The 72089-nt window shown below is 46.5% G+C and overlaps 3 protein-coding genes and 1 pseudogene across 12 annotated transcripts; 2 read left to right on the plus strand and 2 right to left on the minus strand.

Annotated features, from left to right (window-relative positions):
* Positions 1-3631: 3631 nt before the first annotated feature.
* Positions 3632-4857, plus strand: LOC127349100 (uncharacterized). Its single transcript, XM_051374887.2, has one exon. The coding sequence runs from the start codon at positions 3746-3748 to the stop codon at positions 4772-4774; it is 1029 nt and encodes a 342-aa protein (XP_051230847.1). The 5' UTR covers positions 3632-3745; the 3' UTR covers positions 4775-4857.
* A 474-nt stretch (positions 4858-5331) lies between these two features.
* LOC127296481 (putative pentatricopeptide repeat-containing protein At3g05240) lies at positions 5332-6807 on the plus strand. Its single transcript, XM_051326572.1, has one exon. The coding sequence runs from the start codon at positions 5430-5432 to the stop codon at positions 6606-6608; it is 1179 nt and encodes a 392-aa protein (XP_051182532.1). The 5' UTR covers positions 5332-5429; the 3' UTR covers positions 6609-6807.
* Positions 6808-6869: 62 nt separating this feature from the next.
* LOC127296480 (uncharacterized) lies at positions 6870-13177 on the minus strand. 10 transcript variants are annotated; one of them, XM_051326571.1, is made up of 7 exons: positions 11441-13177; positions 11265-11363; positions 10846-10963; positions 10405-10577; positions 9262-9362; positions 8054-8212; positions 6870-7122 (listed from the first exon to the last, which is right to left on the minus strand). In XM_051326571.1, exon 1 carries the CDS (start codon positions 13129-13131, stop codon positions 11560-11562), a length of 1572 nt encoding a protein of 523 aa, XP_051182531.1. In that variant the 5' UTR covers positions 13132-13177; the 3' UTR covers positions 6870-7122; positions 8054-8212; positions 9262-9362; positions 10405-10577; positions 10846-10963; positions 11265-11363; positions 11441-11559. The 10 variants fall into 10 exon arrangements, with proteins under 10 accessions (XP_051182531.1, XP_051182529.1, XP_051182525.1 ...); XM_051326569.1 differs by having other exon boundaries at positions 8054-8224; XM_051326565.1 differs by having other exon boundaries at positions 8054-8229.
* Positions 13178-71176: 57999 nt separating this feature from the next.
* The window catches only part of LOC127347869 (scopoletin glucosyltransferase-like), a 1391-nt pseudogene continuing 478 nt past the window's right edge, over positions 71177-72089 (minus strand).

Genomic DNA, 72089 nt, shown 5'->3' on the forward strand with positions numbered 1-72089 from the left:
AGTGGCAACCAAATTTATGTCACTATCCAACTGCAACTACTAGATTACTCCACCTAACGCACACATCCCCCTCTCGGGTTCTTTCAACTATGACTATGAGATTACTCCATCTATCACTATAAATACACCATGCACATGATGAAAGATCTCATCTCATAAACAAAATATCCACCATAAAGAAATTGTACAATTATGACCACAATTATGTACACCTCATGTGATTTTAAAACAATGAAGTACATAGAGAGAAATTGTTTCCGGGTAGAGAGATTGATCAAGTTACTTCCACAAACTAAACCCATGATCCAGGAGTGGACTACTCCATCTTCATCATGGAGAATATGGAGATGGTGATGATGACGATGGAGGCGGATGAGCAACCAAGGGTGACTCCGACGGAGTTTCCCCTCCAATCTTTCGTGGTTCTGTCTCTGATTCATGGTTTCTCTATTTGCGGCCTCCTCCTATAGAAATCATGAAGGGGCATATATATATAGTCGGTTTTAGATCAAGACACACTGATAGATGTTGAAACCGAGGCAAAAGGTGCCACATGGATGCGAGGCCCACCCATGGTGTGGCAGGCAAGTTTGGTATTGACATGGTCCCACCAGGTGCCCCGTTGACTTCCTCGTCCACTCCTTAGATGTGGAGCTTATGTTCTTCCAAAACAAAATGATGAGGAAAAATCCTTGCTCTGTTTGAGAGCGGGAAAGCTCCCGAAAGTCCAAATTACACAATCCAAGGGGTTTTCTGTTCTATAGAGTCAAGTAAAAAAATAATGGGATTTCGTGGAAGATCTTATAAAATCAATGTAAAACCATGGTGTAACCTTTATTATGATGCAATTGTGTTGGAATATGACACAATAAACTATAAAACTCAAGGGTATAGTTTAAATTTATCAAGTACTCCTTTCAACCTCCGGACTTAAAGGGGTGTGTAAGCCTCTATTAGATGCTACAGGGCATGCTAAGATATATCAATGTTCAAAAACTAGGCCGAATCAGCGATTAATATGCCGATTAATCGCTACTAGGGGCTCGACCGTGTCGATTTACCTCTAATTGCTTGTATTAATCCTTTAACCCTATTAATTGCTTTGATAGCCCGATTACTATGAATGTTCCCGATTAATTAGTCCACATTGGTCAAAAAAAGTTACAAAATTTTCAATGCAGATGTCCCTCCAGCCGCTACCTCGTCCAAATCAAGTAGGTTTGCAAAGCTTCAACTCGATTCTCACCTCCAGGAGCTCGATTCCAGTCATCGCTGAATAATTGCTAATCATTGCCGACTAGACCTTGGATACAAGATCTCGATTGTCTTGAGGAGCTTGTCGAAGAGCTCCAGGACGCCTTCAAATAGGGTAGGTGGTTGAGGTGCAAAAGGGGCAGTACCTTGGATAGGTGGTGGGAGAAGAGAAATTTCAAAGGGCAAAGGAGGATAAGCGAAACGAAGGAACATGGTGATGGCTGGTGGCTCCTTTGTTGCGCATGACCTAGAAATTTACGTCACAGAGGACAAACGTACATGTTTTAATGGGATCTGGGGCTCTAAAAAAATAGGGAAGGCATATACAGACCCATATAATATTTCTTTCTTACATATATGTATTCTGGGTGCTAATTTGTGTAGGTTCACCGATTAAATCAGTTAATCGTCTGATTTCCGATTATTCACTACTCCTAGATCAACCGAGCAGTTAACGATTACCGATTTTCTTACCATTGAGATATATGATCATGACTGTTGTTAGTTCTTAGGAAGATCAAGAGATGAAACTTCTCTCGATGACAACTGTTGGGGATAGAAATTATTGAGGAAGTACTTTTTCCAATAATCATTTCACGGGGTAAGATGTTACTAATTCCAAAAAAAATCTTCATATAGTAGACAATTTGTTTGTGCTAATTATAATCTCTTTTGCCAGTTCTAGGTTGACCGAAAATTAAGTTAGTTGTAGGTCCACTAGAATTAGGTTATTTATAGATCGATTGTAGGACCGTTAGATTTGCATCGTGATTCCGCCTAAGAGAATAAATTGCAGATCTTTTCCTAGTTTCACATGAATTACACATAAAATTGAGTGACAAAAATTAAGTTAGTTCTAGGTTAGCCAAGTCCTAATATAATATTTTGAAAACTTTGACGTGGACCGGTGTACCTATAAAATGGATTGACCAATTCCGAGCCAATTCTACAGTTCTATTTAGACAAGTCAACAAAAATGTTTACCTTGTGAAGAAATGTAGTTTTTTCTGGGCCGATGTATTCTTGGCTAGTTAATAAGTTAGTTAATGCGCATACAAAAAAAAAGTCCATGACATTAATGTAATAATTTGTTTGTCTAGTGGAAAACGTGTTTGTCCATGACATTAACTAAGATATTGAGGGGTGACCTCAAATTATCAAAAGTGATAGCAAAAGGGTGTGGTTAATTCTTAGTTGACGAAAAATTAGTTTAGCTCTAAGTCAAGTGATGGCATCTCTACGATTGTTGTACTAAACGAACCCCCTTTATTTTTGTGTGGATTTTTTTTGTACCACGATGATTTTTTTTTCTCAGCTGCAACTTTATTTGCAATTTAAAGTTGTAGCCTATTATTAACTCACAAATCTTGATTGCAATCCCAGTTGCATCTCATAGAGCTCACATATCAAGATGCAAATTCATTATTTCTAAAGTTGAATGAGCGCTAACTTAATTCTCAATGGACCGAGAGAAACCGAACAACAATTGTGACAATTGCAATTTCCGCGGATAGTGCCAACTACATGAAACCTGATCAACCACCGACCACAGCCATACTGTTTCACATTTTTCACCGTTCGGGAAAGTGAATACTAGGTCTTATACTTTAATTTTACGCATGCATGCATGATCGAGTACATCTAGCTTGAGATCTAAGTCACCCTTTGCTGGTAAACAGAGCACATGAAGCAGAGTTGCGGTTCATGATGATACGTAATTATGGCGTGGCGCACTGGTGTTGCATTTGATAACTGTCAATGTGCTGATAATCTCATTCCGTCGTCGGATCACCCGAATGAACATGACACTACGTGTGTGTTGAGAGCACCTTTGCCGCTAAAACTAGTATAATAGCAATAGTATACCGGTTTTGCTATGTCTCAGTCAACTGAGATTAGAAAATCTCAGTCAACTTAGACGTAGACACACCCATAGTATACTAGCCGTAGAACGGTAGAACGTTAACTAATCGCTAGCCAGGCCGGCCAAGACTTGAGCACACCATCGTTCTTTTAATTTGAAATTGGAGGCTACCTTGGCTACCATTACTAATCGTAGTGAGCGAGCAAGCAGAGGTTCATGATGCATTACGTGCAAAAATTGCGGCACGTGCACTCATCACCTAGCTCCGTCCCGCACTCTCACTCACTGCTATAGCGAAGCTAAGTGCTAACCATCATCGACATTTGTCATTATGCCCAAGCCCAACGGGACAATTGATGAAATCCCGGCTGTCAAGTCGGCTTGTAATCTCACACTGGTCCTTCTTTCCTCCACGCATTTTGCAAAAGTTCGGACGCAAGCCGCTGCGGATTATTATTTCGCGTGTCATGATCGAAGCCCGAACCTCGATCCCTTTTTGCTGCTACATAAGCCATCACTGATTCGCAGTTCGACAGGCAGAGCAAGCGAGTTTTGAACGCTCAATTAGCTCGTCGGAACTGAGCTAGCACGTACTACCTTAAGAACAGGCAGCTGATCGAGGTGGCCATGGCACCTGCCATTGGCGCGGAGGAGCAGGAGCTGCCGCTCTTCCACCCGTCCCCGTGCGCCTACTACGTGCAGAGCCCCTCCGCGGCGTCGCACACCCTCAGCCACCCGGCGTCCGACTCCACGGCGCTCATCCTCTCCCCGTTCCCGGAGGCCGCCTTCGCCGCCCCGCGCCGCTCCAACTCCCACGGCGACGACGCCGGCACCGCCCGCCACGAGCACGACCAGGAGGCCTCCCGCCTCGCGCTGTCCCGCTACTCCTCCTCCCGCGGCTCCAACAACTCCTTCCTCACCGACAAGAAACCGCAGCAGCGGCAGGTGCTGAGGGTGGTGTCCGGGCGGTCCTCCGCATGCGACGACGACGAGGACGACGACCGGAGGAGCGGGGCGTGGAGGTACGTGAAGCTGGACCCGGAGGCGCCCTGCTGCTGCATCGCGTTCCAGGTGGCGTGGAGGGTGGCCGTGAGCGTGGCGATCGCGCTGCTCGTCTTCGTCGTCGCCACCAGGCCCGCCCGCCCCGGCGTCTCCTTCAAGGTCGGCAGGGTCGAGCGCTTCAGCCTCGGGGAAGGGCTCGACGGCTCCGGCGTCATCACCAGCTTCCTCAACTGCAACTGCTCCGTCGAGATGGCCGTGGAGAACCACTCCAGGGTCTTCAGCCTGCGCCTCCTCCCGCCGCTGCTCCGCATGTCCTTCGCCGAGTTCACCTTCGCGACCGCGCAGGGTCAGGGGCCGTACGTCGCCGTCGTTGGGCCGGGAGCCTCTGCGACGGTGAGGCTCTTCGTGGCGGCGCAGGAGAAGCCGATGTACGCGGCGGGCCGCGGCATGCATGACCTGCTCGAGTCCGGCAAGGGCGTGCCGGTCACCATCACGGTGCGGTCGCGGTCACGGTACCGCGTCGTCGGGAGCCTGGTCAGGCTCACGTACCGCCACGACTCCCAGTGCGTCGTGTACCTCAGGAGAAGAACGCCGGCGCGGGACAACGCCCTCGTCGCCGCTGCCGGCGCCACCTGTTCCGCCGCGACTTTGTAAACTGGAGTGCTCCATTTTGGCGTGCATCTCCAATTTTCGATCGAGCAAATTTCATTTTCCAATTCACGAGAGACGTTTCATTTTTTACGTGTGAAATAGGAAACGGATGTGATTAAATTAATTTGGCTTGTACTAATTGTTGACGAATTAACAAGTATATGAATGGCGTCACATGAGCATATTTCTTGGATTCCACAAAATTTGAAATTAAATACGCAACATACATATAAATATTCCAAAATTAAGGTAGAAATTTAGGAGAAAAATTTGTTGTATTTTGACAAATTTCTGACAAATATATGTCCCTATACACAACACAAATGTTGTTTCTTTTGGAGTACAACATAATTTCTACCAAAACTTTACACGAGTATTCAGAACACGTGTATATGAATGCGTCACAGTACGTATTCATAGAATAAATTTGATGATTCTTTAAAACATAAAAGTAATTTTTTCAAATATTTTAAAAAGTGGAAGCATTGGTGCTCATGTGCACCAAATTTGCTCCTAATGAATGATGCGTACTCCGTTCTTCGGCAGATATGCACAACTTTCCGCAAGTACAATGACACTATGTAGATAGGCTCGTCCCCTGTAATAAGTCCTTTTTTTTGCAAGATCCTCTGTAATAAGTCTTGAACACTTGCCATGAATGGTCCGTTCATCGGGAGACGTGGTATGGTGGACGAAGCGCATCTCGGCGCTGGCGAGGAGCGGGCGCGCGGCGGAGGCCGTCGCGGAGTTCGCCAGGATGGACGCGGCGCCGAACGCGCTGACGCTCGCGAGCGTCCTCCCGGCCTGCGCCAGGCTGCGGAGCCTCGCGCTGGGGCGGGCCATCCACGGGTTCTGGCTCCGGCGAGGCGGCGGTCCCGGCGCGAACCCGATCCTGGACAACGCCGTGCTGGACGTCTACGCCAAGTGCGGGGCCCTCCGCAGCGCGCGCCGCCTGTTCGACGGAATGCCCGAGCGAGACGTCTTCTCCTGGACCGCGCTGGTGTGGGGTCTCGCGAGGAGCGGCAGCCCGCAGGACGCCGTCGCCATGTTCCGGGCGATGCTCTCCGACGGGGAGGCCGCGCCGAACGAGGCCACCGTGGTCAGCGTCCTGCACGCCGTGGCGTGCACCGGCTCTCTGGCATGTGGCAAGGTGCTGCACTCGTACGCGCTGAAGCGGGGGCTCGGCGGCGAGCAGGTCGTCGGCAACGCGCTGACCGACGCCTACGCCAAGTGCGGGGAGGCCCGGCTGGCGCTCGAGGTGTTCGACCTGCTTCCCGACAAGGAGGACCTGGTGTCCTGGGGCACCGTCATGAGGGCCATGGCCGTGCACGGCCGGTGCAGGGAGGCGCTGCAGCTCTTCTCTCTGATGCTGCGCCGCGGGGTTCGGCCGGACGGCGCCGTGTTCCTGGCGTTGCTCTATGCCTGCTGCCATGTTGGGCTGGCGGACCAGGCGCTGCACATCTTGGGAGCCATGAGGAGGGTGTACGGCATCGCGCCGTGGAGGGAGCACTACACCTGCGTGCTCGACGCCTGCGGCCGAGCCGGGCACCTTGACGGAGCTGCAGAAATCTTCAGGCGGATGCCTATGAAACGCGATCGGCAAGTCCTTGGAGCTTACTGCTCCTATGCAAGCTCGAGTAAAGTGAACGGCGCCTCCGGCGAACGCTTCTGGGAGAGGATTCTCGACAGAGAAGTGGACGCCGGAGGGGGCACGTACGCGCTCATGTCCAAGTCGATGGCTAGTGCAGGACAGTGGGACGATGCTTGTGCTGTCAGGGAGACGATGGCTGCAAGAAGGATCGACAAGGCTGCTGCTTGCACTTGGATAGAAGTGTAACAGCAGCCTTACTCGCACCACCATCTAACAAGCAACCTTTTACCATCCATGAAACCCCGTAGGGACGATCTTTATGTAAGGATCCATTTCAGATAAACAAATGAACAATCAAGAGCTATCAAGAATTTGCTGTTAAATTGATGCTCATCTGGCATCAGTATACAACTGGACGGATTAAGTTTGGTTCGTCAGATCCATACATCACTATGCTGTGCTAATTACAATGCCAACTTCAGAATTGGTCTACTCGTGTTCTACAACTGTAGGTCAAATAATATCACGTGATATAAATATTGGTGTAGATTCATCTTTTCCACCATCCATTGATCACACAACAAGTTGGGGTGGTGGGGACAAGAGAAAGTTTTAAGGAAAAAAACAGAAACCAACACATCGACTGACTACACCTAAAGTAACCTGAAAAAGAAGCTCAGCTTACTACAACCAGGAAATTGTTGCACCATCCCCAAAAATGTTGCTGCGTTGCTAGGGAAGCCAACTGTGCTGCTAGACCCTAAAAGTTCAGAGGATAATGTTAGTTCCAGACTTATGAACCAGCTTAATTATAATTAAAAAAAGAGGAGCAGAAACACGTGGAAAAACCTTCATTGCTGTTAGAAACGTGGCATTATCACTACTGCAAACTAATACTGATGGTTTGTTCTCAACAAATTGAAATTCAGTACCTCAGGATCGTTGTATTTACCGTAGAAAATAACCGAAAAAATAAAAGAAAAACTCACACTGGGCTAAGAAATTATTAAAGAAATCATCACAGTTGGCAAAGCACAATAGAGCAAGTACCAAAGGACTTATATCCAACCAGATGCACATGCCAATGCTTTGACAATAGACGTGTCTAAGAAACTTATCACAAACATGCAGTGTTCAGGAAATCGGCCAGTTAATCAGTTAACTTGGAGGGTCACTGAGTAGCCGATTAACTGATAAATCGGCCGATTAACTAATTAACTGGCCAATTAGCCTATTAATCCCCAACTCGTCAGCCAACTGGGCAGCTAGCAGTTAACGATTTCGTCAAGAATGCAAACATGCTTCTCCTCTATATCAGAAGTTGACTCCAAAAAAGTGATGCCAACTGATAAGGTGAAAGTCAATGTACATCTCTGACCACAAATGACTGCACCACAGCACCAGCACATCCATTTTCCAATTACATTACCAACATTTAAATATATACAGTAGCAACATTGAGTAACGCAGTGCTGTCATTTTTAATTAATCCAGTTCAAAATATGATAAGATTGTTAGTTTATAACAAGATTATACTTGAACCTGTTTTGTTTATGCCTTCATTATGCCTTCATTGCTTCTAGCGCTCATGCATATTATAATGGCGAGGATTAAAACATGAGTATGGGATTTCTAGGCATGGGACTCTAAGAACTTCAGAATAAGGAAAAAAAAATAGACCTTTGTGTTACCTTCACAATGTTGTCCCATGGCAAAGTATCTTCTTTCATCTTATTGAGGCCATATTGTGATTCATCCAATATCCATATTAAGTATTTGCTAATTCTTGCATTAACAGATTGGTCTTTCAATGCATTGTTTGCTGCAACAAATTTTTTTCCTTCCGTTTCCTGATTCCAACTCTGAACTGATCAAAATGAATTTCATAAAATAAATGAACAGAGAGAACCTCATTAAATGTTTTCACAGAATACAGCTTTTGCATCAAAATTTTGAACTTTCAATGAATTGTTTCTCTACCTTGGGCCTGATAAAGTGATAAATCTGTTTGCATCCACCCGATGAAACATCAGCACAACATGATTTAAACAACTGTTGTGTATCTTCGTCTTAGTTTAGAGAGTTCATTTGATTGAATTGTCCTTCAGAGCTTACTCTACAATTTACTAAGAGCTAGGGCTATTATCAATGGCAAGTAGTAATACTTTTGTTACCTCTTTAATTATACTTTACAAAGTGCATCATCCGAGCATACTATCTGTTGATTTTAGGAGAGAAATTTTGGATGGGATAGTCCCTTGGACCTCCACACCCTCTTATATATAGCTCAACTTAAGCTTAGATCTTCACTCATACACTAGAATAATCTAGACACTACTACTATACCAACACTCCCTTGAATACTCCAGACTCTGCTAAGATACTAACTCAGATTCCAGCACTTCAATAGAATGTTCTCTTAGGACTCTACTATTATACCAAGACTCCAACATTACTTAGAGTACTCTAGATTCTACCAGAGTACTACTACTACAGTAACTCAACACTCCAACATTATCCATCTCTGTGTGTAATCGCCACCGGTAATATGCAATGGAGTTGCATTTTGAACCAGTTTGGTGGACCCAACACTGATTGCAAGAAAACAATGTCAACTTAGAGTTACGATAATCAGTGGAGTACTAAATATCTATTTAGAAGTCAAAACTAGGCGGCTTCCACACAACCGATCAACTTATCACATTAAAGTTTCCTTCTGGGGGAAGGCAAGACAAAACAAGAATTGCAATCGTCAACATTATCTAGCATGGTAAACATTATCTTTCACCGAAAGGCAAAAGGGGGTAACAGTAACAGATGGCACAATGATGAAAAATGACTTCCAACAAAGGAATTGTACTTGTTGGAGAAAAACATTGCAAGAGCCAAAATTGCATACCTTTCTGCCCATAATTTCTCTGCGGACACATTTGAGCTTCACAATCTTATCCAGTACTCCAGATCAATGTCTCGGTGTTGGTAAAATCAGGTACTTCTATCCTATCAACCTCACTTGGATTAACATCGTGTAAAGTTGACATTAAAACATAGCACAATTTGATGTTCCTACTGACCTGGTGAAAGATGAGAGATTAGTGATGTGTGAACGAAGAGACAACTTGATCACTGATTGACTTATGGTGTTTGCTAGAGAAAATGCTCCAAAAGATTTATTTATAATTCATGCACTTTCATATTCGTTTTGCCCACCATTTATTAATCATACAACAAGTTCAAGTCATGGGGAGAAGAAACATGTTGCACCATCCCCAAAAATGGTGTTGCTAGACACTAAAAGTTTAAACATATGATAACTTTAGTTCCAGACTTATGAACCAGATTAAACTATAAAAGAGGACCAGAAACATGTGGAACATACTTCATTCTGTTGGAAATTTGCCATTGCCACTAACAGCCCACTACAACAGACGTTTTGTTCACAAAATATCAGAATTCAGCACCTCAGGATTGTTGCATTTTCCATAGAAATTAAATAATTAAAAGAAAACTAATAATGAGCAAACAAACTATTAAGGAAATCATCACAGTTGGCAAAGCACAAACAGTGAATGTACCAAAGGGCATTCCATGGAGCACAACTTTTGTCCAACTAGATGCACACGCCAATGCTTTGACAATAGATGGGGGTATAAGAAACTTCAAGTATCACAAACATATCAGAAGTTGAGTCCAAAGAAGTGATGTTAACTGATATTGTGAAAGTTGTCTTACGTCTCTGACCACAAATAAATGCACCACAGCACCAGCGCATCCATTTTCCAGCACAACATTTATATATGTACAGTAGCAACATTGAGTGAATGGGTGCAGTCATTTTAAACTAACCCAATTCAAAAGATGATATGATTGTTTAGTTTCAAACATGTTTACACTTGAATCTTGTTTTGTGCATGCCTTCATTGCATTTAACAGTCATGTATATGAGGAAGCAACTATCATGGCGAGGATCAGAACGAGTGTGAGATCTTTTTGCGCAAGATGCTAGGAACTTCAGAACTTTGAAAAAACCCACCCTCTGTACCTTCACGACGTTGGCCCACAGTAAAGTATCCCCTTTCATCTTGTTGAGGCTAAGTGTTGTCATGATTCATCGAATATCCATATTACATATTTGCCAATTCTTGCAATAACTTTGGTCATTCAATGCAGTGTTTGCTGCAACAATTATTTTGCTTCTGTTACCTGATTCAAACTCTGAAGCAACCAAAATGAATTTCATAAAGAATAAAGAGAGAATAATTCATTAAATATTTCTACAAAATACAACTTTTGTAGCAATAATTTGGACTTTGAATGCATTGTTCATGTACCCTGGGCCTGATAAAGTGATAAATCTATTAACCATCCACCAGATCAAACATCAGCAAAACATGAGTACAGCGACTATATGTATCTTCATCTTAATTTGGATATTTCATTAGTGGCAGTATCCTTCAGACTTATCAAATGCAGATTTTCTCACCTGTTTAACTATACTTGACAAACAAGTGCATCATCCAAGTATACTATCCATCAGTTTTAACCACAACTGGGAATATGCAATTGAGGGACATTTTGAACCAGTTTGGTGGACATCAACACTGTATGAAAGAAAACAATGTCAACTTAGAGTTCAGAGAGGCAGTGGAGCAAATTGTAGAATAAAAAATTGGGTAACATGTGTACAACTGATCAACATTATACCATACAAAAATTCCTTATGGAGGAAGGCAAGACAAAACAAGAATTGCAATCTTCAACAGCATGTAGCATGATAAATATTCTATTTCACTAAAAAGCAAACATGGGGTAAAAGTAACAGATGACACAATGATGAAAATGAATCCGGACACGGGATTGTCCTCATGGGAATAAAACATAACAAGAAGCAAAATTCCGTACCTTTCTGCCCATTATTTCTCTAGGAACACATTTGAGCTTGACAGTCTTGTCCTGACCATCAAAATCCGTAGCTGCTGGTAAAAACAAGGTACACCTCTCCTAAAAAACTAGCTCGGATTAACATCATGCAAATAAGGTGACACTAAACAATAGTACAGTTTTAGGTTCCAACTGACCTGATGAAAGATGAGATACTGATGTGTGAATGAAGAGGGAACTCTATCACGGATACGGTGTTTGCTAGAGAAAATGCTCCAAAAGAAATCCTGATGTCAAGCACTCGATCTTGAGATTATCATCTAATTCCCAGACAGGTCAGTATATAAGCAGCTTGATTGATATCCCTAGGCTCATTTCCCTCCTCCCAGCATAATTCGTTAAGTAATGGGTCAGAGAATTTGCGAGTAGCTAGTTCAATTCCTCTAGAGCGTATTTCATCAAGTAGGCTGAGCACCTTTGTAAATTTCACTCCTTTGACCAACCGATTGCGCAAATAAACAACATGATCAGGGGCCGTACTCTTACATGCAAGAGACTTTACTTCCTCAACAAACTTTTGATCTTTACATAAGCTATCAACCAGAGTAGCATTAGTGAAGCTATTTGGAGAAACTTGCCTATTGCACATATTCTCATATGTCAGCTTGACTCCAAGTAAATCCCCAGCATTGTGTAACCCATGGATCAAAGTATTGAAAGCCACGACATCATATCCAATCGCCTCATTATGTATTAGACACTTTGCAACCTGGAGTTTCCCAGCTCCACAGAGGCCACGGATTGCAATAGTAAAGCTGAACATATCCGGACCGACGCCCTTCTTCAACAGATCAACCAAGAGCTTGAAGACCCTGGCAAAATCACCAACGTCGCAAAGCCTACCCATCAAAGTGTTATAGCAGAACACATCAGCATGCCAGCCTAATTCTTCGCTGTGTTCTAGCATGCACAGTGCTTCTGAAAACCTCGAGTCTCGGCACAAGCAATCGAAGAGTATACCCACAGTCTCAACTGTTGGCAGCAGCCCTCTGCTGCGCATAATGTCTACCTGATAACAGGCCTCATCCAAGAACCCCGTCCTGCACAGGGCGGACATGTAAATGTTGTAGGTAACAGCATTGGGCGTCCACCCCTTGTCTTGACTCTCCCCTAAGATCAACTCCACCTTATGAAACTCCCCGGCGCCGCAAAGCCCCTGAATAAGCACGCTGTAAGATACAACATCCGGCGGGCACCCGGCATCGGCCATGTCATCGACTAACCTCTCTGCTTCAAGAACCTTGCCCTGCTCGCAGTACCCACGTAGAATGGCGGTGTAGGAGCGAGCAGTTGGGCGGACTCCTTCGCCGACCATGTGGTCGAGGATACCACGGGCCTCCTCCAGCCGCCCGGAGTCGCAGAGCATCGAAATGTAGCAGTTGTACACGGCGGCGTCGGGGGAGCAGCTGGCGGCTGCCATGGCGAGGAAAACGCGGTACATGGAGTCGATCGAGCCGTCCTGACACTTGAGCAGCGCGGTGAAGGCGGACGCGGTGGGCGCGAGGCCGGAGACGAGGAGGGAGGAGAAGGCGGCGCGCGCGGCGCGGGGGCGGCCGGAGGCGGCGAGGGACGAGATGAGGGTTGTGTAGAGGGGCGCGGTGGGGGGGAAGGGGAGGGAGCGGAAGAGGCGGAGCACCTCGTCGGGTCGGCCGGCGCGGGAGTAGGCGGACATGAGAGCATTGTAGGCGGCTGGGGTGCGGGCGGCGGGAAGCGAGCCCGGGGCCGGCGAGGAGGAGGGAGAGGAGGAGACGGTGGCGAGCGCGTAGAGGAAGGAGGAGAGCTTGGGGTCATGGAGGCAGCGGCGGGGGAAGGTGGGGCGGAAGGGCATAGGAGTCGCCGGCGGCGGGCATAGAGTCAGAGAGGTATGCTCGGGTCGCCAGGGTTTTACTTGGGTTTTCAGCCTTCTTCCGGAGGGAAATAAATTTAACTGGGCCGTTCGCTTGTTGGGCTGACCAGGCCTCCTGGATTCGACCTTAATCAACCCTTCAATTCCAAGATACCAGTACTCCTTTCTGTTACATCCAAAACAAAAATCATTTCGATTTAAAATAATGCTAGTAAAAATTGAGCTAGCTAGTAAAACCGTGGACAGAGAGATTTTGCACATCCTTGCTGACACCGTGTCCTCTGGCATCATGTTGGACACACAGGGTTTGGCTTGCGGGAACGTATCAATTCTTTTTAATTGTTTTACTTTTAGTCCTTGAAGGAACTATAAGAACAAAATGTATTTCTTATGTTATTTATGGTGTTTCGGCCACAATTCTAGATCCACTTATTATTAAAAAATATTATTAAAAGCATTTTAAAATGTTAAAAAAATCTGGAAAAATCTAGAGGTACATTTGGATATTATATATTCGCACATAAAGTTTTGCGAAAAATTATTTTTTGACCTGTGTAAAAAGATTTTAAAAAAATGTCTCATGAAAAGCTATTTTGGAGAAACAGCCTTTTTTCTTTTGTACATAGGCCACAAAAATGTCATTTTCACGCAAAAGAACATTGAATATTTGGATATACATTTCGATTTTTTTGGAATTTTCAAACATTTTTAAAATGTGTTTTTTAAGCAACAAACCAACCCTCAAAACAGAATTGTTTTTGACTCTGAGCCACCGCTACATACGGGACGGACCGCGAGCTCGCCCAGAGGCGGGAGGGGCTCCATGGCAGCGGTGCACATGGGAGCACGACGGTCGCCGAGAGCCAGAAATCTGCCTCCGACATGACGTATTGGAAGGTGGCGGCCGAATTGGGCCAGGGCGACGGCGACGACGGTCGAATCAGGCCGAGGCGGCGGCGGGGGAGCGCGCTGACGAGGAGGCGGGCGCGGGGAGGAGGCGGTTGGCGGCGGCCAAATCGGGCCATGACGGGGACGACGGGGAGGCAGGGAGGCGGGGACGCCGGTGGCGGCAGGCTCGGGCCACCGGCGGTGGACGCGAGAGGCGATGGGCGGGGACGGTCGGTGGCGGCCGAATCGGGCCGCGACGGGGACGGTAGGGAGGCAGAGAGGCGGGAGGCATGGAGGCGGGGGACGGCCGGTGGCGGCCGAATCGGACCATGGCGGGGGACGGCTGGTGGCGGCCGAATCGAGCCAGGCGGCGGCGTCCCGCGGTGGCGAGGATGAATCGGCAGTTGGGGGATTTTTCCCTCCCGCTAGCCAGCGTTGACCCAAATGAAGGCCCCTTCATTTTTGCCTCTCAACCTGTGTTTGTGCAAGTTGGAATGAAAAATGAGGGTTGGGTCTTCAATTTCTTTTTGGGTTACGGGTTTTTGGAGATATTTTATAATATACCACACTTTACTTTGATTCTCTATTATTTACCATGTGACCACCACATGTAAGTGACAATGACAGGTGGTGGTCATGTGGTAAATAATAAAGAATCAAAATAAAGTGTGGTATATTATAAAATTCCCCGGGTTTGAGGGTCTGTTCCACGCTAACTTTCGGCCTCAACCCTAAAAAAACTTTCGGCCTCAACCCTAAAAAAAACAGTTAGTTTAAAGGTTTAACCAGTTGAGGGCACTAATAGTGATGCTCTTAGTCCATTATGTCTCACTCACCTCTCTTAGGGCATCTCCAACGGGGGCACCCAAACCCAAAAACGGACGTCAGATATGTCTGTTTGGGTAAAACCTGCTCCCAACGCGCGGACCCATATTAAAAACGGACTGCTGTGACGTCCGGCACGACCCAAAGCCGGACCAAATTTGGGAGCAATTTGGGGCGAGCCGGACGCGTGCGGGCATCTCTGGTTATCCGCGCGTGTCCTCCCATACCCCACATGGCAGCCACACTAATTAATTCACTCAGACTCCCACGGCCTTCTCTCTCCTCTGTCTTTCTCTTTCTTTTTCTGCCATAGATGTTGGGGAAGCTCCCCACCGGAATAGGGCTCGCCGGCCAACCGCCGCCGTCGAGCTCGCGTGGAGGCTCCCCGTTAAAAACGAACCCTTTTTTTCGTCCATGCCGGAGGTCGCCGCGGCCAAAACGGAGCACGGGCGCGGAAACGGACGCCGGCCGCTTGCCACGCCGTCGTGGGCGGAGCTCGCCGCGACGGGCGCGAGCACGGCGGGCATGGGCGGGGACGGAGCTCGGGCGAGGCGGGCACGGGCGCGGACGGCGCCGGCCGCGTCGGTCACGGGCGAGCCGGCCGGAGGCTCCCTCGCCTCTCGGCCACGCCGCGCGGGCTCGCTCGCCAGGACGCCGCCGAGGACGGGCACGGGCATGGGCGGGGCGAGCGCGTTGGCACGGGCGGGGCGGGCGGGCACAAAGTGGGGCGACGTCGACCGCGTCGGCCACGGGCGAGGCGGGCATGGGCGGGGTGGCGCTTGCCCCGACGGCCACGGGCGGGAGCGGCCATGGCGGGGGCGGCGGGCACGGGCGGGGCGTCGGCCACGGGTGGGAGCGGCCACGGGGCGAGCGGCCCGCCCGGTCAGCGACGGAGCAGGTGCGCACGGCGGCGCCGGAGCCGGCCGCGTCAAGACGGCGAGGCGGAGCACGGCCACGGGCGGGGCCGGAGCCGGCCGCACGAGCCACGGGTGGGCGAACCTGGCCGCAGGCGTCACCTGCCAGGATGCCGCTGAGCTCGTCGCCGGAGCTCGTCGCCGGAGCACGGGCGGGCAGGGCCGAGCTCGTTGTGCTATGCTGTTTCTTGGCCAACTAGTACTAGTACATGGCTAGAGAAGAGGAACAGGGATTTGAGTCACTGCGCGCGTTGGGGAATAAAAAAAGCCACGGACGTCCTCGTCCATCCGCGTCTCCAAAGGCCGACCCAAACAGCTAAAATCGGACGCGAAAACGCGTCCGTTTGGGTCGCGAGGTTGGAGATGCCTTAGACGTCCCATGACTACTACCGTGGAAAAACGACAACACGACGTCCTAGTTTCTTCACGAGCGTGCACCGTCGGATGGATTCACTCACCGGGCGGATAGAAACTCTGACTTTCCCATTGCCACGTGGCAAGTTGCCGCTCGTTCGTGGGCTATATGCCATGGCCGGCCACGGCCCACGGCCCACGGGATATGCACCCACCAAACGGACACGGCGGGCAGGGGACGAAGGCCCGAGCTCACTCTCACGGCAGCACGCGTTCATGTTTCGCACGCGCCGGCCGGGCCAGCACGCACCACAGCAGACATCGTGCGGCCGACACCTCCACAGCATACGACTACAATTGCACGAGCACGATCACCGTTCCCGCGCCGCGCGGGGGGGCGGCCGGCGGCCGGCAGCCCGGACGCGACGGACGGCCGTACGGCGGCGCGGAGAGTAGACAGCTAGCTAGCGAGCGAGCTTGATCGGCGGGTCGGCTTTCTCGAGCGAACGTCGGTGTACACATCATGTCGTGTCAGCAGGTCTGATCGTCAGATACGTAAGAAGAAGAGGCCCCCAGCTGCCTGCAGGCTAGAGCCCAGGATGGAGCTAGGGGCATGAATGCATGTGCCTGCCGCGTCCGTAGCTCGGGCGCCTCGTGCTGAATTATTGGCGAGTTCCGTTGTGTGTGATCTCCCACGTAGACCCTGATCTGCAGCTTGCTATATATTTTTATATGAAACACAATACAAACGTACGTAGACACTCACACATACACACATATACTTACCCTATGAACGCGCGCGCGCACACACACTCTACCCCATGAACACCACCTTCGAGAGACTACATGAAAGAAGATTTATCCGACGGGTCTTGGGATTAACGAAGTTATCACAGACGCCCCGTTATCGACGAGAGCGTCGCCTCCCACTGAAGAATATTCCACCTTTATGAGACACCAAAGTGTCAAACATGGAGTTTAAACTCTGGTAGGCTGGGGGTACCACTGCCCTCGTAACTACCCAACCATAGGTTGGTTCTCGCAGCTTGCTCTAGCTGAACCAAATCAGTTAACATCGGTCAACTGAGATGCTAGAAGAGGGAAACATAAGAAACAGACCCGAACGGGTACAAGGATTCACGTCTCTTTCGCTGGCGATGTTGCTCGCTCGCTCGGCCTCCAGTGGCTTCTGAGGGTCTTGGAGGGGCGGCAAATGTCGGCCTCTAGTTGATGGGAGGATTTTCGTTTCTTTTTTAGCAAGCTTTTGTGTTTCGTTGTGATGGTTAGGTGGCGGATACGTCTTAATAAGGTTCTCTCCTCGATATCCCCTCTCCGGGGATGTGCCTACCACTGGTGGAGGGTGCATGGAGTTGTGTGTTCGGCGGATCTTTTGTCATCTCGTTTGTTTCCATCTTCGTTGATGTGGTTGCGGGTTAGGATCTTCCGATGTACGGTTCTCATCTTTAGCGATGACTGCTCCTCTAGCGCGCCCAGATCCTTTGGGGCCTTAGTAGGGAGAATTTCTCATCTGTCTACTACACCAAGATCAACTGTGGCAGGTTTTGCGCGACTCTAATGAAGAAGGGGCGAGAACGGTAGCACCTTAAACTTGCCCTAGTGTTTGTAGTCATCGCCAGGTGGTCTAATTTTATATTTTTATTAATTTTATGATTTTTTTATACTGCTGACAATGAGTAGTAGTAGATGGAAAAAAAAGATGGATCGGTGGATTTTTTCCAGAAAAAAACAAATATCGACCAGGTGAGAGGAAACGGGTAGTCGGGTACACTGTAAATGGGTCGTATCCGTATATATGCATGCATGCATGGTGTTGACGCTGCAGGCCGACAGTGTTAATGTGGCTCTCCGGGCCGGGCTAGGTAAGTAAAGTAGCTGGCTGACACATGAATATGTGTACGTATGTGCTCTATCTGTTCCATTCTATAGTGTCTATAGTTTTTTGGCATGGAAATTAGCGCAAGAGTATTTTTTACACAAGATCCAAACTGAACGATTTGAGATCAACGTAAAATTTGGGAAATCCATATCTTACTAACTTACCATAACAAATTTGGGACCTGAACGATTTGGAAGCTGAACGGGGAGGGGGTAATTGAAAAAAAGCTAAGCTACAACCTTATATTCTGAAACAAATGCCAAAAATCTATAGGCACTATAGAAAGGAACGGAGGGAGTATTAGTTTTAGGGCAACTCCCAACCCATTTTAGCGTTCGGAAATGTCTGCGCACGTTCGTTTGCGTTGGTTGAAATAGTCGAAATCGACCGCGCGTCCGTTTACGTCGGGGTGGCTCCAGCGGCACGACGCACTTTTTGGGCCGAATCATTTTTTTTAACATGAAAACATAATTTACATAGTTGAACACATGAAAATAAACCCTAAACGCGTGCGCCTACTGCTGCTCATCGTCGCTGTCGAGCACGATGAGCTCCGGTACCGTCCACGGCCAGTTGGAAACCGGGGGAGCGTACGCCGGGCGCGCCGGCGGTGCTGGAGGTGGAGGCGCCCAGGGCTCTGGCTATGGCGCCCAGGGCTCTGGCTGTGGCAGCGGTGGAGGCGCTGTAATGTCCCAGGTTTAGAGACGATCGAGGGGTAGATTTTAGAAAGGGATGTGCATTGCATCGTAAATTCTGGGGAAATTTCGCACTTTTAAAAGAAAACTGCATCGAAGGGGGACAAGTTTCTCTCTCGACACCTTACAGGGTTAGGGTTTCGAGAGTGCGATAAATTTGCACCTCACTCAACTAGAATAGGGTTTTTGAGAAGAGAGGGGAATAGTACATCACAAACGTTAAGTTGCATGATTGAATTCAACATAGTAAGTTTGAATTTCAAATTCAAACATCATATGAATATCTCATAATTCAAAATTGAGGTAATTCATTAAACAAATATAAATAATTGAGAATATAAATAATACATCTATTAAGTAAAGCTCATTAGAGAAAATTGGAGCTTTATTGATCAACACACATAATACATTGTCATTTACAATATTCAGAATTGAATTATGAAATGTTACAACACATTACAAGAATTGAATAAATGGAAAAAGAAAAAGAAAGAAAATTACAAGTAAATGATCTATCCTAAACTACATAAGATGATCATCATGGAAATCTTGCTCAAGATGATCTTGATCTTCATCTTGATCATCCCATTGTTCCCTGCACACAAACAAAGATCAAACAAAGGATTAAGCCAAGTGGCAAAGCCACTTGGCAGGTTAGCAAGAAAAATTGGAAATTGAGAGGATATGACCATGATCAACCGAGTACCAACCAGCAAGCACACAAGCTGCTCACACAGCCTTGGTGCATGCCCAACAGCAAGCCATGGTGTGTGCATGCATAACAGCAAACATACACGGCCAGGGAGTCACCAAAATGGTGCCAGGCCTTGTTGTCGACCAGAGAAGCAAGGGCAAGGCATATATAAGCTTTTCACACCCAAACCCTAATCATTCCATCGACAAGGAGCATCAGGGTAAGAACAACAAGAACAGATAGAATAGCAAGAACAGGTGAACAGCTAGAGCTGCTCCACCTATTCCAGCAAACCACAGAAATTAACCAAGCAGCACTAGCTTGCAAGGAGGAGCAGGGCACAAGCACATCATAGAAGCAATCCTCTACACCAACCATTAATTCTAGGAGCTGGAGTGTGATGTCTACGGGAGCTTCTATTCTAGTAGACAGTGTTGGGCCTCCAAGAGCAGAGGTTTGTAGAACAGCAGCAAGTTTCCCTTAAGTGGATCACCCAAGGTTTATCGATCTCAGGGAGGAAGAGGTCAAAGATATCCCTCTCATGCAACCCTGCAACCACAAAGCAAGAAGTCTCTTGTGTCCCCAACACACCTAATAGGTGCACTAGTTCGGCGAAGAGATAGTGAAATACAGGTGGTATGAATAAATATGAGCAGTAGTAACGGCACCAGAAAAGTGCTTGCTGGCGTGTAGTTGATGGTGGTAATATTGCAGCAGAGAAACGCATGATAAAACAGTAAACAAGCAGCGATAGCAGTATTTGCGAACAAGGCCTAGGGATCATACTTTCACTAGTGGACACTCTCAACATTGATCACATAACAGAATAAATAGATAGATGCTAGACTCTACACCCTCTTGTTGGATGATGAACACCACTAACTGTGTAGGATTACACGAACCCTCAATGCCGGAGTTAACAAGCTCCACAATATTCGATGTTCATATTTAAATAACCTTAGAGTGCATGACAGATCAACATAACCAAACCAAGTACTAACATAGCATGCACACTGTCACCTTCACGCTACGAAAGGAGGCATAGATCACATCAATACCATCATAGCAATAGTTAACTTCATAATCTACAAGAGATCACAATCATAGCCTACGCCAAGTACTAACACGATGCACACACTGTCACCATTACACCGTGCAGGAGGAATAAACTACTTTAATAACATCACTAGAGTAGCACATAGATAAATTGTGATACAAAGCACATTGCAATCATAAAGAGATATAAATAAGCACTTCACTACGCCATTCATAACAGTGAATAAGTATTCTGTGAAATATAGCCTAAGAGACCCACACGGTGCACACACTGTCACCTTTACACACGTGGGACAAGGAGTCTCCGGAGATCACATAAGTAAAATCCACTTGACTAGCATAATGACATCTAGATTACAAGCATCATCATATGAATCTCAATCATGTAAGGTAGCTCATGAGATTATTGTATTGAAGTACATAGGAGAGAGATTAACCACATAGCTACCGGTACAGCCCCGAGCCTCAATGGAGAACTACTCCCTCCTCATGGGAGACAGCAGCGTTGATGAAGATGGCGGTGGTGTCGATGGAGAAGCCTTCCGGGGGCACTTCCCCGTCCCGGCGGCGTGCCGGAACAGAGACTCTTGTCCCCCAGATCTTGGCTTCGCGATGGCGGCGGCTCTGGATGGTTTCTCGTACCGTGGCTTTTTCGTATCGAAGATTTAGGTCGAGGACCCTTAAATAGGCGAAGAGGCGGCGTCAGAAGGTCAACGAGGCGACGACACCATAGGGGGGCGCGGGCCCCCCTTGGCCGCGCCAGCCTATGGTCTGGTGGGCCTGTGGCCCCCCTCTGGCGACTCTCGGGTGTTCTGGATGCTTCCGGGGATTCTAAGATCTTCGGCGTTGATTTCGTCTGATTCCGAGAATATTTCCTTACTAGGATTTCTGAAACCAAAAACAGCAGAAAATAGCAACTGGCCCTTCGGCATCTCGTCAATAGGTTAGTTCCGGAAAACGCATAAATATGACATAAAGTATGCATAAAACATGTAGATATCATCAATAATGTGGCATGGAACATAAGAAATTATCGATACGTCGGAGACGTATCAGCATCCTTAAGCTTAGTTTCTGCTCGTCCCGAGCAGGTAAACGATAACAAAGATAATTTCTGGAGTGACATGCCATCATAACCTTGATCATACTATTGTAAGCATATGTAATGAATGCAGCGATCCAAACAATGGTAAATGACATGAGTAAACAAATGAATCATATAGCAAAGACTTTTCATGAAAGAGTACTTTCAAGACAAGCATCAATAAGTCTTGCATAAGAGTTAACTCATAAAGCAATAATTCAAAGTAAAGGTATTGAAGCAACACAAAGGAAGATGAAGTTTCAGCGGTTGCTTTCAACTTATAACATGTATATCTCATGGATAGTTGTCAACATAGAGTAATATAACAAGTGCAATATGCAAGTATGTAGGAATCAATGCACAGTTCACACAAGTGTTTGCTTCTTGAGGTGGAGAGAGATAGGTGAACTGACTCAACATAAAAGTAAAAGAAAGGTCCTTCAAAGAGGAAAGCATCGATTGCTATATTTGTGCTAGAGCTTTGATTTTGAAAACATAAAGAGAGCATAAAAGTAAAATTTTGAGAGGTGTTTGTTGTTGTCAACGAATGGTAGTGGGCACTCTAACCCCCTTGCCAGACAAACCTTCAAAGAGCGGCTCCCATAAATTATTTTTATTTTTGGGTGGCACTCCTTCCAACCTTTCTTTCACAAACCATGGCTAACCGAATCCTCGGGTGCCTACCAACAATCTCATACCATGAAGGAGTGCCTTTTTATTTTAGTTTTATTATGATGACACTCCTCCCCACCTTTGCTTTCTCAAGCCATGGCTAACCGAATCCTTCGGGTGCCGTCCAATCAATCACATACCATGGAGGAGTGTCTATTTTTATTAATTAATTTGGGACTGGGAATCCCATTGCCAGCTCTTTTTGCAAAATTATTGGATAAGCGGATGAAGCCACTAGTCCGTTGGTGAAAGTTGCCCAACAAGATTGAAAGATAAACACCACATACTTCCTCATGAGCTATAAAACATTGACACAAATCAGAGGTGATAAATTTTGAATTGTTTAAAGGTAGCACTCAAGCAATTTACTTTGGAATGGCGGATAAATACCATGTAGTAGGTAGGTATGGTGGACACAAATGGCATAGTGGTTGGCTCAAGGATTTTGGATGCATGAGAAGTATTCCCTCTCGATACAAGGATTAGGCTAGCAAGGTTATTTGAAACAAACACAAGGATGAACAGGTGCAGCAAAACTCACATAAAAGACATATTGTAAACATTATAAGACTCTACACCGTCTTCCTTGTTGTTCAAACTCTTTACTAGAAATTATCTAGACCTTAGAGAGACCAATTATGCAAACCAAATTTTAGCAAGCTCTATGTAGTTCTTCATTAATAGGTGCAAAGTATATGATGCAAGAGCTTAAACATGAGCACAACAATTGCCAAGTATCACATTATCCAAGACATTTTACCAATTACTACATGTAGCATTTCCCGATTCCAACCATATAACAATTAACGAAGCAGTTTCAACCTTCGCCATGAAAATTAAGAGCTAAGAACACATGTGTTCATACGAACCAGCGGAGCGTGTCTCTCTCCCACACAAGCATTTATTCAAACAAAAACAAAAACATACAGACGCTTCAAGTAAAGTACATAAGATGTGACCGAATAAAAATATAGTTTCAGGGGAGGAACCTGATAATGTTGTCGATGAAGAAGGGGATGCCTTGGGCATCCCCAAGCTTAGACGCTTGAATATTCTTGATATATGCAGGGATGAACCACCGGGGCATCCCCAAGCTTAGAGATTTCACTCTCCTTGATCATAGTATATCATCCTCCTCTCTTGACCCTTGAAAACTTCCTCCACACCAAACTCGAAACAAACTCATTAGAGGGTTAGTGCATAATCAAAAACTCACATGTTCAGAGGTGACACATTCATTCTTAACACTTCTGGACATTGCTCAAAGCTACTGGAAGTCAATGGAACAAAGAAATCCATCCCACATAGCAAAAGAAGCAATGCGAAATAAAAGGCAGAATCTGTCAAAACAAAACAGTCCGTAAAGACGAATTTTATTGAGGCACCAGACTTGCTCAAATGAAAATGCTCAAATTGAATGAAAGTTGCATACATATCTGAGGATCACTCACGTAAATTGGCATAATTTTCTGAGTTACCTACAGAGAATTTTTCCCAGATTCGTGACAGCAAAGAAATCTGTTTCTGCGCAGTAATCTAAATCTAGTATGAACCTTACTATCAACGACTTTACTTGGCACAACAAAGCACAAAACTAAGATAAGGAGAGGTTGCTACAGTAGTAAACAACTTCCAAGACACAAATATAAAACAAAGTACTGTAGCAAAATAAACACATGGGTCATCTCCCAAGAAGTTCTTTCTTTATAGCCATTAAGATGGGCTCAGCAGTTTTAATGATGCACTCGCAAGAAATAGTATTTGAAGCAAAAGAGAGCATCAAGAGGCAAATTCAAAACACATTTAAGTCTAACATGCTTCCTATGAAAAGGAATCTTGTAAATAAACAAGTTCATGAAAAGCAAAGTAACAAGCATAGGAAGATAGAACAAGTGCAGCTTCAAGATTTTAAGCATATAGAGAGGTGTTTTAGTAACATGAAAACTTCTACAACCATATTTTCCTCTCTCATAATAACTTTCAGTAGCATCATGAGCAAACTCAACAATATAACTATCACATAAATCATTCTTATCATGAGTCTCATGCATAAAATTATTACTACCCACATAAGCATAATCAATTTTATTAGTTGTAGTGGGAGCAAATTCAACAAAGTAGCTATCATTATTATTCTCATCATCAAATATAGGAGGCATATTGTAATCATAATCATATTTACTCTCCATAACAGGCGGAACCAAAAGACTACTATCATTATAATCATCATAAATAGGAGGTAGAGTATCATCAAAGTAAATTTTCTCCTCCATGCCCGGGGGACTAAAAAGATCATGCTCATCAAAACCAGCTTCCCCAAGCTTAGAATTTTTCATAGCATTAGCAACAATAGTGTTCAAAGCATTCATATTAATAACATTCCCATTAGCATGCATATAAAGTTCCATGGGTTTTTTAATTCTCTCTTCAAACACATCATGTCCTAATTCAAGATAAAGTTCATAAAGATCTCTCATATTTTTGTTGTTTTCCATTATGCCTAACTAGTGTAAACAAGAAACAAAAAGATGCAATTGCAGGATCTAAAGGAAATAGCTTCGAGCACGCACACAATGGCGCCAGAAAAGTACAGTTACCTGGAACCAGAGTATGAGTGCTTTTTACCTTTCCTCCCCGGCAACGGCGCCAGAAAAGTTGCTTGGCGCGTAGTTGACGAGGGAGGAAATGGTGTAGCTTTCCTTCGTCCCCGACAACGGTGCCAGAAAAGTGCTTGATGTCTACGGGAGCTTCTATTCTTGTAGACAGTGTTGGGCCTCCAAGAGCAGAGGTTTGTAGAACAGCAGCAAGTTTCCCTTAAGTGGATCACCCAAGGTTTATCGATCTCAGGGAGGAAGAGGTCAAAGATATCCCTCTCATGCAACCCTGCAACCACAAAGCAAGAAGTCTCTTGTGTCCCCAACACACCTAATAGGTGCACTAGTTCGGCGAAGAGATAGTGAAATACAGGTGGTATGAATAAATATGAGCAGTAGTAACGGCACCAGAAAAGTGCTTGCTGGCGTGTAGTTGATGGTGGTAATATTGCAGGCAGTAGAAACGCAGTAAAACAGTAAACAAGCAGCGATAGCAGTATTTGCGAACAAGGCCTAGGGATCATACTTTCACTAGTGGACACTCTCAACATTGATCACATAACAGAATAAATAGATAGATGCTAGACTCTACACCCTCTTGTTGGATGATGAACACCACTAACTGTGTAGGATTACACGAACCCTCAATGCCAGAGTTAACAAGCTCCACAATATTCGATGTTCATATTTAAATAACCTTAGAGTGCATGACAGATCAACATAACCAAACCAAGTACTAACATAGCATGCACACTGTCACCTTCACGCTACGAAAGGAGGCATAGATCACATCAATACCATCATAGCAATAGTTAACTTCATAATCTACAAGAGATCACAATCATAGCCTACGCCAAGTACTAACACGATGCACACACTGTCACCATTACACCGTGCAGGAGGAATAAACTACTTTAATAACATCACTAGAGTAGCACACAGATAAATTGTGATACAAAGCACATTGCAATCATAAAGAGATATAAATAAGCACTTCACTACGCCATTCATAACAGTGAATAAGTATTCTGTGAAATATAGCCTAAGAGACCCACACGGTGCACACACTGTCACCTTTACACACGTGGGACAAGGAGTCTCCGGAGATCACATAAGTAAAATCCACTTGACTAGCATAATGACATCTAGATTACAAGCATCATCATATGAATCTCAATCATGTAAGGCAGCTCATGAGATTATTGTATTGAAGTACATAGGAGAGAGATTAACCACATAGCTACCGATACAGCCCCGAGCCTCAATGGAGAACTACTCCCTCCTCATGGGAGACAGCAGCGTTGATGAAGATGGCGGTGGTGTCGATGGAGAAGCCTTCCGGGGGCACTTCCCCGTCCCAGCGGCGTGCCGGAACAGAGACTCCTGTCCCCCAGATCTTGGCTTCGCGATGGCGGCGGCTCTGGATGTTTTCTCGTACCGTGGCTTTTTCGTATCGAAGATTTAGGTCGAGGACCCTTAAATAGGCGAAGAGGCGGCGTCAGAAGGTCAACGAGGCAACGACACCATAGGGGGGCGCGGGCCCCCCCTTGGCCGCGCCAGCCTATGGTCTGGTGGGCCTGTGGCCCCCCTCTGGCGACTCTCGGGTGTTCTGGATGCTTCCGGGGATTCTAAGATCTTCGGCGTTGATTTCGTCCGATTCCGAGAATATTTCCTTACTAGGATTTCTGAAACCAAAAACAGCAGAACAAAGAACTGCCCTTCGGCATCTCGTCAATAGGTTAGTTCCGGAAAACGCATAAATATGACATAAAGTATGCATAAAACATGTAGATATCATCAATAATGTGGCATGGAACATAAGAAATTATCGATACGTCGGAGACGTATCAGAGTGAGGTATACCAAATTCATGAGCAAACATCAGTTTTGCTCATAACACAAGCATGTGCATAACACATACACCAGACAGAGGGTATGATCACCCTGTGTGCATCATCATTTGGTGTTAAACCATTTGATGCTGTCAAAATAGGGAATAAGCCAGAAGAAAATAATCCTAGGGAAGAATTGGTCAAGCCCAGTGTATCATCACTGAGGAAAACCAAAGAATCCAGCAAGGATTGATCCACAGCTAACCTAGCCCAACTCACATAGCACTAAATGGTTCACTAAACCATCAGACATTAAGAAAAATTATTCTCTATATGATTTTCAACATCAAAAGCTACTGGCAATCCAAAAAGGGATCACCCAGAAAGCATCTAGCAACCCACAGCAATCCACAGAGAAGGGAGCTACCCAAAAGTAGTATATGATTACTGCTAGGGTCACCTCAACCACTGAAACAGCCCAAACCATCAAGCCAAGCACTTGTATCATCACCCAGATGGGTTCAAAGAGGAGCTAGGGTCCCCAACAACTGTTGGCATCCCTCTAGCTCAATCAAATAAATTATAAGAGTCATCACTGCAAGCAGTTCATCTCATTTATCCAATAAACAAGGACAAGCTATACAGATAAATGAAATACATAAGTCACTAGTAACTGGAACACTTGCACTTGATCCAATGGATCATCACAAGCATCAGCAGATGCTTGAGCAAGCACCAGCACACACCAGCACAAGCCTGTGTGACACACACACATTTCAGACTGAGCAGCAGTGAGGCACAGACCCAAAATAGCAGCTTTTACAAGCAACTGATGACCACAAGATCATCATAAGCTTGCTAGAGCATGCTACAGCATGCTAGAATCAATTCTAGTATCAATACATGGACCAGATAATTAAATCAACCACATAACCTGAACAAATTGCATCACAGATAAGTAAATAAAAGCATTACAATTGTATCCAGAAGCACTCCATCAAGGGATGGAGCTGTCAAGTCCACAGTTATGCTCAATTGAGCATGTTCATGAATATAAGCACAAGAGATAGCACACCAGGAGCACTGGCACTTGCAAAATGCAAGGATCATGCATCATGATCAAGCCAGGGGCAAGGAATTGCACACACAGGAGAGGCAGGAGTAATATAGCAACAACAGGAACAATTAAATAGAGCATAGCATCACAGTATGCTCTTGAGCAAGAGCTCGAGAGTTACAACAGCAAGATATAGAGGAGAACAGCACACACAGAAGCAGCAGATGCACAGCAGCAGCATACGCATAGCAGTAGCACAAGCACAGCAGCATACGCGCACCCATAGCAAGCACATCAGCAGTAGCACAGCAGCATGCCAAGCCCTAGCACGACACAACAGCAGCATCACGGCATGGCCAGCATCTCCACGAGGGGAAGCAAGGCCAGTAGCCAGAGCTAGACAAATAGGAGGAGGAGAGAAGGTAGAAGAACAGGGGCACTGACCTGGAGCAGAGCACCACGGCGTCACCGTGGCGGCACGGCGGCACAGCCTGGCCACGGCAGCGCCAAGCCATGGCCAAGCCAGGCGTTCGCTGAGCGCAGCAGCTCCAGCGCAACCACGGCGAGGCACACAGCCACGCCACGGCGCCAGGTTCGTCGGCGGGCGATGAATCGCCGCGAATCACCACGGCCGTGTCGCAGAGGCGTTGGGGGCGAACGGTGGCGGCGAAGAAACACAGATCGGCGCAGACCGATCGTTGCGCCGTCGTGCGGCCATTCGTTTGCGACCGATCTCGCCGGCGGGGATGGCTGGTGGCGGCCGGAGTAATTCAGCGACGGCGCAGGCGACCACGGCGTCACGGGAGAGAAGAGAGCTAGGGTTTCGCGAGAGAGAAGGGGAAGGGGACGGGTGCGTCCGACCGAGCCGGACGAGCGGCTCGGGTTAGGTTTAACCGCTGGGCCACCCTGAAAGGTGGGCCCAGGGGCATTTCAGACTTTTCACAAATCCAATTAACCCTGAAACTTTGAAAATGCATAGAAAATGATAAACAGCTCTAATAAATAATTAAAAATATAAAAACTACTCAGGATAAAATTCTCTATCATAATAAAATATGAAAAGGAATTTTTGGAGACAAACAAGATTAAGTCCAAATTTGATGATTAAAATAATCATCTAAATCACAACTTATATTTTCAATAATGAAAATAAGTCCATAAATTCTTTTGGACTTTAAAAACACCTTGACAACATTTCAAGGTTGTATTTACCCTAAACAGAGTATCCCTAAATCATTCTTAGTATTTACCTCTCACATGAAATGATAAAAACACCGGAAGGGGGAAACAACCCTAAAAGCTGAATCATGCATAATTGCTTCTTTAACCATTGCCCTTATCGGACAATGATGCTATTTTTCAGCAACAGAGGACAAGGGTCAGTCCACACCATCCAACTGCAACACTTTGCGGTGTCTGTGCAAGTTCATCACTTGCTCATGTCATTTGAGTATTTTTACCAAATTACTTGCAAAGTACTATGTTTATCACTATTGCATAAAAAGCAAAACCACTATTTTCATAACTATGAATATGACTATGTGGTGGGCAATGGAACCATGGATTGTGTTGATATGGTGGAGGTTCCATTGCAAGGGTTAATATCCATCTAGGATTAAACAACAAATGTCGTCCAGTGATTCTTGTGCCGTAATACCCGTGTTAACCATAAGATCTGGAGTGGGACGGAGTAGTCAATCGTATTTCCACCTCTTGTACATCAACGGGCGCGCTTTATCGTAGACACGTGTATTCCAAGGGTGCAAGCGGTGGGCTGGGGAAGCCTAAAGTCCCCACGGCATTGTCCGTAGACACTTGTAGCCCGAGGAGCAAGCGGTGGGCTGGTGACGTGGGCATTACCCTTCGGGTAACCGACATTGCCCTATCCCATATTGTCTAGTTGGAGGCCCATGAAGACACTTGGAGGCAAGATGGGCTACCTGGACGGTGTACCAGAAGAATCCTTGATGGGCAAGACAAGGAAGTAGCCGAACAAGGAAAGATTAGATTCAAAACTACTGTAAACCTAGTCGTACTCGGTTAGACCTCTTGAGACCTGGCCTCCTATATAAAGGCCAGGAGAGGGGATGCCGAGGGACACAATCAATCTTAGCAGCCTTAGACACCAAAAGTCTAGAGCTAGGTCACTGCAGCGCTTAGCCTCTCGACTAGATCTCAGCCGAAGTATTCGGCACCCCATTGTAACTGTCAACACCCGGATTTTTAAGTCCGAATGCCTATTATGTCATACATCGCAATCCCAGGAATATTGTTGTTGCGAGGCATAATAGTTAAGTATCACAGTCACCATTCATTACAAACCATAAGTCTTACAAATTGGAATCACATGATCCATATTACACGAATAGTTGATCTACCGATCAACGAACAAACACCAGTTCATAGTTCAACATAGCGGAAGCGTAAGATACAAGGACTCTCGAGTCCACAGGCCAACGCTTGACGTCGGAAGGCGCTTAGTTGTCGTAGGCGTCCTGCTGGTCATCTCCGTGGTCGTCTTCATACTCTGGCCATTTGAATAGCCAGGGACAAAGCCGTGAGTACGTTGAGTACTCGCAAACTAATACTAATGTAAAAGCTAGACATTCTAGTAGGGTTTGCTAAGCTCTAGTTTATTTGCATAAAGCTAGTTTTAGTTCACAAAGTTTTGAGAAAAGCTTACTCCAGGGCTAACTAACTCAAGTGGGAACATTAGTGTCATTCCCACCATTCAAGTGGTGATTTCAATTCAAGTCACCACAAGTCATTTCACCATCAACCTTTTCAACATCATTTTCAAAGATATGACATCGGAAACTGTATGGCCTTTCCAACCGTCCGTAACCGTGGACGCGGCTATTCGAATAGGTTTACACTCTGCAGAGGTTGCACACTTGTGCCACAACATTTGATTTCATCCGTCGGGATTTCCCCGAATAATCGTAACACAAGACGCGGATCATCAACCATAACCTTTCACTTACGAACCCTAGTATGAGCACCTCTCCCCATGAGCTTGGCCTCCCCGGTGAAGACCAAGCTGTCAACCTGGGAACTGCACAGGGCTTGGGCCGGACATTCACCTCATTTCGCATCATATCATATCTTTTCTTTTGTGGTAGAGGCAGCTTTCGGCATAACCCCGATGACGCTTGTTTAGAGGGAACCCATACTAAGACGCATAAACTTCCAGTTAAGCCCTACCCATAATCAGGTATTGTGGGGGTACTTGAGAATTGGAAAGGTATCGCATTCAAACCAACATCAGGTTTTATCAAAAATCACCATCTTCTCTTGGTCATATTCACCTCAAAAAAAAAAAAAATCATTCAATGGAATGCATCTTCATTCCAAGGTTTCAAAATCCTTTCAAAAATATAAGATTCCCATCTAGAGTAGTCAAGTTTAGTTGATTAGCACTAGCTCTAAGTCATGAGGGGTGCTACCTTGCTTTGCTTGGAAGAGACTAACTCACTACTCTAGTATCCAACTGGTACTTTGACCAAAGTTAACTATAAAAGTAAATCATTTAGAAAACAAGTAAAAACTTGGGATGGGTTCTCATAAGAAAAGATAAGAAACATGGTGCCATGCCCCAAGGGGCTTTGCACTTTGCAAGAATAAAAGCTTGCATAGTAATTTAGCTTGCCTTGGTAGTTCTCAAACTGTTCCTCTTCCTCCTCCTGGTAGCAACCTTCTTCTTCGGCGTACTCTCCGGTGCTACCGTCTAAATTTGAATACGAGTATAATTACTCACTAATTCAATGGCTATTCCACACATCACAAATAAACACACAAACTACTCTATGCACACACATAAATAAACTAGGGTGCATGGGTTGTGGGATTTAAATAGAATGTGTATTCCATATGTAGATGATAGTTTCCATATGGTTCTTGAGAAATAATTTCCTCTCATTGAAATCTTCTTAAGAGTTAATTTCTCCAACAATCATGGATGAACTCATCTTGACCTAAGTCAAATGTTCATCATCATCATCATTTGGGAGAATGATTTAAATGAGGTGGATCACCTCATACCATTTAAATAACTCCACCTTTGATTTAATTCTCAAGTAATTCATATAAGAGAGTTTGGGACCAGGGGTCCAAACATCCCATGAATTTATGTGAGACAAGTTTAAATGAAGTATAAGACTTTACACCATTTAACTTTAATAGTTTTGGACAATATCAACTAGTTAAACTAGTCAACATATCCACTCATTAAACCATGGCATGATCATGCAAAGTGACCACACCAGTTTATTGCATAAACAATTAGTGTAAGTCCAAAGTGAGCTATTAGAGTTGGAATTAACTCAATATCTATTTTGGTTGATTTTTAAGAATTATTTGAATAGGGAAAAGTCCCTGTTTTGTTATTTTTGTCACATTAATTCTACAAGGAAATTGACCAAGAGGCCAGTGGCATGTTGTAGAGAATTTCAGTAGCTTTCCAACAATATCAAATTCACTAAATTTGGTTTAGCCAAATTGAAACTATTTAATTTCAAAGTTTGGGCAGTATTGAAATTGGGTGAAATTGATTTAAACGAATTTTGAATAAAAGGGCCGGCGGGAAAACGAAGCTGGGCCGATTTGAAATAAAACGGCCCACCTCAGCCCACCACGCGTCTGTGCCCGCGTGGGCTGCCTGACAGGGGGGTCCCGCATGTCAGCGGCGTTTAAAACCCGAAACGGTACGAGCGACGTGGCGCGTTGGATTAGAAGGCAATCCAACGGCGCACGGTAGTCGTCTTCTCCGGCGAGAAGCAGAGGTTCGGGCGGCGAGCCTAGGGGGTGGGAGAGCTAACCAGGGCTCCCGCGGTGGCTGGCAGTGTGCGTGATGTCGATGTGGACGACGGCGGTTCTCCTGGTACCGGCGGCGACTCTGGATCGGCTCCAATCGACGGCGGCGAGGTGCGGTGCGGCGGGCTCCGATCTTCAAATTGAAGCAGCTCCGGCGACAATCGAGCGAGTGGCTTGGTGGAGGAGAAGCAGTGGAGGGTGGTGAACGAGATGGTGTGCTCAACTTCGTCCAGGGAACGCGGTATTTATAGATGGCCAAGGGTGCGGCTTGGCCGTGAAGAAGTCGACCATGGCGCGGCTTCTCCGGCAAGCGATCGAGCTAGGCGAGGTGGTGGCAGTGTTCTACGGCTCCTGGCGATGCTATTGGCGGCGACAGCGGGGTCGGGCGGTGGCTAAATTGGTCGTATTGCTTCCGTGTCCGTCGCGTCCGCGGCGGACCAGGGTTCTCTTCTCCGGCAACGGCGGTGGCGGGTCGTGGTCGAGGGCGTGTCTGGGAGCATTGCGGTGTCACGGTGATGCTCAACGTACTCGCAGGGGGTCCAGGGGGTGCTCGAGGTCGTGGCGCGGCGCGTGGCCAGTGTATGTCCGCGGCGTGCTCACGCGCGACGCGAGCGGCGTCCAGGGCGCCATGGATGCGTGCTTGTCTGGCCTGTGCGGTGTTCCTCCTCGACAACGGCCGATGCTAGGCGATCCAGTAGAGTGAGGTGGAGTGCAGGGACATGGTGGCCAGGGTCGGCGATGAAGGAGAGAGGAGGTGGTGCGGCATGGCCGGCATGTGGCCGGCATGGCCATGCCATGCTTGTTCTCTCTCCCTCCCTAGGGTTTCTATGCTGAGGTTAGTGAGAGAGGGGACCAGGGGACCATTTGGGGTTGGTTAGAGTAGGTTAGTTTGAGTAGATCACTATTTGCTATAGTGTAGGAATAGTGTTCAATTTTGGAAAATACAAAAATATCCAAAATGGAAATAATTCAAATGGTGAACCTTTTTGAAAAGTGAGTGTTGAGATAAGTTGTAATTGACCAGAGATGAATGGAGGTGGTGGTGGAAAAATTAGATTTCAAATTTTGGCCAAAATGGCTAAGTGGAGATTGTTGATCTTAATATAAAGTTGCAACTTTGGAGGAGCATAGCTAGTGATCAAAGATGAATTTGGCAGGGTGGTCTTCATCAAAGTTGTTCACCTTGATGTTGACTTTGAAATGGTGCAAAGAGTTAGCAAGAATTGGTTTGGGAAAATTGAATTGCAGGGGCTCAAAGTGGTGATCAGACTAAAATTGGCAGATTTGGCCATTATCTCATGTGAGTGGAAATTGTGTTTGAAATTTATTTGAAAAGTGAAACCTTGGTTCCAAAAGTTGTAATAAGTGTTTAATAACATTATTCAACTAATGGTGAAGACCAAATAGGTCTAGGGTCAAAATTTATAAAAATGCCATAGAGCATAAGTGAGGGTTTTTAGGGTTTTGTATTTATTGGAATTTTCTTCCACTTTGATTTATTTGGTTGGTGATCTTCATATGATCACTCTAGGGTTTTAGAGCACATCAAGATACAAGTAACAACAATCATCATGGCATATCACTCAAATGCACAAGTCCTATGCATGGTACTATATGCAAAAGAAAAGTTTTTGTTGGTTTGAAATTTTGCTTTCTGAATTCTCTAACTTTCTTTTCATTGACATTTGGGGTGTTACAAACCCTTCCCCCTTACAAAAGATCTCGTCCCGAGATCGAAAAGAAAGTTAGGTACTAAAGAGATCTGGGTACTCCTTCTTCATGAAGTCTTCGCGTTCCCAGGTGGCTTCATCCTCGGCATGGTTGCTCCATTGGATCTTCAGAAACTTGATGCTTCGGGTGCGGGTGGTTCGGTAAGCTTCTTCTAGGATGCGAATCGGCACTTCGCGGTAAGTCAGATCCTGATTGATATCTACCGATCGGTGATCGATGTTCTTGAACACTTCGGTCTTCTCAGGGACTTCAAGACATTTCCGGAGAAGTGAGATGTGAAAAACGTCGTGCACAGCCGACATTTCTTCAGGCAACTCCAGTTGATAAGATACCTCACCTCGGCGGCTGAGGACTTGGAAAGGTCCCACATAGCGAGGTGCAAGCTTTCCTTTCAGCTGAAACCTTTGCATCCCTTTCAAGGGGGATACTTTGAGATAGACGAAATCTCCGATCTCAAAGGTCATCTCCCGACGTCTCTTGTCGGCGTAGCTCTTCTGTCTGGATTGCGCAGTCTTGAGGTACTCGCGGATCTTGTGAACCTTCTCTTCGGCTTCACGAAGAACGTCCGGGCCGAAAACTTGACTCTCTCCGACTTCTGACCAGTTCAGGGGGGTACGGCACTTCCTTCCGTACAAGGCTTCAAAGGGGGCCATCTGCAGGCTGGCTTGGTAACTATTGTTGTAGGAGAATTCTGCGTAAGGTAGGCAGTCTTCCCACTTGGATCCGTATTCCAGTACGCATGCTCTAAGCATGTCTTCCAGTATCTGGTTTACTCTCTCAGTCTGTCCGTCGGTCTGAGGGTGATAGGCGGTGCTGAAATTTAGGCGAGTGCCTAGTCCTTCATGCACCTTCTGCCAGAACCTTGAGGTAAACTGTGATCCTCTATCTGACACTATCGATTTGGGGGTTCCGTGCAAGGCGACTATTCTGGAGATGTAGAGTTCAGCTAACTTGGGGCCTTGATAGGTGGTTTTGACGGCGATGAAATGGGCGACTTTGGTCAATCTATCGACCACTACCCATATGGAATCATTGCCTTTGCTAGATTTGGGCAGTCCGGTGATAAAGTCCATTCCTACGGAGTCCCATTTCCATTCTGGAATCTGAAGGGGTTGCAACAGTCCAGCGGGTCTTTGGTGTTCTGCCTTGACTCTCTGACAGATGTCACACTTAGCGATATAGCTACCGATCTCTCTCTTCATTCCGTGCCACAAAAATTGTTCCTTTAGGTCCTGGTACATCTTGGTACCTCCGGGGTGGATTGAGTAAAGGGTGTCATGGGCTTCTTGCAGGATGACTTGTTTCAAGTCAGAGTCCGATGGTACGCAGAGATGTTCTTTGTACCAAAGCACTCCGGCTTCGTCTACGGTGAATCTGGGGGCTTTTCCTGCGGCTATCTGTTTCTTGATTCCGTCAATGCTAGCGTTGTCCTTCTGGGCTTCCTTGATCTGACCAACCAAGGTGGGTTGCAGTTCTATGCTGGCTAGGAATCCTTCACTTACAAGTTCAAGTCTGAACTGTTCAAACTCTTGGTGCAAACTGGGCTGTTCGGTTGCGAGCATGGAGTTCAACTGGCACGGCAGTCGACTCAAGGCATCCGCTACCACATTGGCCTTGCCGGGGTGGTAGTGAATCTCCATGTCGTAATCCTTGATCAACTCGATCCATCGGCGTTGTCTCATGTTCAACTCCTTCTGGGTGAAAATATATTTGAGGCTTTTGTGGTCGGAGTAGATCTCGCATCGATTACCCATGAGGTAATGACGCCAAACTTTCAGGGCTAAGACCACGGCTGCAAGCTCGAGGTCATGGGTTGGGTAATTCTGCTCATGTTGCTTGAGTTGTCTAGAAAGGTAGGATACAACCTTTCCTTCTTGCATAAGCACGCATCCAAGTCCAGTCTTGGAGGCGTCGCAATATACGTCAAAGGGCTTTGCGATATCTGGCATGATCAGGATTGGGGCTGTTGTCAGTCTACTCTTGAGCTGTTGAAAGCTCTCTTCACACTTGTCGGTCCACTCAAACTTTCTGTCCTTTTTCAGCAGTTGGGTCATTGGTCGAGCGATGCTCGAGAAACCTTCTACAAATCTGCGGTAATATCCGGCTAATCCAAGAAAAGCACGGACCTCAGTTTGTGTGGTTGGGGCTTTCCATTCCATAACCGTTTTGATCTTGGCAGGATCTACGGCAATTCCTCCTGCAGACAAGATGTGTCCGAGGAATCCCACTTCTTCCAGCCAAAACTCACACTTGCTAAACTTGGCATACAACTGGTGCTGCCTAAGGGTTTCTAGAACAATTTCCAAATGCTGTTCATGTTCCTCTTCGGACTTGGAGTAGACCAGAATGTCGTCGATGAAAACAACGACAAATTTGTCCAAGAAGTTCATGAAGATCTTATTCATGAGATTCATGAAATAGGCGGGGGCATTGGTCAATCCAAACGACATGACGTTGTACTCATACAACCCATATCTGGTGGTAAAGGCAGTTTTTGGAATGTCGGTGGCTCGGATCTTCAGTTGGTGGTATCCAGTTCTAAGATCAATCTTCGAGAAAACTCGGGATCCGGTGAGTTGGTCAAACAGGTCTTCGATCTTGGGTAAGGGGTATTTGTTTTTGATGGTGACATCGTTAAGCTTACGATAGTCTGTGCATAAACGATTTGCACCATCCTTCTTGTCAACAAACAAGACGGGGGATCTCCAGGGGGATGCACTTGGTCTAATCAAACCTTTGGCTAACATGTCATCTATTTGTTTCTTCAGCTCCACAAGCTCGGCTGCGTTCATGCTGTAGGCTCTCTGGGCGATGGGTCCAGTTCCGGGGATTAACTCGATGATGAACTCGATATCCCGGTCCGGGGGCATACCGGGTAGATCATCCGGGAACACATCAGGGTAGCGACAAACGACCCTGATTTGATCCAGAGTTGGCTTGGATACACTTTGGTTGCAGGTAAATTTTCTGGGTAGTTTTTCAGAGACGTGCTCAACTACGATACCGGTGCTGCTAGTCATGGTTATGGCTTTCTTGGCGCAGTCTATCAATCCATTGTGCTTGGACATCCAGTCCATTCCTAGGACAACTTCCAAACCTTTGGTTCCAAGTATGATGAGATTTGCAAAGAAATCAACATCATGGATTTTGATAGGCACATTTTTGCAAAATTTTCTGGCTTTGGTGGTTGATCCGGGGATTTGAACTATCATAACATGCTTCAAACTGAGGGGTTGAATTTTACTTGTTGATGCAAAATCTTCGGTGACAAAGGAATGCGATGCTCCGGAATCAAACAACACTCTAGCAGGGGTGTGGTTGACGAGAAAACATACCCGCACCACATCTGGTGCTTCCTGGGCTTCTTCGGCGTTCATGTGGTAGAGGCGGCCGTTGCGGTTGTTGGGGTTGTTGGGAGCGAACTTCTTGCCGGTGGAGACACGGCGTTGCTGCTGAGCAGGAGCAGCGGGGTTGCCGGCGAGCTTGGCAAGACGCTTGGGACACTCGTTGGAGTAGTGCCCCACTACACCACACTCATAACAAGTGATGGTGCTCTTGTCCTGCTTGTTCGCAACGGGAATGGCATTGCTCCCGGTTCTGGGGTTGGTGTTGGTGTTGTTGGTGTTCGGGGCTCGGGGTGGAGCGCGGTTGTAGTAGTTGTTGTTGTTGTTGTAGCCTCCTGGCTTGGAGTTTCCTCCACTCCGGTTCTGATAACCGGGGCGAGAGTTCTGCATCGGGGGTTTGTTGTGTCTCGGAGTGAATCCTCCGCTTGAGCTAGGGCGAAACTTTTGGGGGTGGCTTTATCAAATAGGATTTGCCATGCGTCGCTTTCGGTTCTCATTGGCTTGGTTTAACTTGCCCTCCATCTGGATGGCGGAGTCAACAAGGGCTTCGAGGTCGGCGAAGGGGATGTTGACGAGGACAGTCTGCATCTCATCATGCAGTCCGTTCAGGAATCTCTCCTTCCTCTTCTCAACGGTGTCAGTCTCATCAGGTGCATACCTTGACAAGGTGAGAAACTTGTCGCGGTACTCAACCACCGTCATGCGACCTTGTTTCAGTTCACGGAACTCATCCCTCATCTTCTTGATAAGACCCGGGGGTACATGGTACTTGCTGAACTTGAGTTTGAAATCCTCCCAAGTCATGAATTGACCTCCGTTCATGGCACGGGTACTTGTCCACCAAGCGCGAGCTGGTCCAGCGAGGTAGTGAGTGGCGAACAACACCTTCTCGTTGGCTTCCACTCCAGCTACTTCCAGATTGTTCTCCATAGTCTGGAGCCAATCGTCGGCGTCGAGGGGCTCCTCGGTCTTGCTAAACACCGGAGGGTTGGTGTTCTGGAAGTTCTTGAGCTTGGATCCGGGGTGGTCATGATTTCCATGGCCTTGGTTGGCGATGTTCTGCAAGGCGATGATGTTGGCTTGTCGCTCGGCTCTCTCGGTTTCCCGGTCTGCAAGCAAGGTTTGCAGAAGTTGCATCATTGCGTCGTTGGTGCGATTCGGAGGGGCCATCTGAAGATATAGAAGATCATGAGATAAGAGGGAACATTCTATGGTTCATTTTGGTTAAGTTTGAAAAACATTCGAAAACTGGAAATCTTTTCATGACAAACATAACATTCATTCATTCATGCAACACATAGTACAAACTACACATACTCCAATGGTTTTAAGAACCATTCTCATGCTACGATACAAGGGACGGGATACAACTCACACCTACTATAAGTGAGACTAGTGCAACTACTCCTCATCATCGATATCGATCGGGACGTAGTCATCCTGTCCGGCCTCCAGGAACTCGTAGTCCTCCTCCTCGGTGTTCTCGTCCTCCTCAAAGTCATCGTCATCGCTCAGAAAGGCGTCTCCTCCTCGGATGTCGATGCCTCCATCGTCCTCCTCCAGCTGAAGAATCTGATCCTCCTGGGCCTTGACAGTGGCCTCAAGTGACACGATCCGGTCGCGAAGGCGGCGAATCGTAGCGTCCTTCTTGGCACGCTGCTGGCGAAGGCTTCTGCGGTCGTTGTTGAGTAGCTTGATCGCCTCACCCTGCTCGATGATGTGAGCATGGGTCTGGTTCGCGTAAGCGCGAGAGGCGTCGAGGTCTCTCTGAGTCTGGTAGAGCATGAAGTCCAAGTGATCCACATGGTGCCTCAACTGGGGGTGGAGTGGCACATCCATGGGTCGTCCGTCAGAGTTACGCCGTGCGAGATGCGCAAAGCGTTCCTCACGAAGGGCTTCGGTATTCTGTCCGCACGTACGAGCAAGTGCTTCTGAAGAGCACGTGCAAGCCCGTCGAGCCGGTTGCTTTCCCTGAAAGAGAAAAGGATCCTCTCCGAGGTGGGAGGCTCCAGCTTGCCCCTCAAGTCGGCAGTGATAATCCACTGCAGTTCCCCTCCCGGCTGGTCGTCCACCTGAATCCCGTGAAACTCGGGGTGTGGGCGGCCAAGGTGATCCGACAGGGAGTCGAGGTCATGCTCGAAGATCAAGCTTCCTCCGTTTCCAAGCTGATAAAACTTGGTGTTGAGGGGTTCATTCGGCTCCATCTGAAAGAGAATTGGATGAGTAAGTTAGAGAGTGCAAAGTGTGGCAAATTTTTAAGTTGATTCAAATAAGATAGAACATGATTCCTCAAATTTTGGCAAAGTCTCAAGACAAGGGTGTAGTAAATTTTCACAAATAAGTTCTTTCATTTGATTTCAAAGTTAAATTTTTCAGAACGCCCATTCTAACTAAGGTCTTCTAAGGTCAAACAATGGCTCTGATACCAACTTGTCAACACCCGGATTTTTAAGTCCGAATGCCTATTATGTCATACATCGCAATCCCAGGAATATTGTTGTTGCGAGGCATAATAGTTAAGTATCACAGTCACCATTCATTACAAACCATAAGTCTTACAAATTGGAATCACATGATCCATATTACACGAATAGTTGATCTACCGATCAACGAACAAACACCAGTTCATAGTTCAACATAGCGGAAGCGTAAGATACAAGGACTCTCGAGTCCACAGGCCAACGCTTGACGTCGGAAGGCGCTTAGTTGTCGTAGGCGTCCTGCTGGTCATCTCCGTGGTCGTCTTCATACTCTGGCCATTTGAATAGCCAGGGACAAAGCCGTGAGTACGTTGAGTACTCGCAAACTAATACTAATGTAAAAGCTAGACATTCTAGTAGGGTTTGCTAAGCTCTAGTTTATTTGCATAAAGCTAGTTTTAGTTCACAAAGTTTTGAGAAAAGCTTACTCCAGGGCTAACTAACTCAAGTGGGAACATTAGTGTCATTCCCACCATTCAAGTGGTGATTTCAATTCAAGTCACCACAAGTCATTTCACCATCAACCTTTTCAACATCATTTTCAAAGATATGACATCGGAAACTGTATGGCCTTTCCAACCGTCCGTAACCGTGGACGCGGCTATTCGAATAGGTTTACACTCTGCAGAGGTTGCACACTTGTGCCACAACATTTGATTTCATCCGTCGGGATTTCCCCGAATAATCGTAACACAGTACGCGGATCATCAACCATAACCTTTCACTTACGAACCCTAGTATGAGCACCTCTCCCCATGAGCTTGGCCTCCCAGTGAAGACCAACTGTCAACCTGGGAACTGCACAGGGCTTGGGCCGGACATTCACCTCATTTCGCATCATATCATATCTTTTCTTTTGTGGTAGAGGCAGCTTTCGGCATAACCCCGATGACGCTTGTTTAGAGGGAACCCATACTAAGACGCATAAACTTCCAGTTAAGCCCTACCCATAATCAGGTATTGTGGGGGTACTTGAGAATTGGAAAGGTATCGCATTCAAACCAACATCAGGTTTTATCAAAAATCACCATCTTCTCTTGGTCATATTCACCTCAAAAAAAAAAAATCATTCAATGGAATGCATCTTCATTCCAAGGTTTCAAAATCCTTTCAAAAATATAAGATTCCCATCTAGAGTAGTCAAGTTTAGTTGATTAGCACTAGCTCTAAGTCATGAGGGGTGCTACCTTGCTTTGCTTGGAAGAGACTAACTCACTACTCTAGTATCCAACTGGTACTTTGACCAAAGTTAACTATAAAAGTAAATCATTTAGAAAACAAGTAAAAACTTGGGATGGGTTCTCATAAGAAAAGATAAGAAACATGGTGCCATGCCCCAAGGGGCTTTGCACTTTGCAAGAATAAAAGCTTGCATAGTAATTTAGCTTGCCTTGGTAGTTCTCAAACTGTTCCTCTTCCTCCTCCTGGTAGCAACCTTCTTCTTCGGCGTACTCTCCGGTGCTACCATCTAAATTTGAATACGAGTATAATTACTCACTAATTCAATGGTTATTCCACACATCACAAATAAACACACAAACTACTCTATGCACACACATAAATAAACTAGGGTGCATGGGTTGTGGGATTTAAATAGAATGTGTATTCCATATGTAGATGATAGTTTCCATATGGTTCTTGAGAAATAATTTCCTCTCATTGAAATCTTCTTAAGAGTTAATTTCTCCAACAATCATGGATGAACTCATCTTGACCTAAGTCAAATGTTCATCATCATCATCATTTGGGAGAATGATTTAAATGAGGTGGATCACCTCATACCATTTAAATAACTCCACCTTTGATTTAATTCTCAAGTAATTCATATAAGAGAGTTTGGGACCAGGGGTCCAAACATCCCATGAATTTATGTGAGACAAGTTTAAATGAAGTATAAGACTTTACACCATTTAACTTTAATAGTTTTGGACAATATCAACTAGTTAAACTAGTCAACATATCCACTCATTAAACCATGGCATGATCATGCAAAGTGACCACACCAGTTTATTGCATAAACAATTAGTGTAAGTCCAAAGTGAGCTATTAGAGTTGGAATTAACTCAATATCTATTTTGGTTGATTTTTAAGAATTATTTGAATAGGGAAAAGTCCCTGTTTTGTTATTTTTGTCACATTAATTCTACAAGGAAATTGACCAAGAGGCCAGTGGCATGTTGTAGAGAATTTCAGTGGCTTTCCAACAATATCAAATTCACTAAATTTGGTTTAGCCAAATTGAAACTATTTAATTTCAAAGTTTGGGCAGTATTGAAATTGGGTGAAATTGATTTAAACGAATTTTGAATAAAAGGGCCGGCGGGAAAACGAAGCTGGGCCGATTTGAAATAAAACGGCCCACCTCAGCCCACCACGCGTCTGTGCCCGCGTGGGCTGCCTGACAGGGGGGTCCCGCATGTCAGCGGCGTTTAAAACCCGAAACGGTACGAGCGACGTGGCGCGTTGGATTAGAAGGCAATCCAACGGCGCATGGTAGTCGTCTTCTCCGGCGAGAAGCAGAGGTTCGGGCGGCGAGCCTAGGGGGTGGGAGAGCTAACCAGGGCTCCCGCGGTGGCTGGCAGTGTGCGTGATGTCGATGTGGACGACGGCGGTTCTCCTGGTACCGGCGGCGACTCCTGGATCGGCTCCAATCGACGGCGGCGAGGTGCGGTACTGGCGGGCTCCGATCTTCAAATTGAAGCAGCTCCGGCGACAATCGAGCGAGTGGCTTGGTGGAGGAGAAGCAGTGGAGGGTGGTGAACGAGATGGTGTGCTCAACTTCGTCCAGGGAACGCGGTATTTATAGATGGCCAAGGGTGCGGCTTGGCCGTGAAGAAGTCGACCATGGCGCGGCTTCTCCGGCAAGCGATCGAGCTAGGCGAGGTGGTGGTAGTGTTCTACGGCTCCTGGCGATGCTATTGGCGGCGACAGCGGGGTCGGGCGGTGGCTAAATTGGTCGTATTGCTTCCGTGTCCGTCGCGTCCGCGGCGGACCACGGTTCTCTTCTCCGGCAACGGCGGTGGCGGGTCGTGGTCGAGGGCGTGTCTGGGAGCATTGCGGTGTCACGGTGATGCTCAACGTACTCGCAGGGGGTCCAGGGGGTGCTCGAGGTCGTGGCGCGGCGCGTGGCCAGTGTATGTCCGCGGCGTGCTCACGCGCGACGCGAGCGGCGTCCAGGGCGCCATGGATGCGTGCTTGTCTGGCCTGTGCGGTGTTCCTCCTCGACAACGGCCGATGCTAGGCGATCCAGTAGAGTGAGGTGGAGTGCAGGGACATGGTGGCCAGGGTCGGCGATGAAGGAGAGAGGAGGTGGTGCGGCATGGCCGGCATGTGGCCGGCATGGCCATGCCATGCTTGTTCTCTCTCCCTCCCTAGGGTTTCTATGCTGAGGTTAGTGAGAGAGGGGACCAGGGGACCATTTGGGGTTGGTTAGAGTAGGTTAGTTTGAGTAGATCACTATTTGCTATAGTGTAGGAATAGTGTTCAATTTTGGAAAATACAAAAATATCCAAAATGGAAATAATTCAAATGGTGAACCTTTTTGAAAAGTGAGTGTTGAGATAAGTTGTAATTGACCAGAGATGAATGGAGGTGGTGGTGGAAAAATTAGATTTCAAATTTTGGCCAAAATGGCTAAGTGGAGATTGTTGATCTTAATATAAAGTTGCAACTTTGGAGGAGCATAGCTAGTGATCAAAGATGAATTTGGCAGGGTGGTCTTCATCAAAGTTGTTCACCTTGATGTTGACTTTGAAATGGTGCAAAGAGTTAGCAAGAATTGGTTTGGGAAAATTGAATTGCAGGGGCTCAAAGTGGTGATCAGACTAAAATTGGCAGATTTGGCCATTATCTCATGTGAGTGGAAATTGTGTTTGAAATTTATTTGAAAAGCGAAACCTTGGTTCCAAAAGTTGTAATAAGTGTTTAATAACATTATTCAACTAATGGTGAAGACCAAATAGGTCTAGGGTCAAAATTTATAAAAATGCCATAGAGCATAAGTGAGGGTTTTTAGGGTTTTGTATTTATTGGAATTTTCTTCCACTTTGATTTATTTGGTTGGTGATCTTCATATGATCACTCTAGGGTTTTAGAGCACATCAAGATACAAGTAACAACAATCATCATGGCATATCACTCAAATGCACAAGTCCTATGCATGGTACTATATGCAAAAGAAAAGTTTTTGTTGGTTTGAAATTTTGCTTTCTGAATTCTCTAACTTTCTTTTCATTGACATTTGGGGTGTTACAGTAACCCATTATCTTCATAATCAAGAACAGACAGGCAGGACGTAAGGGTTTTACCTCATCGAGGGCCCCGAACCTGGGTAAATCGCTCTCCCCGCTTGTCTGTGAACCGATGTCTCGTGTCAGCTTGCAGGATTCCATCAACCCTAAGCCCCAATCGGAGGGCATTGCCGAGGAGTACCCTCGACAATTGGCGCCGTCTGTGGGAACCCTGTCGGCACAAGATCGGACATCGGCAGAGCCCGTCATGTCGTCAGCAACTTCATCAACACCATCATCACCAAGCCTGGGAAGCCCGATTCGCTTCGGCTCCTATGAATTCACCCCGCATAGCGACTCGTCTCGCTCGACCTTCTCCGATCTGCAAGGCAACATGGAGATGACCTTCGGGAGCGTCCACTACAATGTCAACTCGGAAGGAATCCTTCGGTTGCTGGAATCGCCCACTTCCAGATCGACGAGTCCAAGCACGTCATCATCACTCGACCTTTCGGCTGGTCTGACAGGCTCGACGAGTTCACCCGCGCCCTCGACTCCCCGTTCAGCGTCTTCCATGTCGGTTGGATCCGACAATCCCGCATCTTCGGAGTTAACCTCGTACTACTGCTTGAACTGCGACACCAGGCACGGGCTGGGATCAAGCGACACACCGTTCATCTGCAACACCCAATATTCATCGGGAGAAGACAGTGTCGATAGCATCGTCCGAGGTGTCACCCGAGGAGCGGCGCACCACCAAGTTTACGTTGCTAACAGGGGAGACGGAGATCGCACCCCCCGTTCTAGCAGGCGAGCTAGTTTTGAGAATAGCGCCAGCAACAACAATAGCGACCACACCATCACAGAGGAGGAGTGGGCAGCAGCCAAGGCAGCCGTGCTTAACAACACGCCGCTCCCAGCAGGAACCACGGTTGGCACCCTCAATGCTTACCGCTCCATATTGGAGAAAAACCGGGAACGACTATCCAAAGAACAAGCCACCCTCGAGAGACGCCTATCTGCGGCAGACCGATCCAGCGAACGACGAAGAGGCTCGCAAGGAAGCGCCTCTCGAAGTACTCAGGGGGCAGGCAAGCACCGATCAAGACTATCCAGGCTTTCGGAAGATGACGCTAGAGAAATAACATCGAATCTGACCAAGTCCATTATGACCACGGACACCGTAGGCATGCCACGGCCAAAAACCACCGCGGGAGCAACCGCCAACCTCGCTGCATACCTCATCAATCAGCGCCCTGAAGGTTCCATGGCTCAAGCCCACCGAGGTGCCCTAGAAAGTCTCGCAATATTGGGAGACAATCTGGTCCCGCGAAAGGAAAAGACCATGTTGCAGGCCAGTGGTTCAAAGCATCATGCGAGAGATGCTCGGGATAAAATCACCCAGAGCAGGATCGACAAAGCAAGGTGACAACGCGCCGCTAGGGAGGAAAACGACAGTGATTCTTCGGATGAGAGTCAGGAGAACGACGGTGAGCTCAGGGGAGCCGATTGTTTAAGCTACAAAATCTGTGAGGCGATGCCACTTAGAAAGTTCAAACCCACCCCTACTGACGCTGCCAAATATGATGGGCAGCAGGAGCCAAGGTCCTGGATAGACGACTATCTGTAGACTGTGATTCTGCATAAGGGGAACCAGATAGCAGCAATGCAGTGCCTGCAGCTTTACCTAAAGGACTCAGCGCGGGCCTGGTTAAGGGGTCTGCCGAAGGGTTCCATCAAATCATGGGACGACCTAGTAGATGCTTTTGTTGCCAATTTCCAAGAAACGTACAAAAGGCCCATCGGGATTGAAGAGTTACGGCATTGCCAGCAAAAGCAGAAGGAATCGATGCGCTCATGCATCGGGAGATTCACCAAGCTCCTAAACGCTACCGAGGATGTATCTATCGACAGAGCAATCGACGCCTTCAGCGATGGCATCCGACGTGAAAGCTACATAGAAGAACTCGGACGCAAAAAGCCAAAAACCATAACCAAGTTAATGGAAATCGCCAACAGCTGGGCTGATGGCGAGGACAACGTGCGAAAGCCGCGACAGCGCAGTGACGATGAAGACGACGACCAGCCGAAGCACGACTCGGGTGGTCGAAGGGATCGTCACAAGAGAAGGAAGAACCGCAGCTATGACGACAACAACCTGGTAGCTGCAGGGTACTCCGATCGGCAGGACGATCGATATGACGATAGAAGAGACGATCGGCAGGACGGTAATCGGAACAACTCTGGAAACCGTGGCAATTATAAACCACGGCAGCAGAGGACTTCTGAACTGCCCTACGCTGAGCAGATCAACGCTCCCTGTTACCTACACTCGTATGTCGATTCTAAGGACGGCAAAACAAAGTCAAGCCACCTGCTCAGGGACTGTCGGCAGTTCATTGACATGCACAAACTCATCCAGCAGGCAGGCCAGCAGCAGCCGCCACCACCACCACCACCTCCACCGCAGCATCAGGTCCAGCAGGCACAACCTCATCAACCCAACGAGGCGTTTCCACCACCATGTGGATAGATGAGCATGATCCACAGGACAGGTGTTTCAAGGAGAGAAATGAAGAAGCTCACTCGAGAAATCAACCTGGCAGAAAGCATCATGGCAAACATCCCTGAGTATATCGAGTGGTCGTCTCAGAATATCACATTCAGCCGAGCAGATCACCCAATGACCATACCGAAACCAGGACACGCTGCCCTAGTAGTCGAGGCGCAGGTCGGAGGATTCAAGATGAGCAAAGTCTTCATGGATGGTGGAAGTGGACTAAATCTGATATTTCTCGACACAATCAAGAGTATGGGGATCACCATGAGAATGCTAGAAGAATCGGACACCCGCTTTCATGGGATTCTCCCCACTTCACCGGCGTACTCTCTTGGCAAAGTTTACCTGAACGTCATCTTTGGCAAACCCGACAACTTCAGGAAAGAAAAGATCAAGTTCGAAGTCGTGAACTGGGAGTCGCAGTATCACGCTATACTCGGGAGACCAGCTTATGCCAAGTTCATGGTTGTACCTCACTACGCATACCTCAAGCTGAAAATGCCTGGGAGCAACGGGACAAACATTACAGTCTATGGAAGTTTCTCACGCTCGGACAATTGTGATCGACACTTTCAGAGGATTGCTGCTAAGTTTGGTCTGAGGCAGGAAATTACTGACCTCCCTTCGAAGACATCGTCACGCGATAATAAGGAAGAAAAACGCGTCAGAGGAGCAAAGAAGAAGCCAGCCGACCTCGCCCTTGAAGCTTCGGCAGCACAAACTTCGGCAGCCCAAGCTTCGGCAGTGAAAGCTTCGGCAGTTGATGGTGCAGAAGACATAGGAGGCAACAAGACACTGACAATCGCTGCCCAGACCTCTGGTGAAATCAACAACGCTTCGAAAAACACCAACACGGTGAACAAGCCAGAAGATGAGAAGAACCCCTTCAACGCTTAAGAAATCTACTAGTGTTTAGCTTCCCTTTCTTTTTCAAGCAGGGCCCCCTTTTTTCGCCCTTTAGTCCCGCGTTTTTTATTATTAATGAGAACTTAAGTTTTGATTCCTTGAAAAGCATTACAGTTGACCGGAGCACCCAAACCGCATCATTGTAAACCTTGCCCACGCCCTGTGGCGAACGATGGTACAACATAGTGCGCGGCAAAGGATCGTGCTCCGAAAAAAGCCTCTACGAGTGCTACAGGATGCAAAATAAACAAGGACATTAACTCTTCCCTCTGCTATAGATGCCTCTACGAGCGCCGTAAATAGCAAGAGTTTGGAAATACACTCAAACACAACCCACGTTCGATATTTTACTTATGGAAATATCAAAGAACAACGGGCTCATCGGCAGACTCATTGCACCTGAAATACTCGGGAATGACCGTCGAAACACACATCGGTTGAAAGCAAAGTTGCGCATACAACGGGTTTAGCAAAACCCGCAACACGAGCTGATCTCTCAAAAGATTTGCTGACCAACGAATACACATACATCTAAAACGGGCAATTAAGATTTGCTCCTTCAAAATTTGCCAACGGCGTCAACACGGTAAAAGTACATATACATGTATCTACCGAATAAAAAGTCTCGGCTAAACAATCCTAACACTTGGATGAAGTAGCCAAAATACCTATTTACAAAACAACCCTAATCTCTGAAATCACCCTTGTGGAGTCTCTTTTTCCTCAGGTACCTTTGAATCCTTTTCAAGCTTGTCGACAATCATATTGGCGGGCAACAATACCTTCGGATACAGCGTCTCCAAATCACCAGTTGCGTTGGCGATAGACAGCAAATTCGCTGAGGGGTAACACGCAAGGACAAGGGCAAGTGTAAACCTGGCCCCTGCAAAGACCTGAGCTCGCACCAAGTCTTGAATCTTCTTGGTATTTCAAAACTCAGACATCAGAGTTAACAGCGTAGGAGGAACCCTGTTCAAGGGGAACATCGTCCTCCAAACTACCCTCAGGGCTTTGTAGCACTTGTCGAAGAAATGGTGGACCTGTTGGACCCGATCCTGGAATTGTGCAACAGCCGAAGCCTTCGAGTGCTCCCGCCAGAAAATTTCTTCGGCTGATGATAACTGGGTCAATGCGTGTACACGCTCGTGAATCCGCTTGTTCTCTTCCGCACGGTTCAAAGATATGACTAGCAGAGCAATTAACGGAAGATCAGGCAATACGTTTTTGGCGGAAGAGCAATGAACGCAAGGACCAGGGAACTTACAGTTTAGACTTTCAGTGGCTTTATGAAGTTCAGTAAGAGCATAGCGCTCTACGTCAGCCGCAATCTCGCCCTTCTTCTTGATAATAGCAGCCAAGGCATAGGTGCTGCGTAGATCCTTTTCCAACTGCGTGATCCGATCCTTCATACGTTGGATCCGATCATCTTCGGAAAGAGCACCCGAAGAATCTTCGACAAATGCAGGCACGGGGAACACCTGCAAGAAACAACGTCAAAAGCATGACAGACCGATTCACACCAACATCGGAAGGTACTCCCATCGGGAGAATGCAAATGACAATATTATAACAAAGAGTGTGCTAGCAACATTGCTAGCACAAGTTTTATTACAAACAAAAGTCATCCAATGGAACAGTGTTTCACATCAGTTCAAAGAAAAGTTTGTTACAAAGATCAAAGGGCCTGGGTCTGAGTCGATAAACTAGGGTCAGCCGATGTCTTCCTTGATGAAACCAGCTCAAGGAGCTGGCGTGCACATTTAAGGGCTGACGCCTTGAAGATGCTTAAATCAACAAACTGCCCATCCTGCTCTTTCGGCAGCTCCTTGGACATTTCTTCAATGCCGGCCTTAAAGCCGTGACCCATCATAAGTTGGAAGGCAAGGACAGCACCATAGGTACGCGAAGTACGTTTGAATACCTCGATAACCTCCCTGGTGTCAACCGCGAAGGCGTCGATCAACTGCCCTAGAGTTTTGTCTTGACTGATCTTGGGGAAGATCACCGAGTGTATCCGCGCCATGGCACCTTTTCCCTTTTCAAGAAGCTCCCGCGTAAGCTGATGGGAGGCGAGAATCATCGACACACCGTTTACCGGAGAATTGTTTGGAATTTTGTCCAGGGCATCGGCAGGGATGTTGGCGGCCTCTGCAAGAGAATGAAATGGAAAAGGTCACTGACAAAGGATCGAATCCACAAGTGCAATAATCGACAGAGGTCTACAAAAGAGATTACCTAGTAAAGCCAAGGAAGATTGACGAAGGAGTTCATCCTTTTCAGCTGCCCGAGCCTCGGCAGCCAGCCTAGATGCCTCCTCCTCTTTCAGCTTCTCCCTCAGCTTGCCCAGCTCCTCCTTCAGGGAATCGACTTCTTGGCGAGCTTCGGCAGCTACCTTGACTGGGCCATCCAACTTCGAGGAGGAAGATTTAAGTTCCTTCTGCAGCCGAGCCCTGTCTGCCTCCAGTGAAGTGAATTGGGAGGCGAAGGCCTCTAGAGAGGAGATAATACCCCGCAGGTCCTAAAAGAAAGAGGATATTTGATGAAGAATCATTAAACAAAGTACACACAAGGAGGAGTCACGGCGGTGGCAGTTGAAGGAACATCTTTCCCTTAAGAAAGGGAGGAAGCTGTCGATACTTGAGCCGCGGGGGCTGCCTTAGGAGCCGCAGCTTCGGACGCTGCGACCTCCAGTGGAGCAGCGCCGGATTTGGCTTTCTTGGACGGAGGCTCAACGAAACCTTCATCGCTGCAAAAGGACATGATTGACAAAAGTTATGGAAGGAATGCAAGAAATAAAAAGGCAAAGTATGACTTCAGAGAAGAAGATGCTTACATATCGAAGAGATCGTCTTCATCGGCAAAGCCGCCGGTTGATCTCTTCACGGGTGAAGCCCTGGTCTCCTCCATAGCTGCATTCACAAAGGCATCACGATCAGCGTCGTCATCAGACACTGATCCCTCTGTGTCGCAAGCATCATCGGCTGAGGAAGGAGGATCGGAATGGGCAGCCTCGGAATCTATCGGGTCATCGTGTTCACCCTCTGGGTCTACGTGTTCGGCAGAATGAAAATCAACAGGGACTGAGGAGCCTCTTCCCTCAGAAGTGTCGTTTGGCGAATCATGCAAGTTTCTAGAAACTATGGGGATCTGTCGAAGAAAAGAGCAAATAAGAACAATGGAAATTATGTCGACTAAGTGGAAGCGGCATAATAAGAGTATGAGAAGGCAAATTACCTCTGATGGTGGATGATCGGCATCAAGAGGAGTATAGGAAGATATTAATGGGATCGAGTCCTCCTGACTGAAGAGAGTAAGTCGACGGACTTCATCAAGCAACTCCTTTTACGACAGTTCGGCAATGTTTATCCTGGTTTCATCCTTTGGACCCGAATATAACCACATCGGATGAACTCTGGCCATAACTGGTTGGACTCGACGTTTCAAGAACACCGCTGCCACCTCTGTGCCGATCATAGTTTGGCCATCAGCCTCTTTGATCCGAAGGAATTTGGCAAATAATTCGTCGGCTGCTACCCTTTCGTCGGGAGAAAGGATGTTCTTCCAAGAATATTTAGGCTTGGCTTCGAGGACGTCGGCAAAGCGAGGAAACTGGGACTCGGTTGTCAAGGAATCCTTGACATAAAACCACTTCAGTCTCCATCCTTGCATAGATTCTCTCATTGGGAAACTGAAGTAGTTAACCTCTGAGCGAGCCACAAACCCCACTCCTCCGATAACAAAAGATCCATTACTACTGTTGTACCTCTTTACATAAAAGATCTTCTTCCACAACCCAAAATGAGGTTCAATGCCCAAAAACGCCTCGCAGAGGGTGATGAACACAGTGATGCGCGTGGTTGACGTATTGTCTTTCCGTTCGACACGCGTCCGTTGGGAACCCCAAGATGAAGGTGTGATGCGTACAGCGGCAAGTTTCCCTCAGTAAGAAACCAAGGTTTATCGAACCAGTAGGAGTCAAGAAGCACGTGAAGGTTGATGTCGGCGAGATGTAGTGCGGCGCAACACCAGGGATTCCGGCGCCAACGTGGAACCTGCACAACACAAACCAAGTACTTTGCCCCAACGAAACAGCGAGGTTGTCAATCTCACCGGCTTGCTGTAACAAAGGATTAGATGTATAGTGTGGAAGATGATTGTTTGCAGAAAACAGTAGAACAATTGCAGTAGATTGTATTTCAGTATAGAGAATTGGACCGGGGTCCACAGTTCACTAGAGGTGTCTCTCCCATAAGATAAATAGCATGTTGGGTGAACAAATTACAGTTGGGCAATTGACAAATAGAGAGGGCATGACCATGCACATACATATTATGATGAGTATTGTGATATTTACTTGGGCATTACGACAAAGTACATAGACCGCTATCCAGCATGCATCTATGCCTAAAAAGTCCACCTTCAGGTTATTATCCGAACCCCTTCCAGTATTAAGTTGCTAACAACAGACAATTGCATTAAGTATTGCGCGTAATGTAATCAATAACTACATCCTCGGACATAGCATCAATGTTTTATCCCTAGTGGCAACAGCACATCCATAACCTTAGAGGTTTCTGTCACTCCCCCAGATTCACGGAGACATGAACCCACTATCGAGCATAAATACCCCCTCTTGGAGTTACTAGCAAAAACTTGGCCAGAGCCTCTACTAATAACGGAGAGCATGCAAGATCATAAACAACACATAGATATAAATTGATAATCAACATAACATGGTATTCTCTATTCATCAGATCCCAACAAACACAACATATAGCATTACAGATAGATGATCTTGATCATGTTCGGCAGCTCACAAGACCCGACAATTAAGCACAATGAGGAGAAGACAACCATCTAGCTACTGCTATGGACCCATAGTCCAGGGGTAGACTACTCACTCATCACTCTGGAGGCGACCATGGCGGCGTAGAGTCCTCCGGGAGATGATTCCCCTCTCCGGCAGGGTGCCGGAGGCGATCTCCTGAATCCCCCGAAATGGGATTGGCCTCTGGAAGGTTTTCCGTATCGTGGCTCTCGATACTGGGGGTTTCGCGATGAAGACTATTTGTAGGCGGAAGGGCAGGTCAGGGGGCCACACGAGGGGCCCAGGAGACAGGGTGGCGCGGCCAGGGCTTGGGCCGCGCCGCCCTACCCTCTGGCCGCCTCGTGGCCCCACTTCGTTGACTCTCCGGTCATCTGGAAGCTTCGTGTGAAAATAGGCCCCTGGGCGTTGATTTCGTCCAATTCCGAGAATATTTCCTTACTAGGATTTCTGAAACCAAAAACAGTAGAAAACAAAGAATCGGCTCTTCGGCATCTTGTTAATAGGTTAGTGCCAGAAAATGCATAAATATGATGTAAAGTATGCATAAAACATGTAGATATCATCAATAATGTGGCATGGAACATAAGAAATTATCGATACGTCGGGGACGTATCAGCATCCCCAAGCTTAGTTCCTGCTCGTCCCGAGCAGGTAAACGATAACAAAGATAATTTCTGGAGTGACATGCCATCATAACCTTGATCATACTATTGTAAAGCATATGAGCTGAGATCAAATCATTCAAAGCAAGTATCTATATTGATATAAGAGATGATAATGCAAGAGTTAGACAAGCTAGAAGTTTTCATGAACTATTGCTTTAAAGACATGCAACCGTACAAAGTTCATTAAAGATGTATTAAGTATTCAGCATAGAAGTTCTATCCTTCATTCCAAGCATCAAGTAAATTTTCACAACATAAGAAGGATTCAGTCAAGTAAACATAAACATGAACGTCATGAATCAACTGTTTCGAAGTCTACTCAACCGGTGAGCGCAAGCATTTGGTATTAGCACCAGGATGTTTTGGCATAAAGAACATTAATGGGGGTTTGGAAGGCCAAATGGAAGAAAGGCTTGCAAAGCTGTAAATGACCATTAGACAAGAGGAAGCCTTATGATCGATGCTATGCAAGGAGTAGTGATTGCCATGCAACGGATGCACATAGAGCTATATGTGTATGAAAGCTCTCCAATGGAACTAGTGGGGGTGCATCCAACTTGGTTGCTCACGAAGACCTAGAGCACTTTTGAGGAGGCTCATCATTGGAATATACAACCCAAGTTCTATAGTGTAAATTCCCCACATAGTTATACTAGTAAAACATGAAAACTCTCTCATATGAATGTAGGTGCTAAACATGAGCACAAATGATGACTAAAATATAGTAATGCTGCCCCCTTTTTCTTTATTCTCTTTTTTCTTTTTTTTTTCTTTTTTTTTCTTTTTTTCTTTTTTCTTTCTTTTCATTTTTTTCCTTTCTTCTTTTTTTTTTCTTTTCTTTTTGATGGCCTCCACGGCTCTTTTCATTTTTAGGGGCAACATCCTAATATGAAAACACACTTTTTGGTACAAATAACTCATAATGAATGAAACATGATGTATAAAACTGTATGCCTCTACCAGTGTAGCAGGATGTGCAACGATCTAGCGTAACATGGGTAAACCACACATCAGCTGTATATGATCATGCAAAGCAATATATAAATAATAAATGACAACATGGCATGTAATGTAAAAATGGATGTTGCATGGCAATATATCTCGGAACAGCTATGGAAATGCTGTGGTAGGTAGGTATGGTGGCTGTTTTGAGGAGATGTATGGGCTTATGTGTAGGAGAACAAGAGAAAGTTCTCCCACGGGTTTGGATGTACCGGCGAAGTATGCACAATTCTCAATGTGAGCAAAAGGCAATGCACAGTACCGAAGAGGCTAGCAAATTTGGATGGTGGAAGTGCCAAAAACCGTAGCTTAACATTTGTCAAAAAGAACTCACAAGCTTATTGCAAACAACTAGCAGGTTCATCATTAAGAGCATGATTAAAATTTACTCCAAGGAGGGCCGTTCACGGTGGCACAAGTACCCCGCTAGCTCCCTCGACCTTCAGCACAACTTAGTTATTACGATGAACTCTCAGACATGGAAAGCTATCAAGTCCAACTACGCCTTCAACTATTTAAATAAAGTTTGTAGTACGGCACAAGCTTAAAGACAACAATCCACTACTAATTTTAACTTATTTATCCAGCAAGCCTTACCATCTAAATACCTCAAAACATTTGCAAAGAATCAAGTTATCAAAGCTTAATGTTCTACAAGTATTTTATTATTCACTACCACATGCAGCATTTCCCGTTTCCAACCATACAACAATTTAACGAAGAAGAAACTTTCGCCATGAATATTATGAGTAAAGCCTAAGGACATACTTGTCCATATGCAACAGCGGAGCGTGTCTCTCTCCCACACAAAGAATGCTAGGATCCATTTTATTCAAACAAAACAAAAAAACAAAAACAAACCGACGCTCCAAGCAAAGCACATAAGATGTGACGGAATAAAAATATAGTTTCAGGGGAGGAACCTGATAATGTTGTCGATGAAGAAGGGGATGCCTTGGGCATCCCCAAGCTTAGACGCTTGAGTCTTCTTGATATATGCAGTTGTGAACCACCGGGGCATCACCAAGCTTAGAGCTTTCACTCTCCTTGATCATGTTGTATCATCTCCCTCTCTTGATCCTTGAAAACTTCCTCCACACCAAACTCAAAACAACTCATTAGAGAGTTAGTGCACAATCAAAATATACATTTTCAGAGGTGACATAATCATTCTTAACACTTCTGGACATTGCACAAAGCTACTGAAAGTCAATGGAATTGAAAAATTCATCGAGCATATCAAAACAGGCAATGCGAAATAAAAGGCAGAATCTGTCAAAACAGAACAGTTCGTAAAGACGAATTTTATTGAGGCACCAGACTTGCTCAAATGAAAATGCTCAAATTGAATGAAAGTTGCGTACATATCTGAGGATCACTCACGTAAATTGGCATAATTTTCTGAGTTACCTACAGAGAATTTTTCCCAGATTCGTGACAGCAAAGAAATCTGTTTCTGTGCAGTAATCCAAATCTAGTATGAACCTTACTATCAACGACTTTACTTGGCACAACAAAGCACAAAACTAAGATAAGGAGAGGTTGCTACAGTAGTAAACAACTTCCAAGACTCAAATATAAAACAAAATTACTATAGTAAAAACATGGGTTGTCTCCCATAAGCGCTTTTCTTTAACGCCTTTCAGCTAGGCGCAGAAAGTGTGTATCAAGTATTATCAAGAGACGAAGTGTCAACATCATAATTTGTTCTAATAATAGAATCATAAGGTAACTTCATTCTCTTTCTAGGGAAGTGTTCCATACCTTTCTTGAGAGGAAATTGATATTTAATATTACCTTCGTTCATATCAATGATAGCACCAACAGTTCGAAGAAAAGGTCTTCCCAAAATAATGGGACAAGATGCATTGCATTCAATATCCAAGACAACAAAATCAACGGGGACAAGGTTATTGTTAACGGTAATGCGAACATTATCAACTCTCCCCAAAGGTTTCTTTGTAGAATGATCAGCAAGATTAACATCCAAATAACAATTTTTCAATGGTGGCAAGTCAAGCATATTATAAATTTTCTTAGGCATAACAGAAATACTTGCACCAAGATCACATAAAGCATTACAATCAAAGTCATTGACCTTCATTTTAATGATGGGCTCCCAACCATCTTCGAGCTTCCTAGGAATAGAAGCTTCGCATTCTAATTTCTCTTCTCTAGCTTTTATGAGAGCATTTGTAATATGTTTCGTGAAAGCCAAATTTATAGCACTAGCATTAGGACTCTTAGCAAGTTTTTGTAAGAACTTTATAACTTCAGAGATGTGGCAATCATCAAAATTCAAACCATTATAATCTAAAGCAATGGGATCATCATCCCCAATGTTGGAAAAAATTTCAGCAGTTTTATCACAGGCAGTTTCAGCAGTTTTAGCAGTTTCAGGTAGTTTTTCGCGCTTTGCATTAGAAGTGGAAACATTGCTAACACCAATTATTTTATTAGTAATAGTAGGAGGTGCAGCAACATGTGTAGCATTAGCATTACTAGTGGTGGTAATAGTCCAAACTTTAGCTATATTATCTTCTTTCTCATTTTCTTCTCTTTCCCACCTAGCACGCAATTCAGCCATCAATCTTATATTCTCATTAATTCTAACTTGGATGGCATTTGCTGTAGTAACAATTTTATGATTATGATTTTCATGAGGCATAACTTTCGATTTCAAAAGATCAACATCAGCAGCAAGACTATCGACTTTAGAAGCAAGTATATCAATTTTCCCAAGCTTTTCTTCAACAGATTTGTTAAAAGCAGTTTGCGTACTAATAAATTCTTTAAGCATAGCTTCAAGTCCAGGGAGTGTGTTCCTATTATTGTTGTAAGAATTCCCATAAGAATTACCATAGCCGTTGCCATTATTATAAGGATATGGCCTATAGTTGTTACTAGAATTGTTCCGGTAAGCATTATTGTTGAAATTATTATTTTTAATGAAGTTTACATCAACATGTTCTTCTTGAGCAACCAATGAAGCTAACGGAACATTATTAGGATCAACATTAGTCCTATCATTCACAAGCATAGACATAATAACATCAATCTTATCACTCAAGGAAGAGGTTTCTTCGACAGAATTTACCTTCTTACCTTGTGGAGCTCTTTCCGTGTGCCATTCAGAGTAATTAATCATCATATTATCAAGAAGCTTTGTTGCTTCACCAAGAGTGATGGACATAAAGGTACCTCCAGCAGCTAAATCCAATAGGTTCCGCGAAGAAAAATTCAGTCCTGCATAAAAGGTTTGGATGATCATCCAAGTAGTCAGTCCATGGGTTGGGCAATTTTTAACCAAAGATTTCATTCTTTCCCATGCTTGTGCAACATGCTCATTATCCAATTGTTTAAAATTCATTATCCTACTCCTCAAAGATATAATTTTAGCAGGGGGATAATATCTACCAATAAAAGCATCCTTGCATTTAGTCCATGAATCAATACTATTCTTAGGCAGAGATAGCAACCAATCTTTAGCTCTTCCTCTTAATGAGAAAGGGAACAATTTTAATTTTATAATGTCACCATCTACATCTTTATACTTTTGCATTTCACATAGTTCAACAAAATTATTGAGATGGGCAGCAGCGTCATCAGAACTAACACCAGAAAATTGCTCTCGCATAACAAGATTTAGTAAAGCAGGTTTAATTTCAAAGAATTCTGCTGTAGTAGCAGGTGGAGCAATAGGTGTGCATAAGAAATCATTATTATTTGTGGTTGTGAAGTCACACAACTTAGTATTTTCAGGAGTACCCATTTTAGCAGTAGTAAATAAAATAGACTAGATAAAGTAAATGCAAGTAACTAATTTTTTTGTGTTTTTGATATAGCAAACAAGATAGCAAATAAAGTAAAACTAGCAACTAATTTTTTTGTGTTTTGATATAGTGCAGCAAACAAAGTAGTAAATAAAATAAAGCAAGACAAAAACAAAGTAAAGAGATTGCGATGTGGAGACTCCCCTTGCAGCGTGTCTTGATCTCCCCGGCAACGGCGCCAGAAATTTGCTTGATGCGCGTGGTTGACGTATTGTCTTTCCGTTCGACACGCGTCCGTTGGGAACCCCAAGAGGAAGGTGTGATGCGTACATCGGCAAGTTTCCCTCAGTAAGAAACCAAGGTTTATCGAACCAGTAGGAGTCAAGAAGCACGTGAAGGTTGATGGCGGCGAGATGTAGTGCGGCGCAACACCAGGGATTCCGGCGCCAACGTGGAACCTGCACAACACAAACCAAGTACTTTGCCCCAACGAAACAGCGAGGTTGTCAATCTCACTGGCTTGCTGTAACAAAGGATTAGATGTATAGTGTGGAAGATGATTGTTTGCAGAAAACAGTAGAACAATTGCAGTAGATTGTATTTCAGTATAGAGAATTGGACCGGGGTCCACAGTTCACTAGAGGTGTCTCTCCCATAAGATAAATAGCATGTTGGGTGAACAAATTACAGTTGGGCAATTGACAAATAGAGAGGGCATGACCATGCACATACATATTATGATGAGTATTGTGAGATTTAATTGGGCATTACGACAAAGTACATAGACCGCTATCCAGCATGCATCTATGCCTAAAAAGTCCACCTTCAGGTTATCATCCGAACCCCTTCCAGTATTAAGTTGCTAACAACAGACAATTGCATTAAGTATTGCGCGTAATGTAATCAATAACTACATCCTCGGACATAGCATCAATGTTTTATCCCTAGTGGCAACAGCACATCCATAACCTTAGAGGTTTCTGTCACTCCCCCAGATTCACGGAGACATGAACCCACTATCGAGCATAAATACCCCCTCTTGGAGTTACTAGCAAAAACTTGGCCAGAGCCTCTACTAATAACGGAGAGCATGCAAGATCATAAACAACACATAGATATAAATTGATAATCAACATAACATGGTATTCTCTATTCATCGGATCCCAACAAACACAACATATAGCATTACAGATAGATGATCTTGATCATGTTCGGCAGCTCACAAGACCCGACAATTAAGCACAATGAGGAGAAGACAACCATCTAGCTACTGCTATGGACCCATAGTCCAGGGGTAGACTACTCACTCATCACTCCGGAGGCGACCATGGCGGCGTAGAGTCCTCCGGGAGATGATTCCCCTCTCCGGCAGGGTGCCGGAGGCGATCTCCTGAATCCCCCGAGATGGGATTGGCGGCGGCGGCGTCTCTGGAAGGTTTTCCGTATCGTGGCTCTCGGTACTGGGGGTTTCGCGATGAAGACTATTTGTAGGCGGAAGGGCAGGTCAGGGGGCCACACGAGGGGCCCAGGAGATAGGGTGGCGTGGCCAGGGCTTGGGCCGCGCTGCCCTACCCTCTGGCCGCCTCTTGGCCCCACTTCGTTGACTCTCCGGTCTTCTGGAAGCTTCGTGTGAAAATAGGCCCCTGGGCGTTGATTTCGTCCAATTCCGAGAATATTTCCTTACTAGGATTTCTGAAACCAAAAACAGTAGAAAACAGCAACTGGCTCTTCGGCATCTTGTTAATAGGTTAGTGCCGGAAAATGCATAAATATGATGTAAAGTATGCATAAAACATGTAGATATCATCAATAATGTGGCATGGAACATAAGAAATTATCGATACGTCGGGGACGTATCACACAGCAACGTGAAGGATCGAGTTAGGAGTGAGTTGCCACAGTTGGATTTCGTATGTCCGTAGGAGGTGAAGAAGGAATTCATGGGCAGGAAGCGAAAGACCCCGATACAAGAACGACAGGAACACCAGGTAAAACTAGCAGGGGGATTGGGCCGAGAAATCGCACCTGGAAGGATCACGTTCCATTCGTCGGAGGAGATTAACCCGAGGCTTCGGGCCCTCTTCTCATCATGTTTGGTGATGGAGGACGCTAGCCAATCCCCGGGTTTGGCTATCGAGCCTGGCGGCGCTGGTGGCGCCGGAGCTAGAGGAGGAACGTCTGGAGCATTCTTCTTCGGAAGGTTAGAGGAAGATTTGGCGGCGGCGCCACCGCTCGTGGAATTGGCGGCGGCAGTGAGGCTCTTCTTCTTCACCATTGCGAGATCTGGGAAGGATCGGAAAAGCGGTGGTGGCGGCGCAGCAGTTGTGAAAGGAAGAAGAAGAAGGGCAAGAGGATGCTATGGCAAAAGTAGGAGAAGATTAGGGATTTTCGTCCTTTGGAGATTTTAAGAGAAGGAGGACTGCGTGGGCACGTGTCGTTGCTGCTAGGTCATCAAGTGGACCTTTTTTCCGATTGATGGTTGCAGGAATCGAGGAGGCGCCTTGGTAACTGTGCGAGAAGGGCGGAAATTGCTTATAAATAGGGCCAGACAGAGAAAGGACGGGCCCAGCAGGTCGCGTCTCATCAGTCAAGATCAAGACGTCAGTAAAACGTCATCAATGACGTCGTAAAGAATGCTCGAAGCACTCGAAGGAATAAAAAGGTATCCGATGATGAACTTGAGTCTATGCACAAAACGCGAAGCATCTGCACTTAGACTCGGGGCTACTCCCATCGGGAGCGCTGACGCGCACCCGACAGATTGAGGACTCGAAGAAAAAAGGATGAAGAAAAAAAGAGATTGCTCGGAACGAGTCTGCACCCAGTTGCAAGCACCCGTGCCGGGCTACTCCCATCGGGAGCGCTGGACGCGCACCCGACAGAACTTTTTTGCACTCCAGGATCATGCCCGGGGACTTGATTCTGTGTAGGGTAACGTTGTTTTGCCATCGGTAGTTAACCAACAAAAGTTGGGCACGTTACTCATCATCCCTTGCATGCGGAAAATATATCGGATGACCTATGAAGACTTGCAGAAAAACTTCGGCAGAACAGAACGTTCGAGTGGTACAACTTGAGTCTACGCACGGATTACAAGCATCCGTACCTAGACTCGGGGGCTACTCCCATCGGGAGCGCTGGACGCGCACCCGACAAAAGAAGATGAAGCTGATTCAAGATGAACAAGAACAATCAAGGAGAAGAACATCAGAAGGAGACATGCTTCAGTCTCTACCCGAACAATGTTCGGCTAGACACTCGGGGGCTACTGACGTGGGCATTACCCTTCGGGTAACCGACATTGCCCTATCCCATATTGTCTAGTTGGAGGCCCATGAAGACACTTGGAGGCAATATGGGCTACCTGGACGGCGCACCAGAAGAATCCTTGACGGGCAAGACAAGGAAGTAGCCGAACAAGGAAAGATTAGATTCAAAACTACTGTAAACCTAGTCGTACTCAGTTAGACCTCTTGAGACCTGGCCTCCTATATAAAGGCCAGGAGAGGGGCTGCCGAGGGACACAATCAATCTTAGCAGCCTTAGCCACCAAAAGTCTGGAGCTAGGTCACCGCAGCGCTTAGCCTCTCGACGAGATCTCAGCCGAACTATTCGGCACCCCATTGTAACCCATTATCTTCATAATCAAGAACATACAGGCAGGACGTAAGGGTTTTTTACCTCATCGAGGGCCCCGAACCTGGGTAAATCGCTCTCCCCGCTTGTCTGTGAACCGATGTCTCGTGTCAGCTTGCAGGATTCCATCAACCCTAAGCCCCAATCGGAGGGCATTGCCGAGGAGTACCCTCAACAGATGGGGAAGCCTAAAGTCCCCACGGTTATTGCGGTCTATGATGGGTTGCATCTCCCGGCGAAGGAGTTCATGGTAGAAAGCCAGAACTGTTGTCGTGGTCGGGGGCCATCCTTAATTGGTATAAGTACACCGGCGAGGACCCAGGGTTGGAGTTTGCAGCAAAGGGTGGGTGTATGAGGTAGCGGAGGAATATGATTGGCTAGGACCTTATACCGGGCCTCACACCGAAGGAAGTGTGGACGGGAAAGCTGCCCGGTTGGCACCAAGGTTAAGATCTGTTATGGGTAAAGCAACACACCTCTGCAGAGTGTAATGAATCGTGACCTGTCACTCCCTGTTCCGGGATTTGGAACTGCGAACGCTGCCGGAAAGGAGCTCCATGAAGTTCTAGTAAACCGGTGAAGGCTGACGGACATAGTTCTTCTGAATAAAAGCAACCTTTTGAAGAAATGGTTATGAAAACCTGCATTGGTATTAGACTTTCTGGTCTAATGCTGTAGCTAGTGCATTAAACACCTCTTTTCTATAATGAACTTGTTGAGTACGCTCGTACTCATACCACTCTTAAATCCCCTGCTTAGATTGTCTGAATTGACTGGAGGAAGACAACGACGACCCTGAAGGAGCCGAAGTCATCGGCTATGAAGAACCAGACCTCTCAGGAGGTATCGAAGGAGTAGACTACCTCATAGTCTACGGAACCGGGGAGGGTTCCAGAGGAGAGAAAGCTTAGACCTACTGAGTAGTAGTAGTACCCGAGCAGTACGAACTCTTAGTACTTAACTGCTCGAGGAGAATAAAATGTATAACTTAGTAAGACTCTTATATTGTAAGTTGAGTCGGGTTCGCCTCGAACCCAGGAGTATTCCTCTTAGGACCCAAGAGGATCTCCGAGATGATATGTACATGTTGCTTGTAATAATAAATGAATGAGTTATGGACCTGCTATGTTCTGTTGTACTACTCTGAGGGATGTAATATTTACGGATTGGTACTTCGTGAATGTTATATCAACGACTGGCATACTACAACATGCAGTGGTATGCAGGGTCACCACAGTTGGTATCAGAGCAAAAGCTTTGACCTTAGGTTGGAACCTAGTAAATGGGACAGAACGTTAGGAATCAAATAGGATTAGTAAAGAATTCTCTAAAAATATGGTGTATATTCACTTGAGAATAAAACAATCATATCTTTTAGTGCGATAATTCTTTATTATCTCTATTATGATGCATCATTACTAATATTATATTCTTTCTATTCTACAACCAACTATGGCAAGTTCACATTCGGGACGTAACGTGAAAGTGAAGGAGTCAACATTGAGTGACTATGACGGAGGACTCGCGGATATTCTTCGTGCCATGTTACTTTAATTTGGGTGCGATCCCCAGATCCAAGTAATGAAATACATGTACTACGACGGTACAGTATTGGCAAAGTGTAGGGTAGGACTAAGACTTCCAGAATCCCTAGGAATGAGTGTACTGATGCCAGCAGGTGAGGCTAGAACCATCCGAACAGCCTACCACATAGCCATATTGAGAGCCATCACTGATATTCAGGAACATAAGACGAAGGAGCTTATTGGTTCCGAATTCGCACACATTCCTCATATGGAGGAGGAAGATGATCCTATGCTTAACCACTTCAAGCTTGCAAAACGCAAACCAGCAGAAGCCGCTAAGTACATGGATAATAGCCGCAACCTACTGACATTGTTCTTTCAGTTGAACCGACATCTATAGGGTGCAATTGACACAATGTTGGAAGAGTTCACTGAGCCCAAGGAGGAGACTAAGGGAAAGGAACCAATGGAGGGTGAGGTACACACACCAGTTTATTCAGCTGGTGACTTCATTAGTATAGACCATCCCGAACAACAAACCACACCTATTACACCTAGGTACTTTCCTAGTAGTTCCCACGGAGGATATGAGGGTGGAGAGGAATCCGGAAACCATCAGCGTTCTGAGACTCCTATAGAGAACTCAACAGGTTGGCGTTGGGGATCATTCATGGGAATCTATAGCGATCCAGTCAGGTGTAACCCTGAGATGGATGAGGACGCCACAACCTAGTTCCAGAACCATCAGTATAGTAGGGGAGACTATGAGGAGTATCTTATACTGATTGAGTCTGATACAGATGGTGGGAATACCTATGGCGGAGTCACAGGGGAGTACACCCCAGGGGTGGATTATGCTGCATTGAATAACCAGTTCATGAACACAGATTTCTCCCTGGGTTCATCCTCTGATTCTGACTACCAGCCGACGGGAAGACCCTATGTTCCAGATTCTGTCAGGAGGACTACATGTTCGACCGGATGGAAGCCTGGGATGTACCGGGAGTAAAGCACGACTAGAGACCACCATGGGAGGCGAGACTACAATACAGTTGTACCACATGTATTGTAGTATGTAATATTTGTAGAAATTTGTACATATACTTCAATAAGTGAGTTTGCATACTCACATCGCTACTGGGTATTGTAATCTATACCTAATAATAAAGGAGCTAAGGTTTCTGCCAAAAAGTTTCGTCAACGCTTTTTTTGGGACCGTTTTGCCCTCCCACCAAATCGCATAATACGCAAAGATGCCACTTACCGGTTCGCTTATTTTTCGTCGCGCGTGCCTCTGGTTGGCCCAGGTCAGATGCGAACGCTAGGGCTCGCCTCCGCCCCGCCTTTATATACAAAAAGGGACGGCGCCGCACCAAGAAATCAGATCCAATCCGTCCCACACCTCGATTCCCACCGAAGATCCTCGATTTGAGCAGGGTGGGCAAGGCCAACCAGATGGAGGGGAGGACCCAGATCTCTGACGCAGGCTTCAAAGCGGGAACAGAGCCCGCGAGCTGGGCGGCGCCCCGCCGACGAAGGCGGACTATCGTGGAATTCTACTGATTCGATCCGATCCGGGACGGGGAGTAAAAGAACTAACGAGACCAGGCAGAGACGTAGCGTCGCCATTGTTTGCGTGTCGGTGGAGGTTTCGTCGGGGGTGGCCGGTGCTTCTCGCAGCTAACCGCCATGATGTCGTCTTGGCTGTCGCTGATGGTGCTTCTCCTGATCGTGATGGCGCTGGATCCTGGCATCATACATACGGGCGACACGGCCGCTTGACGTCCGACTATCTGATCCGCCGTTTTGACGGTCGTTTGCCTATGGGAACTGAGTTTTTTTAGACAAGGGAAGATTGACTCGGTTGAGGATTACAGGCAGAGCAAAGCTGTTTGGGTGGGAATTCGGTGTAGAGAGAACAGATCTGGGGAAGATGGCTTGGTGCACTGTTGTTGATCTTGGGGAGAGAGGAGAATTGGGGGAACATGCATATCTGGAGAGTGGTACCACTGCTTTATTACACGCTAATCGTTGCTGATCTGTTCTACGGCAAGCTGATTTGCTCTACGGCAAGCGACATGACCCAACGAGTATGCCAATGGCGACGAGACGGCACCGGCTACAAGAAGGACAACTATGTGGATGTGGACGCAGAGGGAGAAAGCAGTATCTGGCCGGGATTTCTATGCCAGATGCATCTGCGCGTACAAGGTTTTGGCTGCCGAGCTGGATTTTTTACCGTGCAGATTTGCTGCGACGCAGCGTGATAACTGTGGCTGGAGCTTTACCTGTTCCCATCCTCCCTTTGTTTTTTGCGGGAAGAACATCAAAGTGCACAGCGGCTGATTTAGTAAAATCCGAGGTGAAGCGCCCCTCCCTTCGCCCCCATCATTCGCCCTGCCCAGTGGTCTGCCACCCCTTCGCCGGAGACGGCACTCCCTGCGGCGAACGACTTCGGAAAAGGGCCGCCTCCGCGCACGGCAACCTTGGGAGTGGCAGATCCTCCGTCGGCGCGTCGCCCCCGCGTACAACAACTACTGCTGGATGTTGGTAGAACAAGAAACTGACGAACAGCTCCTCGTGGACGCTAGGCTGCTAGCTGAACAAGGATAGGCTTATATTTCTTTTGAGAAGAAAATGAGAAGTAGCTATCTCGTGGCCTCGCGAGCTCTAACTGCATATTTAGGATTTGGAATAATTTGTATATAAAACATGACTATGTAAATGTTAGATTTTTTTGAGACTTAAATATTAGATTGTTGATGATTTAACTTGCACTTCAACATACATATTCGAATTGATATTGTCAAATAAGTAATGAATGAGGTTGACAATTGAAATAGGCTGAGTAGACTCCTTTGTGCTATTACCAGGCCTACACCTTGGCATTTATCAGGCCGGGCCTAGCCCAAAAAAGTCCGAACCTAAGTTCCTAGGCTCGAGCTTGGCCCGGCCCAAACCCATCTTGAACGGAAGAAAGCCTGGCCGACAAACCCAATCCAAACTAAACCTAAATCCTGTTTTCTGCAAGCCCGACATGGCCCAACGTTCGGGCTCCAATACCAGGCCCGAACCTGGCCCGACATGCAAGCCCGGCTCGGCCTAGCCTGGGATTTTCGGGCCAGGTTGGTCTGTGCCGTCCATGCCCAGCAGCTGTAACCAGACCGTCGGTTTCTGCCAAAATTTTCGTCAACGCTTTTTATTGGACCGTTTTACCCTCCCACCAAACCACATAATACATGTAAATGCCACCATACCGGTTCGGCTATATTTTCAACCGCCAGGACTCCAGTCCGGCCCAGACTCCTCCTCTCTGACGCACGCCACCCATCCTCTACTAATATTAAACTCCCATCGATCTATCCCTCCCTTCCACTTCTTCCTTCCTTCATCTTCAAGATCCAGGCGTTCAAGCTCGGCCGGCACCGTGTGCACGTTCCAGGGCCGCTCCGTTTGGCCGTTCTCGGTGGGGATCCGGCGGGTCTTGGCAGGGGCCAGTGTTTCTCTCCTTGGCAAGCTACTGGATTTGGGGATCAATTGGGATTTGCGAAACTATTTTTTTCCGGGAGAATTGATTGATTGGTTCTGTGGTCTGCTCTCCTTCGCAAGCTACAGAAATTGGGAATCAATTGGAATTTGTGACACTATTCTTTTCCGGGAGAGTTGATTAATTGGTTCTCTGGTCTGCTCCTTGTGTGTGCCGGTGGATCAGAACGTCCCCGGAAGAGCGGAATAGTCCGTCACGAATCCCCCACCCGCTCTCTACGCTGCTGCTCCGGTGACCCCATGTTGCTATCGTGGTCGAATGCCTCCGCTGCGCGGCGTCTCCCGCCTTCTGTGCCGGCTGCGAGCAGGGGAGCCGCGAGGGCTCAGGCGGACACAACACATCCATCTTCTACACCACGCCGGCGAGCCCGCTACTCGCCACGTTCTCCTCCCTTTGCGCCCCCGCATGCAAGCTGATGTACCAGAGGTGTAAGGGAAGTTCAGATGCGCCTGAAAGTTCAGTGCATGGCCTCCAGTGTTGCCTTTTTGTGCGTGGTTTTGGAGATTTTTTCTTCATGCAGACGGCCGACAGCAGACAATACATCGGTGTTTCAGATGGTGGAGATTTACTAATCCTCGCAACGGAGAAGCGAGGTCACTGTCGTCACTGATAGCAGAGGCCCGAGCAACAATTACTAATCGATCATTATAGATAACTAGATCGTCATAGATAGCCGGCAGAGCCCAAATTTTGCTGTGTCTCTTTGAAGACGCTCGCAGAGGGTTTTCGAACTCTCTTTGGATATGTAAGGTAGTGTAGCTGCTCCTCTTGGTAGGCAACTCTGCTCTACTTTGAAGCTCCAGTTCATGGTAGCTATGTATGTGCCCATGTTGTGCTACCGATTGAAGGCTGTTTGCATGGTCAGCCTGCTTCTGTTAGTGAAATAGCTTCTCTGAAGATGAGTCGGTCTGAATAATCAGAATTAGGCTTTCAACTATTGCCATGGAGCTCAGCGGGCGAATGCTGCTGAAATTCCAGCAGAATCCAAATATGTCCAGGACTTTTATCTTGGAGCCCCTCATGATCTATGGTCGCATATCCATTTAGTTTTACTCCTGCTCCAAATCTGTTCTTTTTGGGTTCTTGGTTCTTCAAGAAAGTGGTTCTTTGTTCCTGATGATAAGTTCCTTTTTTAGATGATGAGTTCGGTAGGTTCTTGCTTCTGTGATACACATTGGAGCTTTCAGATTCGTGCGTGTCAGGGTAAAGAGCACGTGTTCAAACATGTTCCATGCTGATGTGTTCATGCGTTTCTCTTGGGAAATATAAAAAAAACAGAGAGATGTGAGGATAAGAGGGGAAAGAGATATATATATAGATTATAATTAAAGACGAGTCTAAAGTGGTAGGTTAAATATTCTCTCTCAAAAAAATTGGTATGTTAAATTAAAATTAAAATCAAGTATAAACAAAATGGAAATCAAAGAATAAAAATAATAGTAGATCAAACTAAACATAATTTAATTTATTAAATGAATGTGTAATTTTGTTCCGTTGCTTGAATTATTATCATTTAACACCTTTACTGGGCTTCGTCATATGAGATCATGAAAAGGGAGCAAATTACGGAGGGCAATCGATTGGAGGTAAAATTTGCGTCACACAAATTTTAGTTCTCTCCCGATGCAACGCACGGGCATTTTTCCTATCTATACCTAATAATAAAGGGAGAAGTGTTTCCGTGGTTTCGTCCGTAGTAGTTTTCGCCGGTCGTCCGCTTCGTCCGTTGCTATTCTTTGTTCGCTTCGTCCATCGCCTACTGATTTTAATCGTACGCCGTCCGGAAACCATTGGTCCTTTGACAACACCTCCGTGCGTCATACGGAAACCGGCGCGGCCCGCCCCTAGACGCATATACAAAACGCCCCGAGTCCCATCGAGAAGCACCCGTCCTGATCCGCACCGGTGATTCATACCGGGTAGCAGCTGCTCTGGGAGTTTGTCGCTGGTTCTGATTCGTTTGGGACACGCCGAGTCGAGCCGCTGGAATATTGGTCGAGCTCAGGCAGCTATGGCGTCCCGAGTATGAAGAGGACACAAAGGATCTGGGGAGGCCTCGCGGGTGAGCTTCCAGAGGTGAGCTCGATGGCGCAACTGCCGGGCGAAAATCCAGGGCAGGTTGGACGTTATACCGAGGTGTAGGGCTCGACGGCCTTGGCTGCAGTGCTCACAGGTAACGAACGAGCATCTGCTCCCCTCCATGCTGGCCAGGAGTTAATGAGGAGAGCTACGGCATCGCGAGGAGATCATGAAGGTGTGGTCACCGGCTTTGACTGATAAAGGCGTTTGCAGCTTGAATTTTGCAACTAAGCTGGCCGCGCGCAGTCTTTGCGGAGGGTCAGGAAAGAGGATCGAGAGACACGGCGACGACGACCGTTTGATCAGCTTTCGTGCCGGCGATAGGGGAAGGGAAAGAAGAAGATCCATGCGGGACGCGAGGTTCTACAGGAGAAGAGCACGACTGGGTCCTCGGTGGCGGGTGGGCCTCAACGAGGAAGAGTAGGAGGTCATCAATGTGGACAAGGAGCTCTGGACCAAGATCGGCTTCTAGCATGGCGGCCATGATGACATGCAACTTGCCTCAACGAGGACGAGTAGGAGGCCATCAACATCTCCAGCGTCGATCGAGTTACGGATGACATAACTGTGATGCATCCTCGCACATCTCTGGCGGACAATGGAGGTCGTCCTGGGTCATCCTCTGCCCCCTTCCCTGCGAGGAACTGTGATGCATCCTCGCACGTCTCTGGCGGAGAATGGAGGTCATCCTGGGTCATCCTCTGCCCCCTTCCCTGCGAGCGCTGCGAGCGCCTGAACGAATCCTGCGATGCACTAAGCAGCAGCTCAGGCGTATCCGATCCAATTAAACGAAGAAAAGGCAAAGCATAGTACAACAGTACAGTGTAAATCCATATGTCCCTCGCTGGCCTGTAGCAGAAAACGCTGGAACGGGGGGAAGGAGTGTTTGTTTATATATATATATATATATATATATATATATATATATATATATAATAATATATATATATATATATATATATATATATATATATATATATATATATATATATATATATATATATATATCGACGCGGATTTTCTACCAAGGGTGGTAGCTGTGCATAGGGTAGCAGCCGTTGGATAGAAGGAGTTCTGATTCTACTCATGTCCAGATCAAATACCCAGGAGCACTTCACTGAACGGCGGTTTGAGCTCCGTGATTGCATGGAGTCTAAAACAACAGGAATAAATGTTGCCACAACTTTTCCATACCTTTTTTAACATCATTCGACACATTGTGTCGGCTACGGTGGTGACCATCCGTCATGTGAAATTTTAGCCTTTTTTAGTCCTTTTGACAAATCACACCGGTGACGGTAGCCGGTAACCGTATGAAATGTGTCATTTTTACTAGTTTTCACACATTTTCGTCGACACGGTATGGTTTAATAAAAATTATGTCCTACGGAAGGCCATGGTTTCGGCAACGGTCAAGGCAACCATCCATGTGAAATTTAGGTTATTTTACACGTTTTGACACATTGCAACGGTGACGGTACCTAGAGCCATACCGTATGGAATTTGTCCTTTTTACTCTTTTTCACACATTTGAGACGGAACGGTCCAATTTAAAACAAACTACTTCGTAATTAAGGACAGCCATGGTCGTTGATAAGTGGTCATTCAATTAGCCGCGGCATTTTTTCCAATCGACATGGTATAGGTTAGCTCTTATATTTTATGTGGTTCACCTAATATAATTTTTCTTCTAACGAAGAAGCTGCGGTTTCTCGATGGCAGATACTGATCACGGCTATGGTGAAGTACAAGGATAGAAAAAGGATGTGGTCGTTGGATGCTTTTCACACGTTGGCAAGAAAAAAAAAAAACGTGACCGTGCTTTGTTTGTTGTTTTGGCGGTGTGGTTGAAATTTTGGTACGATCCATACCGTAGTATGGTTGTCGTTTTGGAATTTTTCCGTGTCCACGGTCGTTTTTCTAGGTACAAACCGTGACCATGGTCTGGTTGTGGTTTTGGTATTTAAAAAAGGTACTGTGGTGGATCGGTTGACCATGGTCTGGTTGTGCTTCTCTAACTGTGGACGATGAGGGTAAACTGAAAAAACATTACACATACATGAGCATAGTTCGTCTTCTATAGTTCGTCTTCTATAGATCTAAAATTGCCAAAGCAATCGTGTACAATCTTGATAACTTTGTTGTTGTTTACATCGCGCTCCAACTAGATCGAGATATCAAACTAGGATAATGACTGATTTCGTGTTGTTTTAAGTGTTTTCTTAAGTGTGCTTTGCACATGGCATGATGGTCTTACAAACTTTCGCTGGATTCGTGTCGACGTGCGTGGTAGCTGTTGGTCGACACACTTTACCAGTTTTAAAACAAAAAGAAGCTAAGCAATAATTTACACATCGCTGCAGCTCTTCCACCGCTTCATCAGCGCCACGCGCGACGTGCCACCGTCACTCACCGCTGCCTTCGCCGCCTGCTGAGCCCAGGAGGCCTTCTCCCGCATCTTCCGCCCTTCCTCGCCGGCGTCCATCAGCCTCCTCACCTTCCGCTCCACCGCCGCCCTCTCGACGACCGCGCCCCCGACGACCTTGACGACCATCATCCTAACACCGGCACCGATGATGTCTGTGACGTGGTATGCGTTCAGGTGCTGCTCGGCCATAATCGGCCATGCCAGCACAGGCTTCCCCGCCGCGAGGCACTCCATCACCGAGTTCCACCCGCAGTGGCTCACGAACCCTCCCACCGCACGGTGAGCCAGCACGCTTCTCTGAGGCACCCACCCGCGGACGATCCGTCCGTGCGGCCCCACCTACACCGGCGGTGACCACGCAGCGGACCGCACGGCCCAGAGGAAGGGGTGGCCGGACCGCACCAGCCCGCACGCCAGCTCGTCGAGCTGCTTGTCGGAAACGTAGGCATGCGTGTCGAACGACACGTAGATCGCTGTCTCCGACCTCACCGCCCTCTCGTCGAGCCATGGTAGATAGCCCTCGGGGTCATGCTCCTCCTCGTGCTTCGGCATGTCACCGGCGGCGAGAAACATCGGGCCGACCAGCCAGGCGCGGGCGTCTGGCTGGTAGAACGACATCAGGGCCGCCACGTAGTCCTCGTCCACCGTCGCGAAGCTGTTCACCAGCACGACCCAGCTGCGCTCGTCCGACTCGCCGAAGTGGTCGATGATGAACCGGCTCACCGGGTCCTCCGGGTCCAAGATCTTCGCGATCGTGTCCGGGACCTCCGCCAACGTGATCCTCACGCGCTCCGTAATGCGGGCCACATGGAAGCTGGCGCCGTGCTCCGCG

This window comes from Lolium perenne, chromosome 4, assembly GCF_019359855.2.
Source record: "Lolium perenne isolate Kyuss_39 chromosome 4, Kyuss_2.0, whole genome shotgun sequence".
Taxonomy (NCBI): domain Eukaryota; kingdom Viridiplantae; phylum Streptophyta; class Magnoliopsida; order Poales; family Poaceae; genus Lolium; species Lolium perenne.

Excerpts from the sequence above, each read along its gene's own strand:
- LOC127349100 (XM_051374887.2), top strand. The coding sequence starts at position 3,746 with ATGGCACCTGCCATTGGCGCGGAGGAGCAGGAGCTGCCGCTCTTCCAC.
- LOC127296480 (XM_051326564.1), bottom strand. The coding sequence starts at position 13,131 with ATGCCCTTCCGCCCCACCTTCCCCCGCCGCTGCCTCCATGACCCCAAG.
- LOC127296481 (XM_051326572.1), top strand. The coding sequence starts at position 5,430 with ATGGTCCGTTCATCGGGAGACGTGGTATGGTGGACGAAGCGCATCTCG.